The following is a 72,089-nucleotide window of genomic DNA, read 5'->3' on the forward strand; positions in this document are numbered from 1 at the left end:
TTCCACCTCAAATTTTATTAATTGGCTTTTGCAGAGAGCTAAGCAAGGGATCTAGTAAAGCAAAGAAACAATAGGTGGTATTGTGATCATGAGACAAATTAGGATGGTGATGGTGATGAGGAGGAGCAAGTTTTGTGGACTTGCTTGCAATAGAAACCAAATGTTTCCAAGATACCTACATAGTTTTGTCCATCCTTCTACAATAGGTAACCCAAGTTTTCTTTTTAATGCACTATTGCATGTTACATCCTTGAAATTTACCTTGAATAAGCATAAGTTTCCTTGAAGATGTCAGTTTCATGCTACATCCTTGAAGATTTCTATAGCATAGAGGACCCTTATTTCTTTTTTCCTTTATTAAAATAGTGTAATGGAAGAATTCCACAAACTTGGTGCCATCATTCAAGATTCCAACCATTATTATCATTATTAAGACATCCTTTTACACAATCCACTTCACCAATGTGGCTCACTTATGTTCAGTGGTTTGTCAATAAAAGAAATATGTTTAACAGTTTGTCAGTTGCAAGGTACTCCGAATAGGGGTGTGCCAAGGAGATGCTGGACTGTTTTAGATTATGTAATTTGTAGGCATGTCTATAGATCCTCCCACATATGTTCTTTGCTTGAATCTTGTAGCACCTTAGCAGCTGTCGAAACATGCCATGACAGCAGAGGTCATGGAAATTCTAGACAATGATTTTTTTGTGGATACTATGTTGATAGACATGTATCGAAAATATGGCTTGATAGGAAAAGCTTGTGGAGTGTTTAACAAGATGCCTTCCCAAGGTGTGGTGGCATGGACAACAATGATAAGACCTATGGTGAAAACCAGGAGGGTGAAATGTTCAGACATCTCTTTGAGCACATGCCACAACAAAGTGTTAAGGTAGATTCCATTACATACTTGTGTGTTTGTTGCATGCGTCCATGCTAGCTTAGTCCCCTTGGGTGAAGTACTTCAAGCTAATGCATAAAGACCACAGCATGACACCTACTCTAGATCACTTTGCTTGTATGGTTGGCCTTTTGGCAACATCCAGATAACTTACTGAGGCATGGAAAGCTCTCGTAGCCATGGAGTAATTGTTTAGCCACTAATTTTAGGGTTTCTAGTAATCCATGGTTAAGACTCCTTAAACCAGCCCCAAAAGCACATTCGTTCTATTTTATTATTATTAAATGGCTTGTTTTTTGTAGTAGATTACATCTCAAATACTCTATAAATAGGAGTATATTTATAGAGTATTTATTTATTTTAGCTCGCTATCATTCATCCCTCTGATGCCCACTACTGGCCTCACTCCTTTGGGAGGACATTGCTAGTTTTGTGGAGTTTTGTTGAAGTACTATCCTATTGTCCACAACTATTACAGTGCTAGGTGACCTAATTACCGGCCTTGTTACCAGCTATCCTACTGCTATTCCTAGTATACAGTTGTTGCTTGGTTGGTTTGGGACACTCTTAAGCTATTGCATGCCCATTTAATAGTTGCCTAGTTAATTCATGGTCTACCTACTACCTCTAGCACTCTCAACATTTGCAATTACTCCATCAGCTTGGAGCTATTGTACGTGTTTGCTGTCGAGACACGTTGCCCTACTAATCGCGTGCTTGTTGGAGGACATATGGCTATTGACGTCATCAAACACCCATTCAACAATTTGTAGGATGAATATATATATCATTCTCAATGCAACAAACACACTACGTAGGGTGAATATTAAACATTGAACTCTCGTGTCTTGAGGACCAGGGCAAAGAGTATGAGTTGAAGAGTGTGTCATACTTTGACGAATCCTAAAACGCAGCAAAAAATCTCCAGAGATGTCATGCAGCAGTAAACACAGCTCAAGAAGGTTAAATCAATGTCTGATGGAGCAGTTGAGGCTAAAAACAGTAAACATAGCAGTGTGGCTGATGAGTTAATAGCCTGACAATGATGCAAAGGAGTAAAATGTAGCAGATCGGGTGATTTGGCAGATAGGCGTTGATACAACTAGTTTGCGATCAATTCTACGATAAAACTAGTATTTTGTATTTATTACATAAGGGTCTCTTAAATTCTTGTATTAAAAAAATAAACTTACAGAAAGGGATTTATAAATTATGGTAAAAAACGCAGAAGAGTCAAACAAATATCACAAAAAAGGTCACATAGAGATATATAAAACATGCCATGAGCGCATGTGATATATAGGATTTGTAAAGAGTGACCCCCCCTCCCCCCCACCTGGGCCCCGAGGTGTGTGAGAAGATTGAAGAGAAAAGGAATGGTCGGAGAATAAAGAAGAGGAGAGCGTGTAGCTCTTGACCTCTACTTGCTCCATCCTTGTCTTCTACTTGAAGTTTTATCAAAAGTAATCTTTGATTAGTATCACAAACTCATTGATTGATATGCAAGGTTGTCAAATTGCAAGTTTAAACCAACAAACTTCAATCACAGTTGATTGAAGCAAATTCTTTCTAGAAAGGTTATTTTGCTAATCGTGAGTTCTATTGTAATCGATAAGAGATGAGTTCTATCATTTTTGTTGCAATCATAAATTCTATCATTTCTTTCCATTTTGTTACTTGTATATTGTTGATATTATCTACTTTTTTTCCATTTATATTGCCATTGTTTCCTACTTTACTCATACTATTGATGTTCTTCTTCTTCTTCATGGTTTCTCAATTGATTTCTAGATTTTCCTACTTGAGGAAGTTTGATTGACTATTTTGGACTCCAAACTATTGTACATGAAATTTCTTTCTACTTCTCTCAAATTCCTACACTACTACACGATGCTTGATATAGTTAAATGTTTGTCTATAGTACCTACAAAGTTATATTTTGTTTGTCTTTATGTTGTAATAAAATATATTTAAAATAAAGCTACTATTTGTTTTCAAATACCTTCATCTATAAAGTGTTTTGATTATGTCAGTTTTCTACATGACTAATTCATGTTTGTTTAATCTAATTCTTGGGCCAAATAGTGTGAGCATCTCCCAAGGCATTGTAATGGCTTTTCCTCAAAGACTTGTCCCTAACAAAGTAGATGTTGTTCACATCCCTTTGTCCCCTAATGCAAGGCACTCTCACAATGACTATTGTTGTACCAATATTGGTTGTACTTGAATAAATAGGGTTTCTTGCTTTGAAAAGGAAACTAAGTATGAAAAAAAGTAAGGAAGAAATGACCAAAGCTTGCAGCTCCGATACCAATTGAAAAAAGAGGACTGAGAAGAGAGGAGAAGAGAGAGAAGGCTCCAAAAAAGAGAGAGAAAGACTACAGAAAGAGAGAAAGATGGAAAGAGAGAGAACAAAAGAAAGGAAGCCATGGAATCTCTGAAGAAGATGAGTTAGTTTATTCAATTTCTAGATGCCTAATTGAGTTCCTTTACACCTTTTATACCCTACCCATACGACTGGTATTTAACCCTAATTGACCAGTATTTTATCCCTAATTCTTTTCCTTACACAATATCATGTAAGCCAACCCCTAAGTTCAACTACTTTTTTAAATTGTAGAACCTCAACCATATTTCACAAATGACAAGGGGACATATAAATATCATCCTCAACAAAGGGATGCACTCTCATTATTGCACAAAAAATCTTCAAAGACAACTGCACTTTTTTGCACCAATATTATCAGATGCATTAGAAAAGAAAGCCATCAACCATTTCTATTGCCAAGATCTTTACCAAAACAAGCCAATCTATGTGATAAGTTCCTTGGCAAAAAAAAGGCATACGAAAGTATCAACTTCTCTATGCAACAACAAAGTGCCATACTCTTCTTCACAAACAAATAACAATCAAAGCTTTATGCTAACAAATCACATTTAGATGCAAGACACTTCCAAAAAACAAGTAAAGAGAATGCATGGGATCCACATCACCCAAAAAAAAGAAAAAAGAAAAAAAGAAAACCTACTTCTCTATGCAATCCAATGCTACTAAAACATGCTACAACCCTCTCAATGACATACTCACATTTCATATAGAAATGAATGCCAAAACATCTTACCCTCATGTTTCAATATTATCATTTCATCCAGGCAAGAAACTTCCCTAGATCGACAATCACATCAAACACAACTTCTCAACTTCCCATTACTCCAGTACGCACTCTTCTCAACTTGATTTCAAACTACAATCTCCACGGTGATGTTGTCTTTTAATTCTCCACATGTCATTAGAATTACACAATAAATGCTCCATACTAATTTGTAATATATGACTTAATAATCAACATACCACACATAACATGCTCCAACTTTTACTATCATTTCTAGCAACAAAAAGAAGAACCTTGAGAGGGCAATGCTCATGTGCACCAGTCACCCTTGCTGGTAAATTTTAATACTTTACTCATCATAGGTAAGAGATGGAAGTTCATACTCAACAGAACTTATTTCAATGCATTTTCAAACTTTCAAAGACAACCTTAAATTAATCAGCAAGCTATTAGCAACTGACCATACAAAATTCATTCAAACTTCAATCTGAATTACATTTAGGTGTCACAAACTTGCCCAATTATTTTTGTTGAGGAAGCATAATTGAGCTAAGTCAACTTGCTTAATCCTTGAGGTAGTCTTTTACTGATTCCAATTCACTTGCTCAATCAAACCCAGGCTTGGGCTCTTGCTCAGCTTGTTGATGCATGGATCGATCATTTATATTAAAAATACGTCCTTGCTCAATTGATTGATATATGGATTGATCATTCTAGTATAAATTGGTATAATGGGGCTAGTACCAGATTTAGATTGTTAGCCTTCTAAAGCAATGTACCCGGATCTATGGTACTACCACCACCCCATTTAATGTTGGTGTTGGGATTGCCCAAAAAGTCGAAACTCATAATAGATGAGTGAGTAAAGAAATAACAGTGGGCAAGGAAGAACAGGTATCTTCAAGATAGCCTCCTGGAAGTGAGTGCAAAAGCTTCTCATGACCTGTTTGTCAACGTGAAAAATCTGACAACGGATAGCAGCAGCCATCTTCTATAGCTCAAAACCTTTAGGTACACCAAAAAGCTATAAAGACCTTTTAGGAACTGCAGCATCTGGAAAAATGCAACAGGTGTTAATCAATGCAGGCACTTGTTACTAGTCAATGCACATATGCATGGAAATAAAATGAGGGGAATGAATGGAGGAATGGTCCATTTGATTGAATTGCTTTTCTATATTACTAGGGACACAGTTAGCACGAATAGCTTTGGCACATAGCCTACAAAGAGTCAGCATTGGTAATTTGTGCTGCCACCTCTGATTTGCAAGAATTGTGGAATTGCATAAATAAACAGAAAATGTTACAATAATAGAATGAAGAACTATATTAAAGATTGCTCACTAGCTATGGTGTTAAGGGGCACAGAAAATTGTTGCTAATCCTTTCTCCACTGTCATCTGTATGACTGGCCCATAGAGCATGAAATCTTTGCTTCCATCTCCATAGGCTCCCTGGCCCCTAGCTATCACCTCACCATCCACATCAACATAGCCTCCTTGCACCTGGCTTCCAACTCTGCCCCCTGGTGCCAGCCGAAAAGCTTTTACCTGTATTAAGGATAAGCGTTATGCTTCAATATGTATACTGATTATCAGCTCATATGCTGCTCAAAGGCAAGGTTCACAAACACATTTAGGCATCCTGAAGCAACAGGGAGCAGGAAGATACTAGATGGATAATGCATGTTTTGGCTTTAACAAGGTATGATAGTTTGAAAACTGCTAATTTTGAAAAGGTAAGTAGCAGAAGCCACATTCCAAGTCCTCTGCTTCGAACAGTATCAGAATTCTTTGGAAAAGAACTCATCCATTTTAATGCATGACTAATCCCTAAGACAGCTAGTACTAGTTAAAATTCAGCCACAATACTGAGCATTTGAAGATCAATCGACCAGTAGGGTCATTGGCTATATTGCTGATACAAGCATCCAAACAGATACTAAGTGCCATAGAATATCTTGACAAAAAACAGCAGTCATGGTTTCATACTACACTTGAGAGCAAGGGACAGCTAACCTTTAAGTACTCTACATGCTTTGACTTCACATGTCCCCCATCACTCAATTTGAGAAATAAAGGCAATAATATCCACCAGGGGCACTCCTTGATAATTATCAAATCCAAATATCCATCTGCAAACTGCACGCAAAGCAGAGAAAATATGCAAGGGAAAGACGGTAAGCAAGCTAGTTGCATAAAGGATCACTTGTACTCAACATTTTCAAAACGAATAATGGATTTCTGATATAAAGACATCTGAACAAAGATCTGAACCTTACTGTTGCAGAGGGAGCAGCCAGCACAGTCTCAGAAGCCCAAGGAACATTTTGCAGCCAGACAAGCACAAATTTCCCTTGAATGCATCTCCATTCACTCATGTGTGGTACATAGGTTGGTCCTTGGTATCCCATCTTCTGCAAACTGCTATCAGTAGTCATAGCAGTATCCTGACACTCTCTAATGATTAGCTCAGAGTCTCCATTGAATAGTTCACCTGACCCTTCATAACCAGGGGCAGGAACATATGCAATGCTACCATTGTATTTTCGCAGTCCCAAGATTCGAATCAAGCTCTGCAGAAAAGAAACAAACATCATGAAATTTATTTAAACCACCCAGAATCATAGAAATACAGATGATGGTGAATGCATGACAATGCAAAATGAAAGGCACGCTAATGTAAAAGAAAGCACAAAATGAGCACAGGAGGAGCTCACATGACTGCAAGCCCAAGCAACAGCACACTCACAAGGCACCCAAACACAAAGGGCTACAAAAAGAGGTCCTCGTACCAACAACAAGCTAGGACAATCTGCTGTCTGCCAACATTCTGCTGCCAACATTCTGGGTCAACTAACAAGTGGACATAACCCTTTTCTCTTTCTCCTCATGGACTTCTACTTATACCTCACTTACCACCTCTTTTTCTACCTCTGTTCCAAGCTCCTCTACTTTGCTCTCTCCTCCATCCACTTCTCTCTACCTCTATATCCTTCTCTTCCTCTTGTGTCTCATCCCCTGTGTAGCTCTATTTCTATTTCCTCTTCCTTTACCTCCTTTTCTTTCCTTTCCCCTTCCCTTGCCTCTATCTATATCTCTATATTCTTTACCTCTATTACAATATCTAACCCTCTTCATGAAGCCTTTGCATTACACATAGCTCACCTTAAGTCTTAGCCTTAAGTTTCTTTTTGTATCTACTACTTTTTGTATTTGCCACTTGGCACGTGCGACTTACTATACTATGATCCATCATTGCAGCTAGCTTCTTGTTTTAATCCATTGTACATTTCTTCAATCTTATAAATGAAATTGGATATTGAAAATCACTTGTGACTAGTCTTGGATTTACATTTCGTCTCAACCTCTCATCATGTTCATGACTCGTTTTTGAAAACTGAAGCAAAGACATTTGTGATTTGTAAACTATATTAGTATCAGATGGAGAATGCCTTGTGACACTCTATCTCATGGGTAGCCACTCATGTTAAAACAAGTAATATTTACTACCCTACCCCTTAATTTTCTATGTATTTTTTAATGACCGTACAGACACCAGATTTTATCCAATATTTTTTTGAGTATGTTCGGTACCATCCACGGACTAGCTAGATCGGACAGATCGTACCTAACTACCCTGCTGAAGACCAAGGGCAGCCCACATGAGTGCAAGACCTCAGCATGGAGGAAAAAGTATAAGTCTTGACAGCAAGAGGAAAAAAAAAAAGAACAATTGTGGAGGAGGTGGAGAGTGGGGACAGCAGTGAGGAAGGAGAACCAAAAGAAGTGGGAATCCGTGAAGAGCTGATCCTTGGCAACTGCAGGAATGAATGAAGAGTATGATGTTGCATGGAGCTAAATAGCAGTCCACATGCTAGAAGAATGCCTCAATAGCGGCAGCGAGGAGATTTTTGAGAGATCATCTTAATTGTCCAAAGTGTTGGGAGCACTATGTCATGAGCATTGGGGAAAGTGACATGCCTTCAGTACGTGTACGTGGCATGAATGTGGAGAGAGAACCATATTATTGAAGGAGCACATACTAGAAGAAGGCCACTGCTTTTTGAGAGGTAGTGCGGTGTAGGAGCAAAGATGGTTTGTAAGCAGATCAGTGGGACAATAGGCAGCTTCTACAGTGTACTCAGGAGGCTGTCAAAAGGCCCGAAAACAGCCTTATGGATTCAGGGGTACTGATAAACATTCTATATGCAGCTGTTCATGGGAGGATTTCAGATCTTGATGAAAGACAAACAAAATACTGATAACTCCACTCTGTCTTTGCGACATAGTCCACCAAAAGGGCAGTCCACAAACTAGTACCTTCACGCTAATCTTATGAAGAGGAGAGTGACCAAGTGCTGATGAAACTGCTGGTAGTACTGGAGATTCGAGACAGCCAAACCACTATGCCAAAGTACCAAGTAGATGACTCCTCCTATGCAGTCTCTGTGGATGAGAATAGAGCTGTCAGTTCATCATGATTCCATTCATAATCACTCACAGATTCCCAAACTAACTGGACTCCACACAAATCTAAGCTTTGGGTTGATATTGCCTTCATCCGCTAAATGGCAAGGTTCTGACATGTTGTGGTTAGCCTTTCCTCTTGAACTTGATGCTGTGTTTAGTGGCCTAGTCTAGTCCATTAATGTAACATTGTCTCTGTAACAATATGCCACACAACTGCACCAATTACATGGTGCAAATAAATAGATGGAATGCTGAAGTAGAACATCATGAATTGAAGAGCTTAAGGTAGTGCTCTAGAATGACAAATTAATCTTCTGACTCTCATGAAAAGGATTGCAGAGACATATGGAGGCCTTGCAAAGAATATAACAAGCTTCAAATACAAGGCATCAAGAAACTTATCAATATGAGGAACTTTGATACTATCTAAATCTTCAGCAGAGTGTACAGGTCATACATAAATGTCAGTCCGTAAACTGCCCAAGCTCCGCAGCTTTTCAGATTCAATGTCGACATCTGCTACAATACCTGAAAAACAAACTTCATATTGGATGTGCTCTGTATACTTTGAGCAAACATAAGATAATAATAAGCTTTAGATGACTGTAGATGCCAAGAACAGATAGCTGACCCCAAGTAAGTAGGAGAATGCTATGAAAGCATCTTTGCCCTTGAAAAACAGTTGCAACATCCAAGTTTTGCTTGTGACCTGTACAATACATTAGATCATCCATTATGTAGTATGAAACATTTTTAAAAAACCAATAGAGACAAAACAACATTCTAAGAATATATTTTGCTTTAACTCTCAGAAACACCCCATTTGTGCCAATACCAAAAACACTACCTCGAATAATTGCGAATGTAGCATTTGCCACATCGCAAGGCTCATGTCCATGATTCAACACTGACTTTGCCATTCCATTTCCTGTGCCTTCATCACACCAATCAAAAATTTCTGGTTAAAATATGCAGTATTTTATGAACATCACAAAGACAGACTTAGTAGGTAGCTGCACAGAGCTTGAAAATGGTCAATTCCATCTTTCCTGTTTTGCAGATGAATGTGTCACAATAAAACTAATGCTCATGACAACCATGAGATCACTCACCAGCTGGAATAACACCAAGGGGGATCTTGATCGCCCTCTCCCAATCTGGCCTTCCTAAAAGGCCATTAAGAACCTGAAAGAAAAATCCTCTCATTATAACTTTGAGATAGTAGTGTGTAATACTGTCTCCGATTGATGCTGTATTTGAAGTTACATTGACAAGATAGCAAAAGGAGCTTTCAAACTATTATATACAATGGAAGAAAACGCTAAACCGCAGTTCTAGTTCCTTATGTTAGGAGTCAAGAGATAATATCATCTTGTATGCATGTGCCATTTACTGAAAGAAAAAATCCTCTCATTATAACTTTGAGATAGTAGTGTGTAATACTGTCTCCAATTGATGCTGCATTTGAAGTTACATTGACAAGATAGCAAAAGGAGCTTTCAAACTATTATATACAATGGAAGAAAAAGCTAAACCGCAGTTCTAGTTCCTTATGTTAGCAGTCAAGAGATAATATCATCTTGTATGCATGTGCCATGTACTGAAAAGGCTGAAAACCAATTGAGTGCGAGATTACATGGATGCTGAAGGAGATGATGGCTCAACCAAGCCATGAGACCAAGACACTGCAACCTTTATGCAGGTGGTCATAATCAAAGTATGATCTAATCCATTCTTTTTCAGTATCATTGCCATATATTGTTAGCAGAAAATACATTTTTAATCATGGTTATTCGAAAATGCCTCACCTCCACAAGCACACCATCTCCACTTGCACAAACAATGGCATCATATCCAGTAAGATCCAGTGACTTTGCCATTTCCTTGGCATGGCACTGATATTGAGTCTCTAACAATCCAATGCATGCCAGATACATGAACAGTTAGTCTTGATGGTACTATGTCTGTGCAATCCAAAACAATCTAAACTTATGAGGGCATTTTGATTAACCTAACACACACCACCCCTTATGAGAGCAGACATAGATGAACTCAAGAAGAAGAAAATCATAAACTGCAAATCATATTACACCCTCAATGCAAACATGCCTGACCCTTCCATGAACATAAATGTAAACATAATAGGTGACATATAAACATGAACTTTGTACATCCTGAGAGCACTTGGCAGCAAAACTGTGCGGAAAAGGCATCAATATACTCATTCAGCTTGAGTTTAAAAACTTGACCAATGACCTATATGTTGTCAGACCGCTACACCATAAATCTCCATTCTAGACAAAATCTGGAGCTACTGACCGCAGCTAACCTTGATTCAGTAGGATTCATCAAAAGGCAGCTTGAAAGAAGAGAAGCACAAAGGACCTTGCACTAACACGTAGAATGTACTTGCACTATTGGAGCTACAAGCTCGGCATAACGTAAGTAAAAGCAAATTTATTGAGATGTCACTTCATTTTCTCATCCTCCTCACTTGTGCATGCTGCGCATGCTGCGCTTTCTTGGGTTACCACTTTAGTTTCAAGTGTTATGGTCTACCTTTTCTGTTCTATTCTCAAGCCCTCTCATGCCCTAGGGTCAGCATCTATTGAGGCTAACAATTGGCAGCCAATTGATGGACAGTGTCAATGGCCAGTTAGGAGAGAGAAATCAATCAGCTTGCTTTATGGTGCTCTATCATAACTCAACCCTGTTGTCGAGCAAATGATATCGGACACATTGGGAGGTTAATAAGCCAGGCATCATCCAAGGTTGGGCACAGACATTTAAGTGGGCAGGTATGGATAGCCATACAAGCGTAGTGAGGTAAACTATCTGACTGCACATGAGACAAACTATCGTTTGGCACTTGGCAGTCCTTTTATCCAATAGGCCAGTTGCAAAGCCTCTTTATAGCAACCCTCTTTTCCTCTCCTACATCATCAATGTTTCCCATCTTCCCCTCACCTTGCTTAACACATACTAGTGTCAGAAACCCTAGGATCACAGTAGGTGACTGAAGGCTCCAGAGGTATGGATCAGGATTGCAAGAGACTGAGCAGATATCTGTCCAAGACGGGGCAGCAAGCATATTCCAAGAATACAAAGTGCAAGAGTGTGCAGTGTTCCCCCCCCTTTTGCTTCCCATGGTAGTGTCTCTCCCCTTCTTGCAGCCATGATAGATCAGGGAAAATTAGGGCTTAAGCAGTTTAACAAAGTGAAAAAGATAGAGAAAATAGCATGTGAGCTAGACAATTCACCTCTCAGACTTATTATAATCCTTTTTGAACAATAATACCATTAATCCTAATAAGTGTGTGCATGCCTACTACATTATCCACTTACCTGGCTCTAGCACTCTTGGCAATGTACATTTCAGGGTTTTCGGCATGTTTACTAGGCTGTTATCGCGCACCTGAGTGGGCAGCTGAATGGTTCATTTATCACCGACCTGTTGTCTTGAATCTTGTCCAAAAGGCCTATATACTCCACTCCTCCACTCATTGTATCCTGTCACATCCACCTGGAGAGAGGGAGTTGGAGGCATTGTTGATCATCACATGTGCCAGTACCTGTGTGGTACTGCACTGTACATCCCATGCTTCTCTTTATGGATTCAATAGCTCATTCATCATTCATTTGAGTTCTCGTGTTCTTCTCTAACTGTTCATTGTATCAGTGTTCATGCTTTGTGTTTTCTCACTTCCATTCCTTTGCACCTTTACACATGTAATCACACAGCTGGGATCTTTGATTTTGGTACTGTTGTTGTTTTTACACTAATTATGAGTTTACAATCTTTGTGGCGTGCTACTCCGGGACCTGCTTCAAGCTGGGCAACCTGTTTTGCTGCTGGTCTGAGCTGCTGTATCCTGCATTTTCTGCTGCGGGAGCTTCTATCTAGCCTCTTCTACACACAACGGGCCTGTCTAAAAGCTGGGTGGCATAATTGTTGCAGTAGGCGACCTGTTTTCATGCTGTTATAGGTAGCTGTATCCTGCATTTTCACTGCTGCACCTGTCATAGGGAGGCTAATTACACTATCACCTGCTGTTTTCTACTGTGAAGAACCTTGTCTTTGTGGACTGATTTCTCTTGCTGAGTAAACCTTGTATTTTTTGCTGATCTAGACTTATCACACTTGCATTTGGTTTTTTAGCTAGAGAGAGGATCTCGTGTTGGTTGTTGCAATTTCTCACTACAATCACTTCACTATTGTGTCCATCTCTATGCTTCTATTGATTGCTTGTTTGTGATTGAACTATGAGTCCATTGTTTGACTCATGTCATTCAAGATGATTGACCTCAAGTGCATCTCTATCTCTGTTGGGAATAAAGGCCCTCGTGCCTTTTAATGTGCTCGGGTGTGAACACACCCTTAGCACTTGTACTTACACATATATATCTATCTAAAAACCTAAAGTGGTACACTCGTCATTGTACCCACAAATCGTGCACACACTCTGCTCTGCTCTCTCTCACTCTCTCTCTCTCCCTGCTACTAACGAACATTGACTGTCTCGATCTTCATGCCTCCCGATCTCTACCAACTGGTATCAAAGCCAATGGCTCACACAAGCTGTTGAGGGGTAGACCAACAGGCGTAACAGTCTTGTGGACTGTTGAGGAGCAGGCAACACATGGCGAGTAGACGAACAGACGAGCTATGTGATAGGTGACGAGGTCGCGCTGAGTAACAGGTGACGAGGCGACTTGAACGCGATGCCAAACGGTCTCCGTGACAAGTGACACGGCAGACGACTAGTCGGGGGTCCAGCGAGGACAACGGCGACAGTAGGCGTGAGGCAGTTGACCGGTGTAGCAGCTGACGGGCGACCAGCGAGCGAGCAAGCTTTGCTGACGTACGGCGACTGCAACTGACGTTGGGCTGCACGGACGACTGACGGGACTGGAGGCGAGCTGCACGGCGCTGAAGATGGAAGCGTCACAATCGAGCGGGTCAATGGACCTTGACACTTTTTTTTTAGTCTTTTTTTTTTCTTGAAACTCCTTTGCCCCCTTCCCTTTACCGGGTGTTCACACCTACAAGCAAGGAGTGCAAATCTATGTCTTGAAATTTGGGGGTTTTCCCAAATTTGGTGCCTAACACACATTGCAGTGTTCTTTAGACCAAAAATTGCAGACATTGAATGCACAAGCCTCAGAAATTTTTTTGGGGATTCTCAAATGCAAGTGAGATTTTTTCTTGGATGAGTCAATTTCATTGCAATCTGTGCAATCTTGGCCCGAAAATTTGGGGCTTTTCCCGGATTTGGGGATTGTGATGCAGGACAAGACAATTTGTCTCAGAAATTGCAGGAATTTGCGACATTTTGTCTCTGACATTTGGGGCTCTTCATGTACATGTAAAATTGGGCTGAAATTTACCCAATTTCTCGACATTGATGCACATTGGACCCCGTGTTTGGGGCTTTTGCAGTTTGGGTAAAATTTGTGTGCCATTTGGCCATTTTATGTACATGCAGGTTCAATTCCATGCAATTTGGACATCCAACACTTGGAAAATATTGGGGGTTTTGCTGAAGTTGCTTTATTTTGGCAAAATTGGCATGTTCTATGCATAATAGAGAAAATATAGATGTGTGGTTGATACTTTGAGCACAAAAATTTTGGGACTTTTAACTGTGTGTCAAATTTTATGCCCATGGGTATATGTACAATAGAAATTACAGCTAAAATTTGGGATTTCTCATGTAATGTGATGTATATGCCCTTGGAGCAGCTGTAATCAGTTGTGGAATGTTGTAGCACATGGTTTGGTGCTTCTGAAAATTTAATTACAGATCTGAAATCTTTGCTTCTACGTGGTCACTTATTGCTAGTTGGTACTCGTTTGTACCTTCGTCACTTGTGTGACAGTTAGGCCTGCATTTACTGAATTTTCTGGTCACATTTGGGCTGAAAATCATGGCTGGCAGCAATGACAGCAGTAATCTCATGCACATAAAGAAGCTTGAAGGAGCACATAACTTTGCAGTCTGCCAAAAATAGTGCTACAATATCCTGTTGCAAAAGAACAGGCAAAGCCGATTAAGACCAAAGGGGCAAAGCCTGCAGATATGGAACAGGAAGATTGGGATGAGTTAAATGAGCTTGCACACTCAACAATTGAGCTATCGATTTCTGATGCCTTGTTGTTAACATTGAAGGCTTGGATTCTGCATATGCTATTTGGACTCGACTGGAAGAACTGTATGCACAGAAGAGTGCCGGAAGCAAAGTGTATTGGCTGAAAAAGCTTATGGATTTGCGTATGAAAGAGAGTACAGCAATGTCTACTCACTTGAGTGAGTTTAACTCCGTTTTCAACCAGCTAGTTGCCTTGAAGTTCTTAATTGATGAAGAATTTAAGACTACGTTCTTGCTTTGCACTCTTCCAGAGATTTGGGTTACATTCAGCACTGCTATGAGCAATTCTAATGCGATTCTTTTGTATGCTCATGTAGAGAGTGCTCTACTCATGGAAGAAATGAATTGGCAGAACAATGCATCCATTAAGTCTTCTAGTGCTTTGCATACTAGGGGCAGATCATAGCAGAAAAGCAAATATGATAGCAAGGGACGCAGTAAATCACGTGGCAAAGATGTTGAAAGCCACCATTGTGGCAAGAAGGGTCACTTTAAACATGACTACTACAAATGGAAGAAAGAGAAAGGAAAGGGCAAGAAGACAAATGATAGCAAGGAAGAGAAGAAAGAGAGTCAGCCTAAGAAAAGCAGTGTCAAAATTGAAGAGGTGAATGTAGTCACTCATGACAGTGACAGTGCGAATGGCGTAATATTTGTCTCTTCACACTTTGGTGCACATGCTTTACTTGCAGATACAGATGATCACATGCATACCTGGATTCTCGATTCAAGTGCTTCCTTTCATGTCACTTCTCATCGTGAGTGATTCTCTGCCTATACAGGGAGTCAACATGGTGTTGTCCATCTTGGGGACAACTATGCATGTGACATTGCAAGTATTGGCAGTGTGCAGTTGCAGTTTCAGCATGGCTTTGTCTTCACACTTCAACATGTACGGCATGTACCTCAGCTCAAGAAGAGCTTGATTAGCACAGGGCAGCTAGATAATGATGGTTTTCATACCACCTTTGGTGATGAAAAATGGAAGATTTATAAGGGATCTAGGGTTATTGCTAGAGGTTGCAAGAGTGATACTTTGTATCCACTTCATGTATCTAGTGTGTGTGACCATGTTGTTGCCATGACCGAGCAGCCAAGTGTTTCCTTGTGGGATGTCTGGTTGGGATACATGAGTCCAACAGGATTGAAAGTGCTTTCTCGTTTGGGTTACTTGCCTTGTCTTCGTTATACTGATTTTGAGCATTGTGATCATTGCATTTATGGTAAACATGCACAGACGTCTCATAAAAAGTCTCTTTCACTGAAATCTTCTCCTCTAGAGTTAGTACATTCAGATATATGTCAGATGTCAGGATTATCTTTAGGGAAAAAGAAATATTTTGTCACCTTTGTCGATGATGCTACACGGAAGATATAGGTTTATCCTATTTGTAGCAAGGATAAGTGCTTGACGAGTTTAAAAAATTATTGGCATTGGCTAAAAATCTAACTGATAAGACACTTAAGTGTCTTCGCTTTGACAATGGTGGGGAATATGTCTCCAAGGCCTTTCAGGCATTTTGTGACAGCAAAGGAATAAAGAGGAAGCTCATTGCCCCTCACAATCCACCCCAAAATGGAGTTGCAGAGCGTATGAATCGGACCATACAAGATAAGATCCATATGATGTTGTCTCATGCTGCATTACCCCATGGTTTTTGGGCAGAGGCTGTTATGACAGCCGTACACTTGATTAATCAGTCACCAAACAAGTCTTTGGGGGAGAGGGGAGTTCCCCAAGAAGCATGGTCGGGCAAGCCACCTTCATATGCTCACTTGAAAGTGTTTGGTTGTGAGGCTTTTGTGCACATTCGTAAAGAAAAACGCAGCAAACTTGAGCCAAAGTCCTGTAAATGCATTTTCCTAGGATATAGTGACGAGGGTGAAATGGGGTATATATTATGGGATCCCGAGAAAAGGAAAATAGTACACAGCAATGCTGTTATCTTCTGAGAAGATCGCATGCATAAACAGCCCGAAAAGATTGGGAAGGTCCATAGGGTTGTATTCCGGGAAGAAATACCTTTCGGTCAGCAAAATGTGCCTGCTGTACAGCAGCAAATACCTGCTGTAAATGAACCTATAAATGCAAAAAATAATGCTAGAAATGATCAGCCAGCTATTGCCCATGATAATGAGCCACTACATCTGCAAGAACAGCCAGGACAGCAAGCTGTTAATGCTGATTTGTAGGCTGAAATGCCAGGACAGCATGCTGAAAATGGAAATTTGCAAGAATAGCCAGCAAACAATGATCATTGGGTTAGGAGATCGTCTAGGCCTACTAGACAACCTGACAAATTCATTCCTGGTGCAAACAATGTGGCTGATTATGTCATGTTGACAGAGTGTGGTGAACCGTCTTACTTCAAGGAAGCAATGGAAAGACAAGACAGCAAGAAATTGTATAAAGCCATGTTGTCAGGAATGGAATCTCTTGAGAAAAATGGCACTTGGGACTTGGTGCAGTTGCCTAAAGGGCAGAAAACACTTCCATGCAAATGGGGTAACAAGATGAAGGTCACTTCTCGTTCCTCACCAAAGTACAAAGCAGGATTGGTTGCGAAGAGGTACAAGCAAGAACATGGAATTGACTTTGATGAGATCTTCTCTCTTGTAGTCCAGATAACTACCTTGAGAACCATTTTGGGCTTGGTTGCAGCAGCTGAAGATATGGAGCTCATACAGATGGATGTAAAGACTGCATTCTTACATGGTGATCTGTATGAAGACATATATATGCAGTAACCTGAAGGGTTTGTGGAAAAAGGGAAAGAGAAGATGGTATGTAAACTCAAAAGGAGTTTGTATGGGCTGAAACAAGCACCCAGAGAATGGTATCATAAGTTTGATGCATTTATGCAATCTGAAGGTTTCCATAGAAGTCAAGTGGATCACTGCTTATATACCAAGAAGGCAGTAGATGGCAGCCTGATTATCTTGGTTTTGTATGTTGATGACATGCTGATTGCTGACAGGGATACTCATGCCTTGAACTCACTGAAGCAAAGTCTTCATGGCAACTTTGACATGAAGGACCTTGGTGATACAAATCACATTCTTGGCATGCGAATACTCAGAGATAGGTCGAAAGGATTGCTTTATCTATCTCAGCAGGAGTATATCTCCAAGGTTTTGCTGCGTTTCAATATGGAGGGGGGAAAAACGATTGGGGTTCCATTGCCTCCATATGTGAAACTCAGTACAGAGGACAGCCCTACATCTAATGATGAGAAGGCTGAAATGGCCAAGATACAATAGCTTCAGCTATTGCCAGTTTGATGTATGTTATGGTTGCTACACATCCTAACATTGCTTTTGCAATGGGAGTGGTTAGCAGATACATGGCAAACCCTGGCAAAAAGCATTGGGAAGCAGTGAAAGGTATTATGAGATACCTCAAAGGCACAAAGGAGTTATATATCTGCTTTGGAAAGCAAAGGGTATCTGTCGTTGGCTTTACGAATGCAGACTATGCTGGTCATGCGGATTGCAGAAATTCCACTTCTGGGTATGTGTTTACTTTCACAAGAGGAGCAATCTCTTGGATCTCCAGGCTACAAAAGTGTATTGCATTGTCTACTACAGAGGCAGAGCATGTGGCTGCCACTGAGGCATACAAGGAGGCTTTATGGCTTTCACGTCTCGTCGGAGAGCTTGGCATTACAGAGTTATCTGTTCTCCATTGTGACAGTCAAAGTGCTATCATGCTAGCACGGAATCCAGACTTTCATGCGAAGACAAAGCACATACAGGTGAAGTACCACTTCATTAGAGATGTACTTGACAACAAGAGCATTGAGCTTGTCAAAGTGCATACAGATGATAATCCTGCAGACCTTCTCACGAAAGGTCTTCCAACAGAGCGGTTTGCTCATTGCTGACAGATGATGGGAATTGGATAGATATATGTATTTCAGCTTTGTACATACCTAGACTTAGTTGATTCTTTTCTCCTGCTAAGGCACATTGCCTTTAGGTGGAGGTTGTTGGGAATAAAGGCCCTCGTACCTTTTAATGTGCTCGAGTGTGAACACACCCTTAGCACTTGTACTTACACATATATATCTATCTAAAAACCTAAAGTGGTATACTCGTCATTGTACCCACAAATCGTGCACACTCTCTACTCTGCCCTCTCTCACACTCTGTCTCGCTCCTGCTAACAAACACTGACTGTCTCGATCTTCATGCCTCCTAATCTCTACAATCTCTCTATTATTCATTATCATCTTGCATGTCACTATTATTCTCTCTAATCATTCTAAGTGGCTTGAGATTCTCACTAAGTCAAACTTCTTCTTCTAAGGCTTCCTTTTTTAGCATGCAGGTTGCTAGGATTTTGGTTCTCAACTGCATGTTCTTCACCTTCTCCGATCTTTGTCGATTCGACCCCATATCTAGTGCTTCTTGAGGCTTCTCCAAACTATAGTGGTTTCTGGCATGCTTCATCGAGCTTTATTGGTGGCTGTTTTGCGGTGCTATCAACAACCACATCTCTATGCTATACAAATGAGATGGTGTAATATCGCTGCAATAGTGGTCATGTAAATTGATCAATGGTAGTGATCAATGCAAAAGAGGGTCACCATGTTATTTGGTGGCATGGCCAATTCTACTTGGCTCATGGATAGAGATGGCTGCTACATCAACTCTTAACCCCTCAAACCAACTCAGATGGTGGTATCGTGTCAGGGACGGGAGTCAATTTCTCCTATGGCATGACTAGGCTAGACCAAACCCTAGCAAGTTTTGCATATGTGAGTTCTTGCATTCTCTCATCTCCTCTATAGCAACACTTACTCTCCTTTGGTGCATGCTTTGGCACAAAGTGGGGATGTCCCTGTCCTATAGTAGGAAGCTCAAGCAAGGACATCCCTTCATTCGTATGCGAGTTGGGACAATCCCTAGTTCCATGAAGTTTCTAGAGGAATAGCTTATCTACATACTATAACTATGACATGATAATACCATGCTGATTTTGCGAGTTGGGACAGCCCCTAGTTCCATAAAGTTTCTAGAGGAACAACCCATGTCTGACATAGCAAATGCATGTTTTAAATCAACCTTAAAATCTACAATTTTTCCCTCTATAGTCCTGGTGAGCAGTACGTCATCCACATAAAGAATGATAATCAACAAGTCCCTCCCTTCATTCTTAATGTATAGAGTGGGAGCAATTGGACTATTTTTGAACCCTCTGCTAGCCAAATATGCATCAATTTTTTAGTACCATGCAAGAGCATGTTTAAGACCATAAAGAGCTTTATGCAGCTTGCATACAATGTGCTATTTCCCTTTAATCTCAAACCCTAGAGATTGGGACACACAAACATCCTCATGCAGATCCCGATTTAAGAATGTTGTTTTAATATCCAACTAATGTACTTTCCATCCATTATGTGCAGCCATCGCAATCACACATCTCACCATACTCATATAGGATGTAGGAGCAAAGGTTTTCTCATAATCTATGCCTTTCTTCTGCACATAGCCTTTTTCTACCGTTTGTGTCTTGTACTTGTCAATTGTACCATCAGCTTTACATTTGAGTTTGAAAACCCACTTAGTGCCAATGGCCTTCTTACTAGGTAGTAGATCCACAAGATCCCATATAGAGTTAGTGGCAATGAAGTCTAAATCCTCTTACATGGCCTACATCCGATGTACATCTTGTTGAGCATCGTCCAAGGAAGTAGGCTCATCATCATCCAACAATGAGCTCATAAACACATGCTCATCACAATCATCTAGTTCCATTATATTAGCCAAATGTGCTCCCCCCTACATCATGTGTTGTATGCCTGGCAACCCTTCTAGTGCACTAAGATAATGGGGCATCCATTTTCCTCTCCTAGAGGGTTTATAACAACCATCTTGGGACTATTTCTGCTACATTTGTAGCAGCCCTTTCATGCTGGATTGTTGCCTACACTACTAGAAAACCCTCATTATTACCCTACTATTCAGGAGCATATGGAGCAGCAACAGCTTGCTGTAACAGATCTGTCCTGCCATTTATAACAGGCATGGACTCCAAAGAAAGTGATTAGAGGCCTTCAAAAACATTACAATCATGTGTGGCTGGCATTTGAAATTGGTCATGTGAAAATGCTGCATTCTAAGCAAATATGATATCCCTACTGACAAACACCTTCTTCTTACATGGTTCATACATGCGATAGCCTTTACTTTCCAAACTGTAGCCAAGAAAAATGTATTTTACAACCTTATCATCAAGCTTCCCACAAAGCTCTTTCGGAACATGCACATAGGCTATGCAATCAAACACCGAAAGTAATCAACTTTGGGTTTCTTGCCATGCCAAGCTTCAAACAGTGTGATCATCTTCAAAGCCTTTGTAGCTGCACGATTCAATACATGATTGGCTCATTGAAGCCCTTCTAACCAAAATTTATGTAGCAGCCCCTTGCTTTTCAACATACAATGAGTCATGTCCATGAGAGTGTGATTTTTCCTTTCAATAACTCCATTTTATTGAGGAGTCACTCTCAGTGGCTTGATGCATAATGCCATGATCCAACAAATATGCCTCAAAAGCACGAGACATGTACTCCCCCCCCCCCCCCCTCTATCCATGCGAAGTGTCTGATACTATAAAACAAATTTCAACCTTAAGCTTTGCCATAAGATGTTTAAAATGCATGAATATATCAGATTTAGCCTTCAGTCCTTACACCCATGTATACCTTGAGTAGTCATCAATAAATGTAACTAAGTAAAGATGACCCCCAAGTGCACATGTCCTCATGGAACCACAAAAATAAAAATGAATAAGATGCATTTTTTAGACAACACACAATGCACCATCCTTTTTTTAAGGCAAACCTGTGCATCTTGCCCAAAATACATCCCTCATATGCATGAGGAGGTGGAGTTTCCACTGGAGGCAATGCATCTACTATATGTTACCTTTGAAGGGTTATAAAACTCCCAAAGCTCATATGTCCATAATGGGCATGCCAAAGCTCTGCATTTTGCACAGTGGGTGTAAGACTAGTGACTGCCAGAGCATTATGAGATTGTTGATCATAAGTGTCTAACAAGAATAAGCCCTTGTACAAGGTGCCAAACAGCCTGAGTGCATATCTCTGACAATACATGTGTCATCCTCAAAGATGACCTAAAAGCCATGCTTATTGAAGGCACAAATAGACAACAAGTTCTTTGTAATGCCAAGGACAAACAATACATCTAGAAGCATGAAGTTTGAACCATTTGCAGCAATAATAGTAATTGCCACAATGCCACAAACATCATAACTACTGTTGTTTACACATGTGACACAGTTCCTAGCACGGCCTGAATGCAAAGAAGTAAACAAGCACTTCTTGGAAATTATGTGCTTTAAAGCACCACTGTCTCAAAATACAATGTTTGCTACATTTCAACAACACTAAATGCTAAATCAATCATAGAAGATCATAATTGCATGTGAGAAATGCATAATCCTCCTCTATTGAGTTGGTTGAAGCATCACCATCTGCTCATTTGCTGGAGTTGATGCATCTTGGACAACCAAACCGGAGTGTCTCTTCTTCTCCTTGTCCAATCTCTTTTGGCACTCATCAATATAGTGACCGGGCTTCTTGCAATAATGGCAATTTCTCCTTCTTTTTAGACTTATATGAATCTTGGATAGCCTTGTTTGATGGCTGTCCAGCATCACCCTTTTGCTGATTTTTTTATTTTGCCTAGCTTTACCCTTGCCTTCTAAACTTGGAAAGCATAGCCACATCACCTAAACGCAATGAAACATTCTTCTGAGCCTACTCCTCTTCGAACTCCACAAAAGTAAGGGGTTGTTACCCTATCCCCAATGACAGCATCAAAGAGGCGTGAACCAAGATATGACTCTGGAAAAGAGTTCAATGTGATGTTCACCAACTCAGCAACCCAAATAATCTCATCAACATTAATCAGTTGCTCACGTAAATCTTGTATATGAGTAAGGTGATCCGTCATGCTATCACCCTCATCCATGTTTACATTTGCCAACTTTCTGCAAAGGTAGGAGATCTTGGCCTCATTGCAGGCAGCAAACATATGCTCAAGTATGTCCCATGCTGATTTTAAGGTCTTGCAAGATAAAATGTGCGGAATGATGGCCCTTCTTACTAACAATGCTATCAAAAAAATTGCTTGAGCATCCTTTGAATCCCATTTCCTTTGACCCTCCGTAGAAGGGGAAGGAGGGGTGACAGCACCACCATCAACAACCTAACCTCAAGCACAACACTGAGGTGTCTGAGGTGAGAGAGCTCTTGGTCACAGCAAGTCACCTGTAACATAGTCCCACTAGTCCTTTGCAACAAGAAGGTTGCGGACCATAAAACTCCACAACGGGTAGTTAGAGCCATCAAGCTTGTCCTCTTGAGTGAGGACACCAAGGATGCTCCTCTAATCATCGTTTCCCTAATGTGCCATGTTGTTAGGAATGAGCAAAAATTTGCAATCAAATACTTAAATGCTGAAGTATAGTGTGTGTACTCCTGACAGTACCACAAATTCCTTGGGATTATCAAACAAGTGTGAAATTGTCATACAAATGCCAAAGTGTGTACAATGTCAATCAAAACAGCACAACCACAATAATAACAGCAATGCACTACTATATATTGTTGCAATACACTTGCCTCGTAATGCATGCCCACAAAATGACACATTCCAGCAGCAATTCTCACCAAGATTTCTGGATTTTCCCAAAATTTACCACTCAATCTGATTGTAGCAACAATTAAATGCTGCTACACCACTGATTTCCTGCCTTAGGATGCATACAAGGCAAAAGCCCCAATATTCTTCCTAAATTTTCAAAAAAAAAAAAAAATTTACCTTACAGCTTAAATTTCTGCAAAATTGCACATCAGGATGCGTGCCAAAAAGAAACAAGAGCTCAAATCTACTTTGGGATGCATGCCGGAGCTTCCATGCCAAAAACCCCCGAATTTGTTGCACGAATCTAGTGGAAATCATGCAATGTTAACTTCCCTGTGTTAGCAGATTAGTCAACTCATGTGTGAGTCTATGCTGCAGAGGCTGTGGCATTTCATTTAGCATTTTATGTAGTGTTTATCTGGCATTTTCTGGCGCCCTTTTTAGGGCTGGGGACAACAACCTTCCTTTCTCTACTTCTCTTTTCCCTCCTCTCCAAATGGCTCCTCCAAGCACATCCACTGATGACAAGCTCCATGGACCTGATTATTACACATGGAGTGCGGTGATGAAAGCGTGGTTTATCCAAAAGTGGTTATGGTATGTGGTTGGCGGAGCTATGGCACGTCCTCAACATCCTTCTCCTGTTCCATCTGATTTTGATGATGGCAACCATGAGGAGGCAGTGCTTACATGGGATTCAGATGATGTCCGTGCTTATTCGGCTCTTCTTCGGTGTATTTCTAAAGCAGTTCTACCAGCAATCACCGCCTACAAGATAGCTTCAGAGGTATGGTCGAAGTTGCGTCTAATGTACGAGGCACCTTCTACAATGCGGGGGGTGACCCTCTGTGGACAGCTCCAAGAGTTGAAGTTTGAGGCGAAGGATACTATCCAGTCTTTTCTACTTCGAGTTACCACGATCCAGGATCAACTTCATCAACTGCAGACTGCCCTGTCAAAGGCACATCTCGTTGGTACCGTCCTCTACAAGCTCCCCTCCCCCCCCCCCCCCCCCCCCCGAGTTTGATGGAGTGGTGAATGCTTTACGAGCGCAAACTTCGTCAACTCCTATCAGTTTTCAGCACATGTCCTCGATGCTTCTTGAGCATGAGGGTACCTTACAGGTACAGGGGCGGCTTCCATCACACTATGGAGGATCAGGTGAGGCTCTTGCAGCTTCAGAGAGGGGTTCAAAGCAGAAGTCAAAGCCACAGTGTTACCATTGTGGAAAGAAAGATCACCTACGAAAGGACTGCAACGAGTTAGCGGCGTCCAAGAAGAAGAAAAAAAAGTCTAAGCGGGATGCGGACTCCTTTGACGAGTCATCATCTACCTCTGATTCCGATTCCAATCCTCCGGCCCCGGTGAAGTCCAAGACGCAGAAGGGATCAGCTTCTATGGATCATGGGAAGGGATCGATAGCCCCTTCTTTTGTTGCTTTCTAGTGACGGCCCGATGACATCCCTCACGACTCTTCGGTGCTAGAGAGAGAGTGTGAGAGGGTGTGGTGGTGGGGCAGATGTGCATCATCTATATTTTTATATAGATACACAAGATCCAGAGAGGGATGTCTCTGACGCATCGTCGTTGTTTGACAGTGAAATCCTAGAGTCTAGATTTGACATCTAGGTTCATGAAGGGCTATTCTTTACTTGACAGAAAGCAGAAGGCTTTCGTCTCGAGCTCACATGAGAGGACACTTTGGCAGTTTTGGCCAAAGGCGGGGATTCCATGGTCACATGTTCAAAGACATGTTTGGCAAATTGGTCTTGTATATCCTAAGTGACATAGGTGACATAACACAGAGAGCTGCTATGATGCTTCTCTATTTTCAAGTGGTGCTGTTATGATCGACATCGACATCAGATACTCTCCGAGGCATCTTGGTGGTGGGCTGGCCACTCACTACTTGGATATCCATGGTTCTTCTGGTGGTAATATATTGTATCGTTTATGATTCCCCATCATTGTACTATTGTATTGTATCATATCACCCCTAATCTGAGAGAGGGTGTTAGCAGATTAGTCAGCTCATGTGTGAGTTTGTGTTGCAAAGGCTGTGGCATTTCATTTAGCATTTTATGTAGTATTTATCTGGCATTTTTTTGTGCCCTTTTTAGGGGTGGGGAGCATTTAATGTTGGTCGACTGCATTTATTGCTCCCCCCATTTTATGCCTATTTATTGCTAGGCTCCTCCTCCTTTGAGTGTACTTCAACCATCACACATGGATTCTTTAGGAGAGAGGAGCAGGTGTCAGGGTGCCCACACAGCCAGTGACTCACTGTTGTATGTTGCTATCTCGTGTTCGATATGGATTCCGTTTCCCAAGCATACATCTGAGTTCTCATCTGTATTTTTGTTCATTCTTTCTTTCTTTCTCGTCTTGTGTTTCGGCTGTTTATTTCAGCATGTTGTTTATGCTTCCATTGCTGCACCACTTCTGACACCCCAATGTCGAATTGTGTAGAGAAGGTTAATTTGGTTAAAAGGCCCAGATGTTTGATACCTTGGGATGTGTGCACAGACTTCGTGTGGCTCAATGGTGGAGGTAGTTGTGCTGTCTAAGCTCGTGCTTAGAGCATGGCAGAGACAGCACTGGTTGGCGTAGTGGGTAGCAGGCAGCACATGGACAAAGGTGGAGAAAGCCAGGCATTACTTGTAAGCAGAGTGAGAGCAGGTCGAAGGTGGCGGCTTCATCGGGTAAGAAGCAAGGGGCAAAGCAGAGAGAGTGCACAAGGTGCACAGGGCCTAAGGGATGCAAGCAAGCACATGAGCGGCATTGCAAAGTGGCAACGGCTAGAGCAGGAGTAGGAAGCAAAGGAAACTTAGTACAACATGTGGTGGCACATTGGTTGACGAGTGGCAGGGAACAGGCAAGCGAGGCGTGTTGGAGGCGTGATGCAACAAGCACACCAGGCACAAGCAGAAGTGCTACTAGAGCAGTAGAGCTAGTGGCAGGTGGCGACTGTCACAACTATGGTGGCTACTCACACAGGCAGTGGTGGCAACACATATAGACAGAGATAGTGGACAGCAAGTTGAAGCCTAGCAAGTGGTGTTGGCAACGCCTCAACTCACATGTGGCTTGGCTGTATGGACTAAAGAATTGGCTAGCAGCTCCTCCTCCTCTTCTTCAAATTGAGTGTTGGCTGGTTGCAACATGACCTTGGTAGAGCAGCATCAGCGGTGGCTGACGATGGCTGTTCGGGATCTATGCATAGAAACTACTTTGATACCAACTCTGAGAAAACAAGACAAGCAATGGAGGAGATAGAAATGAGATAGTGACAATAAGTGAGCTATAGTAAGAGTGTCTAAATTGAACTAAAAGAGTGAAAGTGCAACCTAGTTTAGCTCATGAGTTGACCTAACCAACCTTCCACCAACTAACCAGAGTTATGCTAACTTACTCTAGTTTCTAGTGGTACTAACTTAATGTCTAAAGATATTAGGTACTCACACTACATTGATACTTGAATAAGTGTCCACACCACACAAAACACATTGGGCATTGCCTAGAGTTACGAAATTCTAACAACATGCAATTTAACATGGCATAAGGATTATTTTATTAGTTGATTCCATTGGAGATTGAAAGATGATGTAAAGATCATTTGCTCACTATGCCAAAGATGCATACACTTGGTGAATTTATCTCTCAAGCAATTGAATATGACAACCGCTTGTTTGAGAGAAGACAAGAAAGACATTGAGAAAACCCTTTGAATTCAAGCCTGATTAAGACTTTTGAAGACCCAGCCGCCCAAGAAAAGCAAGTATCTAAGGCAGAGCCTATGCAATTTGATATAACACAGTTCAAGCCATAGACAGCTCAAGAAAACAAAGGTGGCACATTAATGGATTATGCATGTATTGCAGCTAATCGGGACACAGCTAGATATTGTCCTAACAAAGAAAGGATGAGAATTCATGGCACCATTGCTCCATCATTGTCGAGAAACGTCGACATCCAGTCTCAATATAGACCATGCGGCTAGACAAAGCTTCAAGAAACCTAAAAGAAGATCTAATCCAACATTTAGCTTTATGTTACCAATAAAGATTCACTTGGAGGGAAGACAAATAGATAGACAAGCTTTGTTAGACTCTAGAGCCACAGCATGCTTCATGGATGAGATATTTGTAAAGCAACATGGCATACATCTTTTGAGAAAAGCAAAGCCAGTATGTGCAAAAGTAATCGATGGTCAACCTCTTGCTTCGGGAGATGTCACGTATGAGACTAAGCCCACAACAGTTGCCCTAAGGAGTCTTGTATCAAATATAAAAGATTGAACCAAGGCCAGTACAAAATAATAAAAGGAAGAATTCTCGACCAATATACATTAGGGAAAAGGTGTTCATGCATCAAGCAAAGAAGAAACTATTCTTTTTTATTTATGCAATTCCAGTGGAGAAGCCAAAGGACGAAAGCTTGGACACACTCCAAACTCAATATATAAAGTTATGTTGTGTACTCTCTATCTCTATCTCTTTCTCAAATTCTATTCATTGCACCGTGTATTTTTTTTACAGAGAGGATAGACTCAAAGGGGTTTTCAGGACAATGATGGGCTGCTCTATTATAAAGGACTCCTCTACATTCCTCCCAATCCTTTGCAAGTGGATATACTCAAGAACAGACATGATCTACCCTCAACAAGGCATTTTGGGGTTAACAAGACAATCGAGCTAGTTTCAAGGGATTTTTCGGTGGTTGCAAATATGGAAACTATTTAAGGACTTTGTGCATTCTTGTGACACATGCAATTGAGCTAAAGTCCCTCATCATCAATCTCATGATCTTCTTCAACCATTATCTATTCCAAGTAAGCCATGGTCATTTTTATCCATGGACTTCATTATTGAACTACCTTCTTCCAAACGGTATGATTCTATCTTGTTGGTGGTTGATCGATTCACAAAAATGGCACGCTTTATTCCAATAACCAAGAGTATCAATGGAAAAAGAGACAGCAAGGCTCTTCCTAGAATAGGTGTATCAGTACCATGAATTACCTTATGGTATTGTCTATGATTCGACTCCTAGTTTATATCTGGGTTTTGGAGAAGCCTCATTAAGCTTCTGGGAGTACAAGTGAACCTTTCTTCAACCAATCACCCATAGAGTGATAGAAAAACGAAACGAGTGAATCGAATCTTGGAGTAATACCTAAGATACAAAACCAACTATCATCAAGACAATTGAGTGGATCTATTACCCCTTGCTGAGTTTGCATACAATAATTCCTCCCATGCCTCCACTTAATTCACACCATTCTTTGCTAATTATGGTCAAGACCCAAGGATAGACAATCATGTAAGATCACAAGGAGAAGAATGAAGCCGCTATAGACTTAGCTCAACACCTCTTTAATATTCATAAAAAGTTGCAAGCGCAAATCAAACAAGCTCAAGAGAAATATAAGAGGAATGCAAATAAGCTTCGCATGCAATACCCACCATACAAAATTGAAGATCAAGTTTGGCTTCTTCGACGTGATCTAAGTTCTTCTTGCCTCTCCCAAAAACTCAATTATCAACAACTCGGGCCATTCAAGATGCTTGGCCAAGTAAATCCAATCACTTATCGTCTCTAGCTTCCCTACTCCACAAAAATCCATCTTGTATTCCATGTTTCAGTCTTTTAGCCATGTCATACATCCAATATCCCTGGAATAATACCAAAGCCAACTCCAATTATAATTAAAGATAATCTACCACCAAGAATATGAAGGAGACAAAATCTTGGATTCAAGAATTTCAAGAGGCAGATTCTAGTATCTTGTCTATTGAAGGGCTATAATGCAAGTAAACGAACATCGGAACCAGCTTCACATGGCTATTATGAGTACAGAAAGTGCTCTTTGAGAGCATGGAGATTGCTCTCACAACTTACAAGAGAAAAACTTGAAAGAGAAATGAAACTAGAACTTGATTGCAAGATAACTCAATCAGAGGAGAGCTTGATTACAAGAGAATGCTCACAAGAGCATGGCTTGATTACAAGACAAGACTCCATGGAAGACAAGACTAGAATAAGACAAGAATTGGAGGAGGGCTTACCTTGCAGGACCCTCACAACTGGTGTTGGCAAGACTGAAGGGCTTATAGTCCCTAAACCCTATGTATACTATAGCCTAGGGAGGTTAAGAGGAACACATGTCGTTACAAGAGGATGCCACATGGCATGGCATGCACATCGAATGATAGTTATGTCTTTTAGAATGCTCTAGAATCTTGTAGAATCTTCTAGAAACTTTATGGAACAAAGCGGTCTCCCAACTTAGATACGAACCAAAGGATACCCTTGCTTGAGCATCCATTACATTAACCCCCTTCTAGCACCAAGTTCCATGAGGAGCAGTGGAGTGTTCTTGAATATGCCTTGGCTTGGTTGGGTATTGAAGATGAAATTTATGAACCTTAACAAAAGCTCTTTCAGTCTTCCCTTTGCAAGTGCACACTCTAACACTCTGACACTCCGTGCTTGATGCTACCATCATCATCAGCTTGATCTGGTGCCCTCACTAACGCTTTGGGCTGCGTGCAAGGACTGATCAATCCATCATCATTGTATTAGCATTCTTCTTCAGTCAGTGCAGTATTCTTCCCTCATCTTTTGCTTCCTCTCTCTCTCTCTCTCTCTCTCTCTCTCTCTCTCTCTCTCTCTATGTTCGTGTTTCTCTTCTGTTGCACACTCTCACATGGTATCATCGCCCCAAGTACCTTGCAGAAGGTTCCTTGGATAAGCACAAAACTCGGTTTGTTTCCAAGGGTTTTGCTCAGAGAGCAGGGCTAGACTATTTTGAGACACTTGCACCTACGGCTCGGATGTCTACTATTCAAGTTATTTTGGCTCTTATGGCCCACCACCACTAGCCTATTTATCCAAATGGATGTGGAGTCTGCCTTCTTGAATGGCATCCTTGAGGAGGAGATTTATGTTTCATAACCATAGTTGTCAGGTACGAAAAGTACGGTACGGTATGATAAAATACGGTACTAAATGGTATCTTAAGATTTTATAAGGTACGGTACGATATTAGTACGAAAAAAAAATTAACTTCATTATTTTGAACTATAGATGATAGAACAAATGTTTAAAGTCTAAATAGCAATGCTATTGGAGTATATAAGATGAATACTTGAGGATAACACGCCGAAACCTCTATGGCATATGCCGCATGCGCAACATGTGCTATAACTTACAAGTACATACATAGGAGTGGATACATCATACATGAATGATCATACAAATAAGAGGCATGTATGCTTGAGAGAGAGAAGGTTGAGAGAGAGGGAGAGGCAAGAGAGAAAGAGAGAGAGAGAAGAAATGACATGAGATACTTTATTAATGTCTACAAGAGGCCAAAATGACCTGTGACACCAACAGTTACCAAACAAACCACCAAAGGTTTTGGTAAAAGATTTTAAGAATTTTGTTATGGTTTTGTTTGGCATTGCTAAGGCTAAAGTAGCTATCAATGGTACATTCACTAATTCATGTACTCTCAGAAGGTACATTAGGCCAAGCTATCCTCTGGCCTAGTTTTATTAGCAATGTGTACTAATGCTTTGGGTTGGGTGGTGCAAAATGAGCTGTGAACAAAGGTAAAATCAATAGGATTAAGCTACTTGATGATTCCCAAATGGTGCTGAATTTATTTATTGATGACACTAACATATTGTGAAAAATGATGGGACATCAATTAGAAACGTTTGGAACTGCTTGAATACCTTATGTACGGCCTTTGGCTCTAGTATAAATCATAACAAAACATGTATGAGGAGTCTAATCAAGCTTCCACCCCCTTTCTTGGTTGATCGATCAAGGCTACAAAATAACCACCACCACCACAACAACAACAACAATCAACAACCCAAACCACCACCAACAACAACAACCACACCCAAAAAAAAAGGTGCTTGTTTTTTTGTACGAATTCGTACGGTACGAACCGTATAGTACAAACCAGTTCGTACTACGTACGAGTGCAACTATGTTCACAACCTCCTAGTTTTCTTGTGCAGGGGAAAGAGAACCATGTCCACATATTGCAAAAGGCCCTCTATGGCCTAAAGCAAGCTCCCAGAGCTTGGTACCAAAGGATTGATCAATTTTTTCTTCAGATTGGCTTCTATCAATCAGCTCATGACCCCAACATATACTTCCATGACAAGTGTGCTTTGCTTATCTTATATGTGGATGATCTTATCATTTCAAGGAGCCATACTCACACAAGGTTGATCGTACTCTAAAGATTTTTGCAACAAGAGTTTGACATGATGGATCTAGGGATCCTTAACTTCTTCCTTGGCTTGGAGATTTATCAGATAGCACAAGGCATCTTTGTTTCGTAGCACATGTATATTTCCAAGATTCTCTCAAAGTTTGGTATGGCCAATTGTCGGCCTCTTTCATGCCCATGGACCCAAAAGTCCAAGCTTTTAGCAGTTGGAGTTCTCCTCACAAATGCCACCCATTACAGATGTCTTGTTGGCTCCCTCATCTAGTTTATTCACACTCGGCCAAATATTTCTTTTGTTGTGGTTCTGTTGACTTCTTTTGTTACAACTCCCACTCAAGAGCATTGGAGTACGGCCTTGCACGTTCTTCGTTATTTGTAGGGGACTCAATCCTATGGGATCATGTATGGAGAGGGGGTTACTATCTCTAGTTGGAGTGATTCTGACTGAGAATGTGATGTGGATTCACGGAGATCCACTACAAGTTATGTCTTCTCCCTTGGATCGAGAGTTATCTCGTGAAGTAGCAAAGAGCAGCCCACTATAGCCCTTTCTACTATAGGGGCCAAGTATCGTGGCTTGTGTTCTACAGCTATGGAGACAATTTGGCTTCACCGCATATTAGCAGAGATCGACTTTCCTCGGCCAAGACCTACAAAGCCATGTGTTTCATACTCGCACAAAGCATATCGAGGTTCAGGTACACTACATTTGAGAGTAGATCACGGATTCCAAGTTAGCAGTGGCCTATTGTCCCACAGAAGACAACGCAGCTAATCTCTTCACGAAGCCTTTGCCCAAGGCTTCTATGCTTCATCACATGAGGTTGTTGGGTCTTCAAACACTCCTAGGATCCAAGAGGGGATGTTAGCATGCCTATGTTAGTCATATCAATCTATCATCTCCTAGTTGTGAGCTCCTCTCGACTTCCTGCGTGCATTCCTAGGCTAGTTATTGCCTTCCACAATCTACCTACATCTACTAGACATTGTCATTGCCATTTGGGATTTTTCAAAGATGTCCCCTATTTTTTCTGAATTTCTTTCTATGTGACCAGCATTTAATGCTGGTCGGCCAGCATTTATGGCCTCTCCTAGATCAAGTCAGCCAATTTTTTTGTGCTCTTGTTATTTATAGCTGCACCCCCCACTTGGCAAACATAGCAATTCCACACCATACTTGGAACACATATGAATTGTACCCAGCCCATATACCACCTTGTACCTAGTCAATTAGTTTATCATAGCATTAGATGGTAGCTTTACTGGGACTTGGAAAGTTTCCCAGACATTTTCTATGTAACGTTTTGGTCTCATAGGCCACCTTGGCCTTTCGTAGATGTTAATATAACTTTCTTTCTTTCTTCTCTATGTGTGTGTGTGTGTTCGTGTTTCTCTTCTATCACACTCTCACAAAGGGGGGGGGGGAGAGAGAGAGAGAGAGAGAGAGAGAGAGAGAACCCTTGCATAGTGTATATTGAAAGCAATAGATTGATAATGATAGGTGAGATGCAAATATGAGTGATAGGGCCTGAATATATAGGCTAACTTGTGTAGCTAACCCTTTAACCCTTATTTAATGCTAAGTGGTGTAAAAGGTGTTCACACCTAAATTGTGGGTGTGCAACAGAAGAGAAACACGAACACAAAGAGAAAGAAAGAGAGAGACAACACGAGATGCAAGAAAGAAGTTCGCACTAACTAAAGACGAATGATGAATACAAAAGAGTGGACTGATCAATATCTACATACATTCCACGGCATCAATAAGGGCAACGGATCAGGCTGAGAATGATGATGGCAGCACCCGAGACAGATGTGTATGCCAAAAATGGTATGTGCAAATCAACAACTTGCAAAAGACAAAGATGAGAGTGATCTTCCAAGTGGAAGGGGGAATATAAATAGCCAAAATCCCCCCAAACTGGCCGACCTGAATCTAGGCCCCAAAAATGGGCCGGCCTACCAAATAATGTTAGGCAACTGCAATAAATGCAGACCCACTGCACCAGAATACTGCATAAATGCCGACATAACAGTACAGATGTTGGAGTGACAGTTTGGAGCAGTCACAATGTGGCAGGGGGCAGCAAAATGACTGGAAAACCTAGGAAATCAATACTAGGACTGTTAGAATTCACCAAGTCTATGGGCAATCCCCAACGTTCTAGTTAGTTTGCAGTGTGAATGCAACTAAGTTAATAAGTTGTGTCAACACATTTAGAGTTAGTACTAGAGTTAGCTAACTCCATTTGAGTTAGGGGTTAGGTCTACCTTAGACCTAAGTTGTACTTTCATTCTACCACATTTCAATTCAGCAAGTACACTCTACCATGTTCAGCTCACACTATCTTTTGTTCACTCTCTCATTTCTATCTCCTTCATAGCTGGCTGCATCTCTCACAAGGCCTCCAAGGGAAGGTGCAGAAGCTTCACCCATACCTCACCTAGTCAGAAAGCTAGGAGTGGCAACCATGGATCTAGGAGAAGTGAGCTTTGGATGAGTTGGATAGGGATCCATGAGAGTGGAGTTGGTCTACCTCATCGATTTCATAGAAGACAATGAGTGTCTTCGCTTATGCAGTAGGGATTGGTAGGCATATGTTGATGCAGCATGATGCGGACTAGACCCCCCCACACAATATACATTGGCCAAAGCACAGCATCATGAGCCCCTTCGAACGTACTTCCAATAGACACCTATGAGAAAGCTATAGCGGTCAAAGACAGTCCTGTACTTCTTATGGCTAGTGGCACATGGGGGTCTAGCAGTCGTCCATTGGTTGGCTCAAATGTAGCAAGATCAGAATTGTCCATGTTGCCCAAGCTACACAACTAGTCTAGAGAGGATCTTACAGGGTCCTACATTGAGTAGACCCCATCCTTGGGTGTGTCACATGGAGCCTTAGTCAATTAGGGATGCCACCTACTCTATGAGTTGGAAGTGCATGGCACGATCTTCATCACCGAGTTTGGTTCGTGTGCAGTTGTGATCAGAAGTGTGAGAGATTATTGGTGGCCTCATAGGGTGGCACATTTGGAAGGCCTGCTGCAACTTGATATCCAGCAGAGAGAATCTTTCAATACATGCCAACTTGGCAAAGATTTAGCTGTCTACCATTCACTCCCTTAGAGGCAACTAGGAGCAGCTACAAGGGGACTCTTGGTATTGAGAAAAGAGCTTTGGCAGAAGTTCCTTCACACTTGATGTTGCCATAGACTGCTTTTCACCTTACAGAACAGCAAACCTGGATGGTGTTACACTCCTCCACCTTGGCTTCTTTCTTCCATCCTCCCCAAACTGCCATGAGAGGCCTTGTATGTATTTGACTTAGTTTGCATTCCACTCCAACTAGATCTTTGGGCATTATACTGTGAGGTATTTTTATTTGAGTGGGTTCTACTCTCAATTTTTTTATTTTTTTGGGATTCTCTTTTAGCTTCTCAATCTCTTTCTTTTACTCTCTTTCTCCCTCTTCTAAGGTTCTAAACTAATAACTCAACTCCACTCCCCCATGGGGTTAATTAATGTGCATTAATTATGTCAGATTGGGTAAATTTCTAGTGCCTCTCTCAACCTTATGTGATTTGTTTTAGTAAGAAACCTTCTCAACCTTAACCTAATGTTTTAAATCTGCGTTTTAAAGGAATACATGCACAATATCAACTTCATTTGCAAGTAATTCAATAGCAGAACACGGTATATTAATTCTGTAACCTGATGCATTATTTTTCAACTGAAGACACAAATGAGGTAAGTTATTAATGGAACCCCATACGTTATAATGTTAAGCATATCTCAAGTAGCATAAGCTAGTCCTAAACACAATTGAAACACTTGTGCACTTCCTTTAATGCATGCCAGACATCCAACAAAAGCAAGGCACTGCAAACTTTAATCCAGCGCTTAAATACTTCTGTGCATTGTGACCTGATCCATTTGTAAGCATGCACCTTTTAATGTATAGTTAACCCCGGCAGCAAAAAGCAAAGGCTCTACTTGCTTTTGAAAAATTCCCTTGGCCAGCTTCTTCCCTCCAAATGGATTCAAAAAAATCAACCATTGTTTTGGCCGGTCTGCAAATGACAAAGCTTCAGTACATTTATATGAGTGGAACTTTGAAACATCAGTAGACATGCAAGCTGTTTTCAATACTGCAGAAAATGTGAAGTGATCGATCATCATTTTGTTAATACTCAAACAGAGATTGTGTTCTTAATAAAAACACACATGTTATCAGTGATTTCTGTGTGGAAACATAACCATACTAGCAGAAATGCAATCCACAATGAGATATGCATGTTGTAGAAACCACAATGGTGACATGTCTATCAAACAAAACATTACATAAACGGTTTCCAAGACCTTGTTAGAGTGAAGCGGTGTGGAAGTGTATGACCAAGACTGAGAGTGAACAAAGAGAGGAGAGAGAGAGAAAGACACAGTGAAACACAAAATCTGCAATGAAGAATGTTTATAAGGAAGCAGATGCAGATATGTACACGGGTGCAGAGCGTATGTCTCCACCTCGAAGATCTCACCGGTTTTGAATCTCGAAGTATGTGAAGCAGTCTCCACAATCAGTAATCTGAAAACCTGTGATCAAAGAATGTCCAACTGTGTGCTGAAAATGGGTAATAAATAGTCTGAAGAAAAATGGTGAAAATATGCTGTCAACTGCATTTAATGCAGCTGACTTTACTGTCCAACTGTAAAACAGGTTGTCTGATTGTACTACTGACATGGCCATCTAACCAACGCTGCCACATGGCACACCTGCGGACTGTATGGAATTGCCACGTTGTCATAGGGGTTTTAGTTGAAAGGTTGTATCCACCAAGGATCAAAGAGAAGGAAGTAGAGAATAGGAGATAGAAGAGAAGAAAAAGAATAGACGGGAGATTCAAATGAATCCCAACAATGTTAGAAATCAAGTTCTCTTCAAGGCATGTCCATACATCATGAATCAATCATAAAATCTTCTACCAAGTTTGCCAAAGCCTTTACACAATATAAAGACAAAGCTCGATGATTCAAAGCACTATGTATTGATAGAACCTGAGAAGGTAAACAAAAGCCTTGTATGAAACTCCAAATAATCTTCAGCCCTGTGTATTCCTGATTATTACAGCAGTCATAAGCTGATTGTTTGATGGCTAAACTCCAAGACAAATGGTTCCTAGATTATCTAGACAATGTCTAATACTAGTTAGAAGCAATCTCCGAGAATTAGATCTCTTGGAGCTCCTTCTTGTACCAAAAACACGCACCAAGCACTAGCTTTTTCTCTACTACTCAGATGGCAAATCTGATGGTTCCATTGGCTCCAAAAGGGGGGTAGAGCCCCAAGACAACATGTCACCCACAGCACACACAACTGACAAGAAATGCATATATACACAGTCTATCTCTCAAGAACACCTGTCCAAAGATGACAATCTCTAACACCCCCTCTTAGATCCTGGAGACGGGGCATGAGGCCGAGGGATCTGGAATGATGCCGAACTGTGGAAGCACCTATAAACAAGTTGGCAAGATTGTCCTCTATCTTGCAGTATATCACATTAATAGTCTCATCCAGAAGCTTCTCCAGATGAAATGGTACTGAATCTCGATGTGCTTCGTCCTAGCATGAAACACACAATTCCGGACCAAGGTATTGCAACTATCATTGTCGCACTGAAGAACAATAGGACCTGTCTATGGGCAGCCAAGCCCCTCAATAACCTACGAAGCCACACTGTCTCACATATGGTAGAAGACACCGCTTGATACTCCACCTCAATTGAAGATAGGGCAACCATGGGCTACATCTTGATACTCCGTAAAACAACACCTGCACCACCCAAGGTAAAGAAATAATCTATTGTGGACCTCTGATGATCCACATCACCAGCCCAATCTGAATCACTCCAACCTGTAAGTACCAAGCCTGCATCACCTATACCTATTGGATAATAGATCTCGAGATCGAGGGTCCCCCGAAGAAACCGCTAAATTCTCTAAATAGCTTGCCAATGCACCATCTTGGGTTCACTCATGAACTAGGCCAGCACACCTACAACATAACATAAGTCAATACGAGTGTTGAGAAGCCATATCAAGGAGCCAACCAATCGCCCATGACGGGTAGCATCCCCCAAAGGAGAATTGGAATGGGCTATGGCCTTCTAGTTTGGATCCATAGGGGAGTGTAATAGACTTGCATCCCTCCATTTCATATGTAGTCAAGAGCTTCTACACATACCGCTGCTGGGAGAGAAAGATCCCTCTCGGAATCTAATAGATCCCATGACCTACAAAGAAGTGAAGAAGTCCCATATCCATCATCTCAAACTTCTCATGAAGTGCTGCCTTCGTTTATCACAATCAAGTCATCCACATAAAGGACAAACAGCACATGACCTCCACCCAAGGTGTGAACATAAAGTTGTGGGTTAGCCTTGGAATGCCGATACCCCAATCTCTCTTGGAGAAAAGAGTCAATCTTCTCATTCCCATGCATAAAGGGCTCTCCTCAACCTGTACACCTTACCATCAGAAGAACCGAAGCCTGAAGGCTACTCAACATAGTTCTCCTCCTTCAACTCCCCATTTAAGTAGGCAGACTTCACACCTAGGTGATAGACTGGCCAACTCTTGTGGCTAGCCAAGGCAAGAACTGCACAAATACTAGTCATCTGAGCTGTAGTTGGAAAAGTATCATGGAAATCAATGCTTGAGTGATGTGCAAAATCTTTGGCAACAAGGCGGGCCTTGTGCTTGTCCAACATGGTCTTGAAGACCCATTTAACTCCAAATACCTTTTTATGAGAAGGCTTAGGCACAAGATACGAAGTGTCGTTCCTCTCAATCAGCTCCAGCTCCTACTCCATTGCTTTCCGCCAATGATCATGTTGTAAAGCCTCCTTCATGGAGGTGGGCTCCCTATCCTGCATGGCACAAGTCATCAAACAATAATTAGTATACACAAGCTCCATGAAATGTGATCGGTTCCTTCAAGAATGCCGTGGATAATCCCGCAACTACCACCCCTCAAGGACCCCCTCAATCGTTGCATCACAAAGAGTGATACGGGCCCAACAAGGAGACCGGACGCTCGCTATCTGTTGAAGTCTCTGGAATGTCCACCAACTGTTCAGAGTGTCGGTGGACGAAGAAATAAACTCCTCATCCAAAGAAGAATCCTCAAAGGCATGGGCTCCAAAGGTACAGTCATTGGTGCCCAACTATCCCCTAGATCGCCGAGAATAGGGTATTCCTCGCCCCCCTCTGAGGCTGGAACTTCCACACAAACCGAACCTCACGGCTCATGTAGACATCCTACTTGACAAGATCATACAATCGGTAACCTTGGGACTGCGAGCTATAGCCCACAAACACCTATCTTTTCGATAGCCACTTCAAATTTATCACGCTATGTTTTCGGGATGTAAACATAGGCATCACACTCAAAAACCCTGAAATAAGAAACATCTGGCTTTGATCCAAAATATTGTCATACCAACAACGGAACAAGGAGCGCAATCAAGGATATGGACTGCAATAGCCACAGCCTCAATCCATAGACACTGCAATGTCAATAGAGATCGCAAGCTCCCTACCGTCACATACGCCTGCTCTCCCGCCCCCAACTAACCCCTCACGAACACGCCCCCAGCCTTGCTCGTCGCCTGTGGACCATCCGTGCCCCCGCCCATGGCCATCGCCCCCGCCTATGCCCGTCAACTGTGGCTGTCGCCCCCTACCTAATGCGGCCTGCCCCCCCTCCTCCCCGCCTGTGGCCCTACGCCAGGGCCCCCCCCCCCCCCCCAGCACTACCACTGCCTCCCCCGCCTTGCAGCCCCCCGGCCCTGTGCAGACAGACCCGCCACCCGCGCTCCCCCCCCCCCCCCCGGTTGCTCCCTCCCTCCAGAGCAACTTCCCCCCCAACTGGGAGCAAAGCAACGTGATTGGCAGGTTCTCAATAGGGACGTGCAATGGAAACCTCTGGTCAGATGCCGATGCATTCTGTGAGTGCCCCCCTAGTTAAAAACACCTTGCACGTCGTTCTCTCTGAGGAACAGCTCTTAGCCATCCGTGCCACAAAGCTGGAGCTAAAGGAAACAGTGATTTTTGGTCAGGTAGTAGGACACTCACCATCCAGAGCCAACTTCGAGACTGGCTCCACTCCACGCTGAGCATCGGCACAGCACAGATCATGGAGGTGGTTCTAATGGGTCAAGGAATCTTCATGGTACGACTCATCTCAACAGATGCAATCCGAGGCTACTGACCAGCTCACCCTATGCCTCCACGAAGGGGGTCATCTACATGGTTCCCTAGTATAGTAGTTTCACAATGGAGGCATTTGCGCTCCACAATAGGTTCCTTAGACACCCGATCACCCTACTTTTTTCTTCCTCGAACTGGCGATAGAGTATCGCCAATTAGTGGAAGACTTTGGACGGCTCTTCCGGACTCTCCTCCCTGCCTCTTTCGAGGATGCAATGACAACCGCAAGAGTCCCAAAGGTACAGGTGGCAGTGAAAGATACAAAGAATATACCACAATTTTTAGAGATCAAGGCAGGCGGACACTCTTTCAGACAGTAGGTTATTATGACTGGGCAGCCAAGGCAGTGCCTGAGTTGCCATGATTTTGGGCATCACGCAGTAGAGTGCACGCGCTTCGGAGCCAAGACGACTTCGCGGACAAGTCCACAAGTGAATTTGGATGGCTTTACAAGGGTCCAAAGATGACAGAGAGGGAGACGGTTTGGGTGGGAGGGGGTGCAACAGCAGTCGCACAATCAAGCTCATCAGACATAACCACGGCAACAGGGTGCAAAAGGGCGAGCGTCGCTCCCCCGGCACAGCACCATGTGGCCCGCCCTCCTTGCCCCACCCGACAGGACCACAGGCCTACACATCCACCCCCCACAAAGGCGTCACAGAATACCTCACTTGAGGGCCCCCACACCCTCCCCCCCCCCCCCCCACAACCCTAGCCCACAGCCCCCCCTTCCACCAGGGCTTCTGCCCCTTCCCCACCACACCCACCTTGTGCTTCTGACCACCCCTCCACCCCTCGATCCTCCCCCGCCCCACCATCACCCCCGCCGCCCACCCCCCTCTTGACCCCCACCCAATAAAGGTGACCCCCTCCCCCCCCCCCCCCCGCAGGGGGTGAGGAGCCCCATACACCGACATTCTCTACTCACAGGCAGTCTAGCCTCCCCCCTCCCCACACAACCACCAATTCATCCTCCCAAGCCGCCCGTCACATCTTCTCGAGACAGACACAGCTACTACCACAAGAGTTTTTTCGCAATGGACTGTGGTCCTACCTGAGAGTTGCAGAGCGCAGAGAGTTCCCACTACCCCTGGCAGTGGGAAACTTCATGGTACGCGAATCAAGGAGCGGCAAGGTCCATCTACTAGCACCACCGGATGGACCAAACTACACTTTCTTCCTTCAAATCTCTCACACAGGAGACTGGACGATGGCTCAAATAGAGGAGGTGAAAAGCCAGGTGGTAGACCACATCTCCCAGTGGATGGGAGAAGGAGGACTGACATTTTTCTCCCAACAATGGCTAGGTTGCATCATGGACATCAACTGGTGGGCTGGGGCCGAGATCCCATATTTGAGCATTATCTTTCGAGCCCCCCTCCCCCCGCAGTGGAGAGCTCCGATGGATGTGATTGAGTGGCCACTGGCATAGGTGGTCTGTTTCTATCAATGCACAGAGTCCCACCTCTCAGCCTGGCTGATAGATGCCCTAGTGGTACCACCAAGCGCATCCATCACCCCCATGGTCCATCCAAGGGCTACCATGGGGGAATGGAGCTCACCGTCCACGCCGGCAGCGAAGCGTATCCGCATGCCTCATAGTTACTCTTCTTCGTCAACATCTTCCACACCGAACAGATGCTTGTTCGGTCAGTCACAGGTTTCCCCATGAGCTTACATCTTGCATTCTAGAATGTGAACAACCTCCACTATAGTGGAGCACATGGTTCCAGGAAGTTGATTGTTCGGCAGGAGCTGCAGCCTGTCCTTGCCAGATGGATCGACATCTTACTGTACAAGAGCACAAGCTCACCCCCACCCAGGCCCAACGGGTAGGGAAGGTACTCCCGAGCAGTTCACACACTTATTGGGAGCACTCCATTGATGCCCACGGCAAGAGTGGTGTGTGCACCTCAATTGGCCCGAACCTCATTGCCTATGTATGGAACCATGAGACAATTGTGGCAAGGAGAATTCTATGGATCAGATTGGATATTGGAGACTCGTGCCTTGGAGTCCTCAATGTCTATGCTCCTACGAAGGTCAGGGTACGCAGTAGGTTCTGGATGGAGATTGCAGCAAGACTCCCAGAGGTGGACTCCAAGATTGTTGGAGAAGACTTGAACAACCTGGAGGCCTTAGAGGACCAACAAGGCTGAGGCAGAAATTACCAGGGTATGGCTGGGGAGGAGTAAGAGGCATGGGAGGTCTTCCTACTGGCAGTAGGAGCACGCGACGCTTGGAGAGACCCAGCTTTCCATAGAAGGGAGAGGTCGCTGGACTTCTCGTGGGGATACAGGCAGCTAGGCGGAGTCTTGCTAAAGCGGTTGGACAAGTTCTATGTGGGAGAGTAGGGTTGCTCTCACGGAGACTAGATAGGACAATTGGTTGGTACCACTTTGTCCAATCACTGTCCGGTTCTCCTGACACTTCATCCCCTACCATCTTCCCTAGACACACGATCCTATCGGATCCCTAACTCGATCTACAGGAGGGAGGAGGTGATGAGACAGATTGAGAAAATTTGGACTAGGGAGTGGAGCAAGAGGGACCAGATCGCAAAGGAGGTTGCAGAGGTCCTGGCCGAGTCAAGTAGTATCTGCCAAGAGGCAGCCCTACAGGCCAGGCAACAAAGCTGGGAGGAGGAGAGAGCACTCCGATGGGACCTAGCAGCCATGCAAAGATTACTGTAGGAGACACCAGGGGATCCCATCCTCCACGCACAGGTGTGTGCACGAGCAGCCATCACCGGTCTAGAGGACAAGCACTCGAAGTTCTCATTCCGCACCTTAGCAGTCTTCTAGGCGTGGACGGGGGAAACGATGTGGAGGGATTTTTTTCAAGTACATCAGCCCGCACCTCAGGAGAGTAGATACGCAGTCTTTGGGATCAGCACGGAAGGATTTGCTCTAGCCCAGACAAGGCGATGGAGATTGCCACCGACTACTACAGATGCCTTTTCTAGCAGGAGATAGCCTCAACCAAAGGACAGCGATGCAGACAGCAGATCTGGGATCACATCCCATCCCTCGTCACAGAGAAGATGGGATGCTCTCTCTTAGACCCCTTCACAAAGAAGGAATTAGAGGAGGCTTTCCACACAAAGGACGGGCAGAAATGCCCGAAGAGGATGGCCTCTCTAAGGCCTTCTTTATCACCTACTGGGAGGTAGTGAAGGACACCTTACTGTTGGCTTTCCACATTTTCAGCTTAGAACGGATGCCAAGGAGTCTATCGGCATGTCTTATCAATCTCCTCCCCAAAGGGGAAGACCATTTGGAGCTATCCCAAGTCAGAGATCAAGAGGGGATACAGATTGGCGAGTGCCCCCACATCCAGTGGGCTGGTTGGGAGGCCAACCCGGCGCGCACCATCAGGTTCTGAAAGGAGGTGTACAAGATGGCGGACGACGAGGTGTTGCAGCGGGCATCAAGTTGCCAAAGAGAAGTTGAGTTGAGGAGAAGGGAGATTGACGCAGCAATACCTCAAGAGTGGCTTGGCTCCCCGATACGAGAGCCGGTAGAGCTCGGGAGGTATGGGCCGCTAAAGTTTCACCGTCCTTTCGTGGAGGAGGATTCAGGTAGTTGGCTTTCAGGGGAAGACATTGCAGTTGAACCCATATGTCTTCTGGGAGGAGCTCCGAGAGTGGCACCTCTAGATTTGGAAGGGCAGGCCACTTAATGAGTTGGAGTGGCATCCAGGAGAGTGGCTATGGCCAGCCACTGTGGTCGCCAAGAAGGCACCGAGGTTTCTAAACTACACAGCCAGGATTGGCAAACACGTACTGATGCAAGAGGACATGGACTGAGCGCCGTCGCGTAGCAGGTACTGGGCGGAGCATAGCATCACGAATGCTTTCTGATGGACTTTTTGGCGCCGCCTACAGGATAGCTGGAGGCCGAGGAGGGTATCGCATTTCTTATGGCTGGTGACACATGGAGGCCTAGTAGTGGAGAGTTGGTTAGCCCAAATATAGAAGGATAAGGATGTAAACGCTGCACACAGTAGTTATTGGAAACTCCAAAACACTGCCTTTGTCGTATGAGGCGGCGCAGCTTGTGTGGAGAGAAGCATGCTGCATCCTCTACTGTATAGCACCCAACCTTGGATGTATTTCATGGGGAGCTTTCTGCTGGCAGGCAATCAGCCAAGGCCATCACCTTCTGTATGAGGCTAGGATGCAAGATACGATATTCCTTATTGAGGCTAGGTCGTGCGCAGTGGTCGGCTTGGAGGCTCCACCCATCCACAAAGTACTAGAGCCCACAGCAAACCACTCTGAGGTATGGGAGATCATAGGGAGCTCACCGGATGGCATATCTAGAAGGCGCTGTGTCAGGAGGTTTTTGTGATGCCAGGAGGCATATTCCACGATGTATTCCGTGAGGTTTTGCGGTGGATTCCGTAAAATTTTATTACCGGGGCTCATAGACAAGGTGGATTCTTTGTGCGAAAAGTCGATGGGGATGCCTATCCTTTTCGGGCGTCTTGTTAATTTAATGTGCAAGTGGGTGATTCCATAGCGGGTGATTCCGCAAAATACATATTTAAATTAATAAACGTTTATGAGTTTAGAGTGCGCACTCGTAATAAATTAAGGTTAGGATTGAGTTCTAACCAATTTATTTATTTTGTAGCTGAAGACTCCTAGGTATTCACTTTTGTCGATTTAATTGTATTATTTTTCTAACAATTGTGAATGCTTCAGTTGATGTGTAGAGCAAGCAACGATGGCATTGGGAAGCATTAGAGGATAGCGTGTATTCAAATTATTATCAATTTTTTATGGGCACGCATCTTAGGCATGGCGCCAATATTTTAACACGCTTATTTATTAAAGCGCTTGATATTTATTTATTACTTTTGTATGCGCATGGGCGCACGATTTAAATATTTGTATTGGACATTGTATTTGGATACCGCCCGACTCCTTGGGTGCCCAATAGCTTTAATTCTTTGGTGGCACAAAAGCAAACACAAAAGCTAAAGCGTGCTAAATGTAAATTGGGCTATTTTTTTAGCTTAAAGATGAATAATATATCAAATACATGCTTTGTGAAGCGCTCACACAAGGCATGGGGGCAAATTGTACCCAATTAGTCTCTTGCTTGATGTCGTGCAAGCTTTCTTCCTTGTTTTTTGTACAAAAATAGAGTTCTTTTGTTCTCGGGGACCTTCCGACGCTCATTACTCGCGCATACAGCGTCCGATCTGTGCACCATTTTGGCGGAGAGAGACTTTCTATACATGCAACCTTAGCACAGCTCTAGACCTCCATCATCCACTCCCTTCGCAGCCGATGGGACCACATGCAAGGCGAGTCTTGAGCTCATAGGAGCTCCGTTTTCATTTCATGCGCACTCGGAGCGGCTAGGACCTATTTTTCGCGATGCAGGCAGGCAGCCCCAAATGACGATACACCCCCCCTTCATGGCTTATTGCCCCCATCTCCCCTAGACCGCTCTGAGAGGCTTGTATATTTGATATATCTATGACTCCGCATTAGCTCTAGCTAGTCTGTTGAGCATGAGCACTTCTTTGTATTCAGGGTTTTTTCTAAAGTAATATAATTAGCCACACTTTATTTGCAAAAAGAAAAGACACTGCAGTGTCTATCTATGCTCCATCATGGTACGGGCAATCTCAATCACACTGCGATTCTTCCACTCCAAGTTGCCATTCTTCTGAGGGGTGTTTATGTTGTCAAACTCCTAGTGGATACAACAATTTAAACAAAAATGAGCAAGCTCATTAGAAACAAATTCTCCATCATTATCCAATCGTAAGGTCTTTAGTTTCCGGCCCGAGTAGTTCTCCTCAAAGAATAACTAATCCATGAAGTTGGAGAAGGCCTGCGACTTCAGCTTCAAAAAATAAGCCCATGTCATCTTGCTGTAATCATCCATAATTAGCATGAAATACAGGCTCCCTTTAAGAGACTCCGTCCGCATCAATCCACAAAGATCGGTAAAAACAAGCTCCAAGGGTGCTAATGACTACCTCAAAGCCTTGCTAGGAATAGCGTCACGAGTTTGCTTTCCACGGATATAGGATACACGTGGCTGCTAGCTCACCATAATATCCAACAAACCTCAAACAAGCTATCCCCTGGATGCCTTCCGAAGGTAATCATAGTTGAGGCGACCAAACCGAGCATGCCATAGCTCAGACTATGTCTGAGAGGTAAGAAAAAAAGAAGTCAAGGCAAAAGAAGACCTCAACTTATAGACTCCATTCTTGTTAAAGTGAAGCAATGTGGAAACGTATGACCAAGACAAAGAGTGGATAAAGAGAGAAGAGAGAGAGAAGAGAGTGGAACGCAGAAAATCTATAGTGAAGAATGTTGTATAAGGATGTAGATAAGTATACGGGTGCAAAGAGAATGTCTGTGTATGTCTCCACATCAAAGATCTCACACTCCGTGAAACCCAAGGATAGTCTCCATGGTCTACAGCCTGGAAAACTGAGAACAAAACAGAACAAAAGTGTGGAGACTAGGGGCAATAAATAGGCCACAAAGAATACATCAAATAATGCAGGTCGACTGCATTAATTGCAGCCAACTGGACCATGAACTGTCCAACCTACATAGTCTGACCTGACATGTAGGTTGGACCATGAACTATGTAGGTTGGACCATGAACTGTCCAACCTACATAGTCTGACCTGACATGTGACACCTGCCCTGCCTTTCGCCTGCTGACGTCAACTGCCTGCTACATGGACAACCTGGTACAACTGCTGGAAACTACTCAGATCTGCACCTGCCTGTCTAGGGAATGCCAATCTCTAACACCCCCTCTCAGATCTTGGACATAGTAGAAGGCTAAAGGATCTAGAGTGCTGTTAAAGTAAAGCCTGAGGAAGCACCTTCATAAACAAGTCGGCAAGATTGTCCTCTGTCTTGTAGTAGACCAAGGAAATAGTCTCATCCAGAATCTTCTCCCAAATGAAATGGTTCTACATCTCAATGTGCTTCGTCCGAGCATGAAACACAAGGTTCCTACCAAGGCAATGCAACTCTCATTGTCGCACTAAAGAACAATAGGACCTCTTTGCGTACAACCAAGCTCCTCCAAGAGCTTGTGAAGCCACATTGTCTCACATGTAGTAGAAGATGCCACCCGATACTCCGCCTCAGTTGCTTCTTACTGCTCCATGAAACAACACCAGCACCCAAGGTAAAGCAATAACTTGTCAAAGCTAGGGCAACCTTGGGTTGCTTCTTGCTACTCCATGAAATAGCACCAGCACCCAAGGTAAAGTAATAACCTGTCGTGGACCGCCGATGATCCACATCGCCAGTCCAATCTAAAGTACTTAGTGGTATCCAAGGAAGTCACAGGATGTCACAGGATGTCAAAGGCAAAAGTTGCTATAAGTTATGCCGCATAAGTACTTAGTGGTATCTGGTGTCAATTGTTGGCCTAGGTCATTCATTTGGCCATAAGTGTCAGCTGCTGGTGACACTAAAGAAGTAGCGTTTAATGGTACCTAACGCCAATATGATGGTCAAAGATGGCGCAAAGACACTCGAGAATGGAAGTTGCCTAGCCAATTTAATTATTGGCCAGTCAGATTATTTTTCAGGGCACCGAAATAATTATTTGATTAATTTTCAATATTTAAAGACTGAAAATTAATATTTAATTATGGCTAAAGTTAGAAAAACCATTTGGGAAAGCTGCCACTTGTCAAAAATACCCATGCAAGACTGAAAAACGTCTTTAGAGGCTGGAGAGTCATTTTTAGTGTATTCATCCTGCAAGAGAGAGGAAGGAGATGCTACTGGTCTGATTTGCAACCATTGGAGGACCTTCTGAGGCAACCAAGGACAAGAGAAGACCAATCAATAGTAGCTGACAGTATCTACAAGCTGTTGAGACAAGACAACAGCAGTAAATGACTGATTTTCTTCAGTTCTTTGCATCTACATGCTGTTGTGGTAGGGCAGCAACTACATTTGACTGATTTTCAGTCATTCTTCACGACAAAACTCTGAATTTTTTCTCTCTACAGCTTTCTCTCTCATCTCCCAGCCATTTCATAGCCTTGCTTCAAAGATCTCAACATTTGGACCCTTGGAGCCTGAGAAATTGCAAATTTCTCTGTTGTAAACCCTAATTTAGAGCAGAAATTAGGGTTTAGCAACAGCCTCGGGAAGCATGCCAAAAATTGGAAGCTCCAAGACTTGGATTCAACAGGGCTGAAGGTGAGTTTCAGCTAAATTCAAGTGGAGGACTTGCCAGCCATTGAATTTGGGGCATTTCCATCGTCTATGAAGTGGATGAAGGCCAATTAAGTGTCCGAATCAAGGGGCAAAATAGATTGAAGACTTGCTGGTCACTTTGGACAACAAGGGGAGTTTGGATTGCAAAGGGAATCGGGAGAATCCCATTGTAAATCAACTTCTTCAATAATAAAGCTAAAGAAATACCAAAAGGGGTGCCAATTTTGGGACCAATCGGGTGTGCATTGTCCAAGATCAGTAGGTAAATTTGTATTTTCAGATTTGCATTTATTGTTTGCTGCTGTAATTAAGTTGTAATCAGGGATTTACCACCCATCCACGGAAGGAAGGCTGGTTACATGGTTCCATTGCCGGGATACCATCAAATCCTTTGAATTGGTGGGCCTATGGTACTTGATTGCAACTTGGGACTATTGCATTATTGCTGAAATTTTTCTCAGCAGTGAAATACAGCAAGTATGTCTTCGCATGGTGATATAGGATCAAGTGGAGAGGATGCATCACTCCTTGGTCAATCACATGGTGAAGGGGGAAATGCAACGACTGATGTTGGGCATGGTAGTCAACATGGACAGCATGCTGAAAATGTGGGAAATGACCCAAATGTTGGCACTTCAATGCATAAAGAGGCTGATGACCAGCTAGGGGCTGAAGAATTTGATGATAGCTTCAAGGATCGAATGTGTACAGCAACAAATCTTTTTGTTGAATTGGCAAAGGATCCCCAGTTTACTCGATTCTTGAATGCCCCAAAGAAGAACACAAAAGGCAAAGAGAAGAAGACACCTTTGGGACAGCAAGATGCACCGAAGATAATGCCAAGCCCTTCATTTGAAGCTCCCAAAGATGCTAATGAAATAAAGCAGTTGGTACCTACGGGGCAAGGAATGCAAATGCAAGGCCATCATGGAAGTGCCAATCCAATGGATTTTGGACAGCCAGGCGTGCATGCTATGATGGGGCAGCCAGGATATTTTGGTGGAAGCACGATTTTTAATACTATGGTTGGACACGGACCGCATACGGGAATGTATGGCACAAATCCCTATGGTATGTAGTAGCCAATGCATGGCTCACAACACCCAATGTATCCAAGTAATGCAATTGGAATGCCTAATCCCATGTATGGCAGCATAGGCATGATGCCTGGGGCACAAAGTGGGCCATATGGACATGTATTGGCACCCCCAGGGACTGTTGAAGCACAAGGATTTGGTGCTGGTCATGTAGGTGCTTTCAGATAGTACTGGTGTCTATGAAAATATAGCCAATGCACCCTTTTTGCAATAGCCCATTTATGATAACTTGACTCTCATAGATCCGCTGAAGGACTATGATGAAGGTGGCAAAAGCTGAAGTTTGAGCCTTTCAATGGTGCACAAGATAGGCTGAAAGCACTTGTTTTTATTCAGTAGTTTGATGTGGCCTTTCTGGAGGCAACTTCACAGAGACATCTAAGATACACAAGGCAGCCACATTTTTAAAGGGAAATACATTGTAGTGGTGGACTACACTTCTTATTCAAGGAAAGTCACCTACCACTCGTGTCCAGTTCAAGCAAATGTTTGCTTCAAATTGGTTGACAAGTACCTTTGAAGTAGACATTATGATAGCTTGGAATTAGTTGAATTCCAAAGACTATAAGAACTTGGATCAGTATAATAAGAAGTTTTGGGATGCATTGTTGCCAGTTACTTCCTATCGCACAGTACCCCTCCATGAGTAGGTGGAGAAGTATATTTGTGGTTTGCCAAAGGGTATTCGGGATTTTTGCATTAAGTCCACTATCTCCAGCATGTCTCAACTTATAGAAACTACTACTACAGCCGACGCATTACTATGTGGAAAGGATGCAAGATTCCACGATGATAATGCCAAGTCACATGTCAAAAAGGCAAAGGCTGAGAAAAAGGGTAAATCTGAAAATAAAGCTGAAAACCAAGGCAAATCTGAAAATAGGGCTGGAAAGAGGAACAGATCGCAAAGAAAGAGTGGGAAAAGTGATGCACGACAAAGGGAGCTGATGACTGCAAAGGGAAAGAAAGGCAAAACCACTGCTGGTTTAGTGCTTGATGTAGTCGCATATCAGTCTAATCAAGATAGTACTGAACTTTGCAGGGCATGGGGCAAAATTAGAGATCAGCATACATTGATTTTTCTTGATCTAGGGGCATGATAAAATTTCATCTCTCTTGATATAGCAGCCTATTTAGGCATCAAAGAGGATGAGATGGGGCCCACAGGTGAGATTGGTATCGCATGCAAGGGACATGTAGAGTTGGTCACTCCTATCATTGGAAAGCTTTGTTTGCACATTCAAAGTAATGTGGACAGTGAAGAGTTCTTTATTGCTCCATTGGAAGGATGTGTCCCTTAGACGCCTTCTGAAGGTAATCATAGTTAAAGTAGCAAAACCGAGCATCCCAAAGCTCAGACTAAGTTTAAGAGGTAAGAATAAAAGAAAACAAGCCATAAGAAGACCGCAATTTATAGACTCCATTCTCCTCATATCCCTAAAGAAAGAACTTGTCTTGATCCACGATCAAGAATCTAAAAAGGATCCACATCAAATTCGACTAAGAGGCTGAGGGCATAAATCTTGTGTACTGAAAGTAGATTGTATCCCAAGACCAGCACATAAAGCAACTCGGATGTATGGGCACCACCTTGCCCATCTCAAATAAGATGCATGTCACCCCGTCCCTGAATAGGAATAGAAAAACTATCACCAATGAGAATCTGACCATGCGAAGGCCGCAAATAAGTAACACCTGTTGAAGAAGGAGTCGTGCCATGAGACACCACTGTCAACAATCCACTCTCGTGTGTGTGGGGCCATCAACGCAGCATCAGAAACTTTCAGGGTCAATTCCTCAACAACCTCCAAGTGGAGAAAAGCCCCACTACTCTGAAATCCTTTGAAATCTCTCCTTCTCCTTTTGCTCCTTCTCCTTGTCGGGGCAATCCTTCTTCCAATGACCTATCTTGCCACAAATGTGACAAGTGGACTCATTTTCCTTGTCCTTCTTTGATTTATCCTCATTCTTCTTTTGGTCCTTCCCCTTCTTCTAAGAAGACTAACCAACCAAGGTCTCAGATTTAGAAGCATTGGTACCTTTCAACTGCTCCTCTTGGTCTAAGACTACAGAAACCAACTCCTCCCACCGAAGAGTCTTAGACCACCCAAAAGCAATCAAGGTGGAATAAAAACCATTGAAAGGGGGTAGTAACTATGAAAGAAGAGTTATTGCCATGTCTTCAGAAGTGATCACCTTCCCTGCATTTCTTAATCTACATATGAAGCTGCCTTAGCTTATTAATATGCTCCCGCATAGAAGATGACTTGTTGACACTCATGTTCCTCATTTGCACTTCCAAAGAAACTCATTTCATGATAATCATGCGAGTATACATCTGATCAAGCTCCAGGCATATCTCTCAGGCCACCGTCAAATGCTCTATATGAGAGATCACAGTTGTAGTGCATGAGAAAAATAAAAATGAACAAATGCGAGCATTGAGTTTGTCCCAATATGCCTAAGCCTTTGCCGATTTCATCTTATCACTTGAAGAGAGTCTGGACTTGTCCTGCGAAGAAAGACAATGAATAGCCTCTATAACAAGCTCCACCAAATCATAGGACTTCAAAATGGCAAGCATCATAACCCGCCAAATGTGGTAGTTCTCGCCATCGAGCTTTTGATCTGATGAAAGAGCCGGTAACATGACCACTTTCAAGTCCATGATCACCTAAAACTCTATCTTAACCTCAAAAGGCATCTTCACCTACAATACCTACACAAAACACAAAAAGGAGTCCCCCTCTGACTATGTAAATGCAATCGGCCAAAGCTCTTTGCCGCTCATCCCGCTCCTCCTTCACCTATCAAAGGTAATGAAAAGGTGAAATCTACACTTGAAGGCCCAAAATATAGCCTTCATCCTTCTCTAATAGCAAAAATCAGCAGTAGCTTCAGCAAATCTGCTCCTTTCCCACATGCCCACGCTCGCCTCAGCCTTGTTTTGATGCACAACCCTCCTACTCGCCCTTGAATGCTGAAAACGCAACCTTGTGTCGGCTGAAATTTCCTCTTCAAGTAGGTCCTTGGTCAGTCCTTCAATGCTCTGATACCATGTCACAGAGAAGCAATGCAGAAGCATGACCAAGACAAAGAGTGAACAGAGAGAGAAGAGAGAGAAAGAGAGTGGACCGCAAAAAATTTACAATGAAGAATGTTGTATAAGGATGCAGATATGCACATAGGTGCAGAAAGAATGTCTGCATATATCTCCACCTTGAAGATCTCACTCCATGAACCCCAAGGGCAGCCTCCACGGTCTACAACCTAGAAAAACTGTGAACACATCTGAACAAAAGTGTGGAGACTGGGGCCAATAAATAGGCCACAAAAAATACATCAAATAATGTAGGTTGGCTGTAGTCAACTAGACCAAAAAATGTATGACCTACACAATCTGCAACCGACTGCAGCACAACTATCCCGACCTGACATGTGTCACATGCCCTGCCTGTCACCTGCTGATGTCAGTTGTCTGCCACATGGACTACCCGTACAACTGCTAGAAACTGCTCAAATCTGCACTTGCCTATCCAAGGAATACTAATCTCTAACACCTCATAACCTAAAGCAAGAACCTGTCTCGATCCACGATCAAGAATCCGAAAGGAATCCACATCAAACTCGGCCAAGAGGCTAAGATACAAATCTTGTGCACCAAAAGCAAATGGTATCCCAAGGCCGAAACATAAAGCATCTCAAAAGTATGGGCACCACCCTACTGCCCATCTAGAATAAACTGCATGTTATACCATCCCTGAATAGAGATAAAAGAACTATCACCAATGAGAATCTACCCATGCGAAAGTCGCAAATGAGCAACACATGTTGTAGGAGTCATGTGTCGGGATGCACCACTGTTAACAATCCACTCCCGAGTGTGTGGAGCCATCAATGCAACATCAAAGGCCTTCAAGGTCAATGCCACAACCACCTCCATGTGTAGGAAAGCAACCGATGAGGGCACATTGGAATCCTTTGAAGATTTCTCCTTCTTCTCCTTTTCCTTGTTCTCCTTGCTGGGGCTATCCTTCCTCCAGTGACCTGGCTTGCCACAAATGTAACAAGTGGACTCCTTTTCCTTGTCCTTCTTTGATTTGTCCTCCTCCTCCTTTCGATCCTTCCACTTCTTCTAAGAGGGCTAACTAGTCAATGCCTCCAATTCGAAAGCATTGATTCCTTTCAACTGCTCCTCTTGGTCCAAGACCATAGAAACCAACTCCTTTCAACGAAGAGTCTCTAACCGGCCTGAGGCAATCAAGGCAAAATAAAAACCATTGAAACAAGGTAGTAACTATGAAAGGAGAGTTATCACCATGTCTTTAGAAGTAATCACCTTCCCTGCATTTTACAGTTGCATCTAAAGCTGCCTCAGCTTGTTGTTATGCTCCCATATAGAAGATGACTTATTGACACTCATAGTCCTCATCTGCACTTCCAAAGAAACTCATTTCATGACGATCATTCAGTTATACATCTGATCAAGCTCCAGTTATATCTCTCGAGCCACCATCAAATTCTCTATATGGGAGATCACAGTTGTAATACATGAGAGAAATAAAAACGAGAAGATGCGAGCATTTAGTTTGTTCCAATGCATCTAATCCTTAGCCAACTCCAACTTATCACTTGTAGAGAGTTTGAACTCATCTCTCGATGAAGGATAGTGGATAGCCTTCATAACAAGCTCTACCAAATCATAGAAATCTAGAATGGCAAGCATTATAATAAGCCAGATACAATAGTTCTCGCCATCGAGCTTTTGATTTGATGGAAGAGCCGGTAAAACCTTCACCTTCCGATCCACGATCGCCTGAAACACTATCTCGGCCTCAAAAGACATCTTCACCTAAAATGTCTACATAGAACACAAAAGGAGCCCCCTCTGACTGTGAAAACGCAGCCTGCTAGGGTTCTTCTTTCCTCATCCCGCTCCTTCACCTGCCGGAGGTGATGAAAAGGCAAAATCTGCACTTTAAGGCCCAAAACACAACCTTCTTCCTTTTCCAACAGCAAAAATCAGCAACAACTCCAGCAACTTTGCCCATTTCTTACACGCCCACACTCACCTCAACCTTGTTCTGATGCACAGCCCTCCTACTCACCCTTGAATGCTGAAAAACACAGCCTAGTATCACGCTGAAATCTCCTCTTCAAGTAGGTCCACCCTTGGTCCTTCAATGCTCTTATACCATGTCAAGGTGAAGTGATGCGGAAGCGTATGACGAAGATTGCGAGTGAACAGAGGAAAGAGAGAGAGATGGCACCCCCCCTTCTACATCACGACTCTTTCCTTCCACACTAACTCCTTCCCTTCCTCTTCTCCAATTGGCCCCCTTTGGGCTTTTCCCCCCCTTTGGGCTTCCTCTCCCCTTCCTAATCCTCTTCCACCAACAATTGACCTTTTTATTGCATGTTTTTGTTGTAGATACATTTATAAACAATAATGCAAGTGACTCTTTTTCTCCATATTCCAATCTCTAAGTTGCACATCAAATTGGTGGCAAGTGCATGGATGATCACTACAACTCAATATCGATTTGCATTTATTTCTTCATGGATAAGTAACCATGTTAGTATCTTGTCCCATTAACTCAAATACTCATGGTCCACTAATTGTTATATCCATGTCATTAACTCCACTTACTCGAAGATGTCTCATATACTTGGCATTGTAGAGTAGTGACTGGAACACAAAAAATCTGCAACGAAGAATGTTGTATAAGGAAGCAAATATGTACATGAGTGCAAAGTGTATGTCTGCGTATGTCTCCACCTCAAAAATCTCACGGGCTGTGAATCTCAAAGTATGTGCAGCAGTCTCCATGATCGGTAATTTGGAAACCTGTGATCAAAGAATGTCCAATTGTGTGCTGAAAATAGGCAATAAATAGCCTGAATAAAAATGGTGAAAATATATTGTCACCTGCATTTAATGCAGCCGACTGTACTGTCCAACTTTAAAACAGGCTGTCCGACTGCACTGCTGACATGGCAATCTAACCAGCGCTGCCACGTGGCACACCTGCAGACTGTACGGAACTGCCACGTGTCACCCAAAGCACACACAACTGACAGGAAATGCATATATACACAGCCTCTCTCAAGAATCCCTGTCCAAGAGAGAACAATCTCTAACAGACCTTACTCTCCAACCTTCTTTCCAAGAAGGCCTTTTTAGAAAGAACGAAGGCCCTCTTCTTTCTTTCCAAGCTTAACTCACCAACCTTTATTTTAAAAGAAAAGGGACCTATTTCTTTCAGACAACCTTGATTAATAATCAAAGACTGTATTTGTCTCTAAAGATCCAGGAATGGAGGAAAAACTCTCGTTAATCCCTTTCAGCTAGCAGACTTCCATTTTCTCCAACCTTGCACACCTTGCAGCTCAAGTTTTTGTGAAAGGCTGCACATTCATCAGCCTCAAATGGCTCCAGAATTGACATCACATTATGGTACGAGTGTTGGCAGATATCTTATCTTCATTGCAATCAATCAACCTGAAAGATTGCTGGAAAGAAAAAGGCTGTAATTTCAAGGCTTGTGCTTGGTATTGAAACTAGGGAACTCTGTCATACAGAGTGCCCATATACTTTTGGAATGAGACTCTAGAGTGAACAATTGAGGTGAAAAGTGAAGCTGTTTTGGCAGGTTAAACTCCAATAGAGCATAGAGAGATTCAAAATCAAAGGTACAAAATTAAGATACATGTCTCACATACACAAACTCAAAAGAAAGGAGAATCCAAAGGCAAAATCTCACATATTACAGCAATGCTATTGTATATCAAGATGGAATGCCTACTCAACAGCGTATCCACCCTGTGATTCCAGCCCTAAGTGCAATCCTGCAATCCACATACGCCCTATCCTCGAAGTACCCTGCTGCCCTGTTCAAGACAGGCAGCAGACCTCTGTTCAGCTCTAGCAGTCCCAGACTGTGAACTCCAAAGCCCTCATGCCACAATTTCCTGTTGGAGAAAAAAAAAGAGTGTTTACTTTTTTTTCAAAAAACAATGTTCACTATCCATTCCAAATACATTCTTTTCCTTTTAGGTCATCTTTTGCATACCTAGGTGGTGGAGGTGCACCAATGGTGGAGGCTCATCCTCCAAACCAATCACTTTCAGGATACTCTTTGCATGGGTTACCTACCCACGCATTCCAATTTCCCTCTTTGAGTGTCGACTATTTGGTACCACAATTTGCTTGCATGGCAATGCCTAGTGGACCTTTTGGTTATGTCCCAATGCCTCAGCGATAGTTGGGCAAAGATATCAGGTTCAAATGGCCTCCTCCTATGGCACCCTACGCAAACCCTAATCTTATTCCTGCCTACCCATCCTACACTCCTTACCCCTCCTACCCTTCTTATAAAACACCTCATAATTCTAGCTCCTCATTCGCATTCGCCAAGAATGCTTTCACTGATAAGACTCGTTCTAACAAGCTAATTCAAGTACTTGGTCAAATTTGATGAGGGATATACTTGACTCAAGGAACTTTTGGGACTTAGTACAAGGACTCAAACCCCAACAGGACCCTCGCTTTGCTCCACCTCAAGTTGTCTGCCCTTGGAAAGTACGAAATGCTTCTACCATAGTTAAGTTAACACAAGGCTTACTCCCAAAATCCCACTCTCAACTTCAGCACTTTGACCTTGCATTTGAGCAGTGGAAACACTTGACTAACCACTACGCAGCTCGGGATAGGACCCATTGTATCAATCTTGACTGTGAGTTCTAAGAGTTCAAGATTACACACTAGGATCACCTTATGGTCAAGCTAGCAAAATACACCAATCAACCATCACAATCAGCAATATTCTCAACTCCAAATAGCATGTCAAACTAGTCTACAGGACCTTTGATAGACTTTCGTCCTTAGGCAATCTCTATATCAGAGAATTCTGAGCAAGTGTCATGAGGTTTTACCCTCCTTTTAGGACCAACAAAACCATCAGATTTGTCATCTGAGCAGTAGAGAAGCTGGTATTTGGGTACGTGTTTTTTGTCTACTAGGGAGCTCCAAGAGATCTAATGCTTGGAGATTGCTTCCGAGTAATCCCAGACAAGGATTTTGTTTATCTTCTCAAGTTCTATCAATACATAGTGCTTTGATTCATTAAGCTTTGTCTTTACCTTTTTGTGTCTCTTGTTTATTCTTTTTCCTCTCTTCTATCTCCTGATCTCTACTTCCTTCTCTCTCTAATTCCCGAAGGATATAACCTTTCAACTAAAACCCCTCCGACAATAGTCTCTTAAAAGACTCCCTTCGAGGCATTATTTGATTCTCGTCCTTACATATCCCACCTTAGAGTCTTTAGGAATTATGCATATATACATACTTTTGATGACAAGAGAGAAAAGCTCGTGCTCCAAGTAGAGCTTTGATATTTGTGAGCTACCCTTTTGTGGCTAAAGCGTACTAGTTGTTTGATCCCAAAACAAACAGAGTCATGACATGAAAATATATTTTCTTGACAAGGAATTTCATGCAACCCCCTCCACCGGCTTCGAGCCTATTCCTTAGCTTGCATTACCTGAGATACCACCGTCTGAGCTTGGTCTCATACTGCCCTTGACCCACCTACAAAGACTTCCACTCTCAAGCCCCTCCAAGGGGCCCGTTACGTCACTGGTATGATAGGCTATGTGGGATTCGGGGATCCTTCCACCAAATTCCATCCCGGAGGGACCCAAAAAATCTACTAGGCCCACACCTATTGTATCATTTGTGTCTGTCTTTATATAGCACATTCTAAGCCCAAACAGTTGGCACGAGGTTCTACAATTTCCCAATGGTGAGAGGCCATGGAAAAGGGCTTAAGAGCATTGACTAGAATGGAACCTAGACCTTGGTGAATTGTCTAGGCCACAAGAAGGTCAGTGGGACTAAGTGGATTTTTAGAACTAGAATGAAAGCTAATAGAATCTTGGGTAAGTACAAGGCTTGCCTTGTGGTACAATTAGACTAATGTAAGCCAAAAGTCCGACTGCATTTGATCCTTTCCAAGAAATGAAATGAACCAATACAAAGCATAGACCAAACTCAAGCCTTAGATTGTGGTCATCAATGAAGTTTATGAACTCAACAGCTGGACAAAGATTCATCTTGGTACTAGATCAACTTGCAATGAAGAGAGAAACGTCTCTAGCCAGCCTTAACCATCAAGACACATTCCGTTTGTCTTGAAAGAATGGCAAGTTTATAGTTTGTTGGGCTTGAGAACTTCAATTCTACCACATGAACACTGATCATGCTAAGATGGTCTTTGATGTAGATGTTGACTTTGAGTGGATCTTCAAAATTTGAAATATCCGCAGAATCTAAGTAGATCTTCAAAATTTGCAATTTCCACCAGAAGTACATTACATGGTAGGAACTATTATCAAGTGATGCCTTAGGGGTGATGATCATCAACGTAATTGTGCAATAAGCATGCAGCTAAGTCGAGCTAAGAACCATACCGGCAAGTTCCAAGCATGTCTGTATGGCATGGCACCAAGAAGCCAGGGTTTCGGCAGTGCGGGGTCTTAAAGTGAGATGCTTCTGAACTCTTCGACGTATGCCTTTGCCACAGGAATCCCGCACTTCTTCGTGCTTGAAGGTGTGAAGAATAATGGCCGAACGTCCAGTCGAGTAGCCGAGGACATCTTCCTGCACCACGAGGCTCCCTGTGAAGGATCCAAACCACCGCAACACGCCCGTACGGTAGAGCGAGGCCATCACGGTTTTTCCATCGAGATCGAGCTCCTCGCTCACGATGCTAGAAGCTGTGGAATCCATGGCGGAAAGCCTGGGCTAGGGTTTGAATCATGAACTCTGGACGCCAAAGTTATGCTTTGACACAGCACAAACGCAAGGGGGCGGAGAGAGAGAAGAAGGAGACCTTACGTGAAGGGGAACTCGCAAGAGAGCTGGCGGACTGAATAGGCCCACCAGTTTGTACAAACATGATTGTTATGGTAGCGAATAGGAATCCGATTATCCCTTTGACCCACCTTAGTGTCGCGAGCCACCAGGTTGTACTATGTGATTGTCATTTGTCATTATGGTATGAATTGGGATCCGGATTCTAAATTTCTAGATTATGCCTTTGACATACATGTTCGAGGGTGTGGATCCAAAAGCTTCTGCCCCCCCCCATCTCTAAAGGTGCAAACATGGGATCATTCCAAGCAGGTGTCCCCACCCATGTCTAGAGGAGCGAACATGGGATCATCCGAAGCAAGTGTCCCCACCCATGTCTAGAGCTTGTGTCCCCATAGTTGTGTGGCACCTTGATCACTTTGCAAGTGACTTGGACCAATCTTTGATCCTATGGCACTACACGCAAGGATTGCTATGTAGTTTGTTACAATGAGAAGTTGCCATGCAATGGTGACCTACTCTCTACACAAGCAGGTTGCCATGTAGGGCATTACGAGTGTATAGAAATAGAGCTCATTAAATGTCCTTAAAGTTTATTCAAACATGGTGTACAAACCTCACGATATTTGTGCCATATAGGGCTCCTCTATGTCAAGCGTGGACCTCATTGATGTGATATACATTACCACAATTTGGCCATTCATAACCTTCACCTATCTAACTAAACTATAAAATTTTTTTGAAAAGGCACTACAAAATGGTTTGCAATACACTCAAAATAACATTTTACAAATGGCATTTATTCAAATATGGGATACAATTCTCAAAAAGTCATGCCATGTATGGTTCCTTTATGTCAAACATGGACATCATTAATGTCCTGATGGATCACATAATCTTAGATGGACACCTTTGTGTGTGTGCACACACATGCATGCATATGTCTGATGTGGCACTATAAAGAAGTAGCTTACAATTGCAATGAACAATAGGGACTAACAACATCTTCGTTACTAAGCTCTCATTTTTTAATAGGCTTATTGACATTACATTGTGGATATATGTAATGTAGATAGATGAGTTTAGATCTAGTGTCTTAGTCTATTGTTCAAGTGACTCTTGTTTTAGTGATAGGTCATTGTACTAGAACCATCACACAATAGAACAATCCCCTTCAAGATGATATGAGCAACTAAAGGAGGCATTGAGTAACAATATCATGTGGCACAAAGCAAGAGGGGTGGTTCAAACTGCCTCAAGCTCTTTGATGATCGTAGCTAGTAGAATGCAAGATACTATCTTGCCAGCCATCACAAGGGCCCAATCGTACCTACTTTAGATTCAAAGACTCAACACGAAGACCATTGGTAGTATATTCACTTAGCGACAAACCAACCACTTTTGGAACTCTTACAAACCATCATAGACACATCATAGAGTATTATAAAGGCAACTTCTATTACAACATTCTCAACATGTTAGTGCTTCATGACACTATCAAGCATTTTTTCGAAAACTAAAAATCCCTACAAAAACTATAGATAGGTTGAATTTTTGTTAGCTTAGAGGTTTGCATGACTATTTGTTTTGTCATTTCGTAGTTGGATTTTTTGTGTTTGTTTAGTTCAAGAATTGTTTTTGTTATTTTGTTTGGATTTTTTGAATGGAAAACTTGATAGTCTTGGTCAAGATTGGAGTTTTTTTGGATAGATTGGAGCTAGAGTATATTGATAGCTGCTAAATATCTTGATATATATATGATTTCTTGCCCATAGACTTGCACATCATAGGGATTTTAGGCTCACGAGCACTTCATGTTGCACTTGTCTAATGCATTGCACTCGGGGGTCATCTCCTGATTTTATCAATTACTTCCATGCCAAGGGTTGGGTTGATGTAGGTTTTGCACCATCATTGAGCACTAGCACAGCAAGAGGCCCACTACAGCTATATACAGTAAATCTTAGTTACACACGCACACACCACATTTGAGAGAGCACCTTTCATTATGCATGCACAGTTCTTTGCATGTACGAGAGCTCAGATTTTCATCACTAAGTTAAGAACCTTTGGTTGAGTGGGAAAGGTAGTTGGGTGAGTTTGAGGGTCGTGAAAGACACCATTAGTTGTGAGGTGGGTTATTTTCTTGGTCAATATCTTGAGGACCATTATTTTTTTGAGTGACTGTGAGATTTTGGGTGGGTGGAGCAAAGTATGACATTTTCCTTTGCTGAGTGATGAGAGGTGAGGTTAAGAATTTAATCTAATCAAGGAATTGTGTTTACATTTTGCATGATGCATGGGCACATGTAGATAGGCTAGGCACTATTTTCCAGTGCATCCATCCTTTTATGTGGACCATCATTTGTTTGATGGCATAGCATGGGTTCAATGTTGCATTTTCTCCCAAATCATGTCTGATTGAGCACAAGGTATATTTTCAAAACATGTTCTCTATGACACAATTGCAATGAATCAAAAGCAAGTAACTGTGGAAAATAACATTCTTGGAAGACTTGAGGGGAGGTTTGAAGACAAATTTAGAAGACTCGGGCCTTTGATATCTTGAGTTTGGATAGTAGCATAAAGGAGAATAGTCAGCTGTCTAGAGGTTATGGGAAAGCTCCACTAGTTCATATCAATATCAGCTTCATCTTGGGAATCGGATGGAAATATTTAAAATAAAAAAGATTTATTTTGCATGGAAGGATATTAAGGTGATTACTACAAAGCTTCAAGTTGAACCTTGACATGATTATTTGGTATTCTTATTATGTCGAGTCACTTTCTGTAAAAGAAGTGAGGCCCTACACAGTTTTCTAAAGCAAGGTTCCAAGACTTGAGCAAACATTTCAAAGATATGGTCTTCATGTGTTCTCACTAACTTATCAAAGGTTGACAAGGTTGGTACTTGCTAAGGCCATCAATGTTGAAGGCTTGTCACTAGACAAGTTCTTAAAGCAGCAAGTTGCTTCATGATTACCTCTCCTACATTTTTGCACCTTCTTTCAATAGCTATGGAAATCCATCTAGTTATTGAAGATTGTGAGGAGAGGATGTTTTCTGAATTTGTCGATCAATTTCTTGAGTTAATAGATAGATGTTTGCAAAGAAACCAAAGCAAGTAGAAGATGCAAAAAATGTTGACAAAGAGGATAAAGATAATGGAGAGGATGAAGAAAACAAAGGTGAAGAAGACTAGGAGCCTATTAATCAACGTTGTGCATCGGTGGAAGGGTGGTGGACTAGAGTTGTTTTCAAGCTTGGTTGAATGCCATTGTTATAACGAAAAGCTAAAAAGTAAAAAACTCAATGTGTGTAGAAGAGAAGAAAAAATCTATATAAGGAGGAGTGAGAGAAGACTAAGGAGCCCTTTCCTTGACAATCTAAATTGTTCTCTTGAGAGAGAAGAGAGTGGAGGGTCCCATACTACCGTATGGATCTTTGTGTATGTTGATCAAGCTTGCAACTTTTGGATGTTGAAGGCTCGAAGAATTGTATCAACCCCAAAGAGGTACGAAGTGTTTGTGTTATGTTCCGGACTCAAGTATTTGATTTTGGTGTTTGTCAAATTCTCTACTTCGTGTTTGATTTTAGGTGTACTTGAGGTACAAGAGGCATAGTTGTTTGTTTGTGTTTGTGTGTTGGTCGAATCGTGTTCGTGAAACATTTAAAATTTATGTTGTGTTGAACATTCACAAAGTCATTTCCCAAACTGGCACTCCTTAATGTCTCATTTTTGGGTTGTGAGAGAGGTTTGTCTTTGATCATTGCTCGCTTAACAGACACCTTCCTTCTCAAGCAAACCACTTCACACTAAACCCCACCCCATAGAACTCCCTAAGCATCCCTCTTCCAAACTCAGCATGATCAAGGCATGATCACATGACAATTGTCATGCTTGATGACACGATCCTTCTGAGGAATGAGAAATTGGAACATAATCCATCAATCAACACATATGAATCACATTTTCTTCCTCAATTGTTTCTCTTGCTATGTTGTTTCACAATTTAGTAGTTGGCCTAACAACTAGTCCACTAGCTTGTCGATCCCCACCTTTGGGTCCAAGTCTCCTTATTTCTAACAAGACAAACTAAGAATAGTTTTCAACCATGCTCTTCCTCTTCCCTCTCTCTAATTTTTCCATGTTAGCTCCTATGGTATCTCCTTTAGCAAGAATATTGCCATTTTCAATGCTTGAGAGTTTAAAAGTATCTCATGTAGCAACATGGCTATGTATCCCTCCACATTCTTGCTTAGTTGCAACAAGAACCAAATATTGGCCACCTACCCAATAAAGAAAGAGGAATAAAAAGTGGAGAAAATGCCATGTTCCTTTCAGAATATGGAACTAGAAGTAATAGGCAAGTAAAAACAAGTGGAGAAAAAAAATAGTAAAAAGCTTTAAATGAAAAGAAGGTGCATAAGAAGAAAAAGTAAGATCTCCACATGTAAGAGCATTCAATGATAGATCTTACCATGCAATAATTTTAGTGATCATAAGATCTCCATGTGTAAGAACATAATGATTGTAACTACTAGTAATTTCATTTCATAACTATCTAAACAAATAAAAAGTTCAAGCAAAAACCACAAAACAAGGACCCAAAATTTTTAATACATGCTAATATTTACTTCAAAATCAATCATAAATTTTGACACATTCAAATATCTACTTCAAAACCAATCATAAATTTTGATACATGCTAATATTTACTTCAAAACTAATCATATATTTCCTCATAAACATTTGAGGACTAATCTCTATTAATTCTAATGACTTTGGCTCAATAAAGGGCATGTTGTGATTATGTCCTTTCTTTTTTAGCAAGACCAATGTTGGGACCAAAACACTTGCTCTAGGGCTCTAGCCCCGCGGGCCTCCTAAACTCACCCTAGGAGCGTATAAACACTATGAACCGATTTAACCAAAGAACACATTTGTAGATAACATCTCTAGATTGTAGTCCAACGTGTTGCTCTTCCCAACCCAAGCAATTGGAGTACCCAAACATAATGATGTCTAGCACCTTGTAGCACAAACAAAGGGAGCAACCCCTAGCTTATTTCTATGGCCCCACTATGACTCTCCTACACCCTAAGGATCAGCCCCAAGATGCGTCGTTCCAATATAAAGCACATATGCAACATAGTCATCTCTTTTAATGAACATTCCAGGAGATAATTTAAACCTCACCACATGAGTCTCCAAAGAAAATTATTTGACTAGAATTATGGCTTGGGGAACCTCACACTCAATGTGGGTCAATTGTTTGAAATCAAGTGTTATGCATTTAGGAGATAATTCTCATGATACCATGTAGGGAAATGCAGATGCAAAGTAAATGCCATGGAGTGCACAAACAAGAAACTAATAAATCAAATAGTGTGAACATGCACAAACAATTATTTCCATGATTTCACTCTAATGTATTATGTCATTGCTAAGGCAGCACCGAAATAATTCGTACTACTGCCTTTCTTTTAAACTTTAAACCAACAAATCCTATAAATCAAGATATACATAAAATCAAATTTCATAGGATAACTTTCCATAGCCCTTCTCCCTATCGTTTATGATTTTACATTCGTTGGTAGGTGTAATGAGTATTTTTATATATTTTTCTTATGCAAAAAGCAATAGATACACAATATAATATAAAGAATGGAGATAAGCTAAGGCTAAACCTCATGCCCTAGCCCTACCATACATTTACAAACATATTCATAATTTTGTTTAACTTTTTCATACATAAAATCTATTTTTTTTCTATTTTATAATTTATCTTATTATTTATTATTATTATTTTAAAGACATGTAGAGGTTGCATGAACCAAGAACTAGTATTATATTTCATTTGACCCCTTATGAACACCATAAGAACTATGAAAACTCATAAATCCCTTGATTCTTTCAAAATTTTGCAAATCTCGCATTGCGGATTTTCTCGATTTTCATTTTAATCATATGAACAGCAAGAACCAATTGATAGTTCTGATTTTTCAAGCATAAATAATTATATTCAATCTTTTTAAACCATTTCCCATAATATGCACAAAAGGATTTATCATGAAACATTAATAATGGACACTTACACTATGAATCTCATAGCACTACAAGGATATAGGAGAATAGCGATGGCCATTTCCGATGCAAATTAGCGGTGTTGTTATTTGCATTGCAAATGTGATGCAAATAGCGACGGTACTCAGACAAAAAAAAGCGGGCTGAAACCCGAGCGCGGTATTTTGCGCGAAACAACAAAAGAGGGGGCGAAAGAGAGAGCGAACTGCATCATGCGTTTGAGAGGGAGAGGGAGAGAAAGAGAGAAAGAAGGAGAGCTTCTCACTGCCCACCATTGTTTATGAAGAAGAGGAGGAAGTGCATGAAGGGCGAAGAGGAGTCGCTGAATCCATCCTCGGACCTTTGCGGTGAGTGCATTGCTCCCTCTTGGTTTGTTTTTGTTTTTTCTCTTTTTCTTTTGCTTGTTTTTGTTAAAAATGATGTATACTGAGAGAGAATGAGAGGAAATGAGAGAGGGAGAGAAAATGTGAGAGGGAGAGGAAGAGATAAAAAGAAAGAAGGAAAGAGAGAGAGAGAGAGAGAGAGAGAGAGAGAGAGAGAGAGAGAAAATAAATATGAAACATAATAAAGAAAGAGAGAGGGAGGGAGGGAGAGAGGAGAATGAATGGATAAAAAACAAAGAGAGGGTAAGATCTTGTTCTTTAATTTCTTCTTTCTTCTTTTCTTGTTTGTAGTAGTAGTAGTAGTAGTAGTAGTAGTAGTAGTAGTTATTTAATTTCTTATTTTCTTATTTGTGGTGGTGGTGGTGGTGGTAGTAGTAGTAGTAGTAGTTCTTTAATTTTTTCTTTTCTTGTTTGTAGTAGTAGTACTAGTAGTAGTGGTAGTAGTAGTGATAGTAGTAGTAGTTCTTTAATTTCTTATTTTCTTGTTTTTTTTTGTAGTAGTAGTTCTTTAATTTCTTATTTTCTTGTTTGTTATTGTTGTAGTACTAGTGGTAGTGGTAGTGGTAGTTCTTTAATTTCTTCATTTTTTATTTTTTTTTTGTAGTAGAGAGAGAGAGCGAGAGAGAGAGAGAGAGAGAGAGAGAGAGAGAGAGAGAGAGAGAGTGAGTGAGAGAGAGATGTTTTGTTAAAGGTATACCTTGGGTGTGTTTGACACTTCGGGAAGGCGAGTAGTAGCAGCAATGGTGGTGGTGGTGGTGGTGGTGGTGATGGTAGTAGTAGTAGTAGTAGTAGTAGTAGTAGTAGTAGAGAGAGAGAGAGAGAGAGAGAGAGAGAGAGAGAGAGAGAGGTTTTGTTAAAGGTGCACCTTTGGTGTGTTCGAGAAGGTGAGTACTAGTAGTAGTAGTGGTCCAGTGCAATACCACGGGACAATCATGCATTGTATTTGCAAACTAATTGAATATCATATATAAAAACATTGGATGTGGTCGTAAAATTTATTATATGGAGGTGACGTCTCATCCCAAGGAGGAGTGCACCCTTTGCGGCTAGTTAGAAGAGTTCGTGGGCGTGCGATGGATGAAGTGCCTATACCGTCAATATTAGAGGAGACATGCAGCCTTCCAGAAATTTCTACAATCTTGGAGCCTGAGATGGAGGCAATGATCGATGTATTGATGCCCATGGATGTTGAGACATCTGATCTGCTTAGAGAGGAAGCATCCATACCATTATATGATGGGTGCCGAGAATCTCGCCTGAAGATATTACTTGCACTCCTAAGTGTGCAAGCAAAATACGGGTGGAGTGATGTGAGTGTGACCGAGTTGTTCAGGTACCTTCTATGTACGCTTCGTTGATTTCTTTTCGGTACCATCATAAAAAACAATTGTGTTTTTCCAAGGTGTTTTATGATTTTTTTTCAAGTTACTAAAGTATCATATATTACCACTTGCAAATACCATGCCTGAGTCTCATGATGATGCGCGACATGTTTTACGAAAGCTTGGCATGGACTACAACAGTATCCATGCATGTGTCAATGATTGCGTACTGTTTTGAGGAGAATACGAGACTATGGAGACATGCTCAAAGTGTGGTTCTCACAGGTATTGATAGGACTTGCAAGGACAAATCATATCTCAAAAAGTTCTTAGACACTTTTTGCTTATCCCCCGTATATATCACATGTTTCGTATATTCGGCATGGCAAGCTTGACAACATGGCATGTACAAAATAGATCCACAGATGAAGTCCAACGAATATCAGCAGATTCACGTGCATGGAGCCACATTGACTCTACCTTTCCCCAGGCTTTGCCTAAGAGCCAAGGAATCTTTGGCTCGGTCTTGCTATGGATGGCGTAAACCCATTCAGTGTGATCTCAACTTCTTACAATGTGTGGCATGTAGTCCTTGTTAACTACAACATCCCTCTATGGCTTTCTACGAAGAAAGGACACCTCATCCTTAGCTTGCTCATTCCCAGTCGCTATAACATCAAGAATATGGATATGTATCTTCGTCCATTAGTCGATGATCTTAAGATTTTGTGGGAGGAGGGGGTCGTCGTGGAAGATATAAGCAAGCACGATGGTCGATGGTCCGTCAATATTCGAGCCATTCTCATGTGGACTATGCATGACTTTCCGAGATTCAGGGAGTGCTCAGGTAAGTAGACTTTCGTTCTATTTGGTAATATCTATCATAGCTCGTTCAAGTTTGTATTTACTGGATAGAGGTGTTGGGACAGATCTGGTTACCTCAGGTTATCATGCATGTCCATTGTGTGGGCCACAGTTAGACTCTCGAAGGTCACAAACCATGAAGAAGATGGTATATCAAGGACACGCCGCTTGCTTTTGCCGAAGGATCATGAACTGAGGGAAGGTTTTCTTGGACGATCTCTAGCATGAATGAATGCCCAAAGCTGGTACGAGCAAAAAATGATCCATACGGAGTCACATCCAAACGGAATGCAATAGTTCTTAGTTTTCTACAAGTTGTCGTATTGGACCCATTTACAGATCAACCACTTGTTGGATCCCATATTGCATATTTTCAAGAATGTGGGCAACTTACTATGGGACCACATCACAGGAAAGGGAGACATTGCAGGGGCACGAATGGATTTGAAGGAGGTAGGCAAGATGGAGGCGCTTTGGCCCCCCAGTTGAGTGCTGATGGTGGTCACTTGCAGCTACCTCGTGCTCCTTGGGTTTTGTCCACTAAAGAAGAGCGCCTTGTGAAGAAAATTAGCAAGTCTATCCGCACTTCGACGGGTATGATGCGTTCTCTCAGGTCCGCATTTTCCAAAGAATACAAATTATCAGGGCTAAAATCCCATGATTGGCATAGGATATGTCAGGTTTGTACTAGAAATGGATTGTAAGTGGTATGTGTATTTTGCTATTTGGAGTGTAGGTGTATGAACTCATGTTTTTTTAAATTTATTACGAACATGTCACAAAAGTCAAAACTCTCTTGTACGTGATTTTGAACATGTAATTTTCTATCCAAACTCCTAACAACCTTGATGGTGGTATGTTGTACCTTCAGCTCCCTAAAGTGTAAGAGTATATGATCAAAGCAATGTTTCCAGCGTAAATGAGGATAGTATGCAAATAGAGGGGTTGATATTGCAAGAGGTGGATACTGCCGAAAGGTTGGAGCATGTAGAGGAGCCAGAATCGTGTAACAATGATGGAAATATATGAGTCCATTGAGAACGAGGTTGACTCATCCTTTTGTGGTGACCCGTCTATCGATCTTCTAGTGTATGCGGAGTTGTGTCAGGAGATTGACATGGGACCATATGGTACTTCATACTTGAAGCATCCACCTACTCAATTCGTTGACGAATCGCTTATAAGGATACATAAGATATGTGTTTTAAGTAAGATCATTTTTTAAAAATTTATATTATCGTACTTTTCTTGATTTATATTGATTATGCTAACATCAATTTTTGTTTGTGTAGGTGACCTTTGTGGATATTTGAATCCACATGATGAGTCGAGGGATGAGTGATGAGGAGCTACAGGAGATCTTCACATGTATATCTCCAAATCATATGGCTCGATTCAGAGATATGACAGACTAGGAGCTATCTCGCACACCATTAGGCTGTTCTGTTAGATCTACTTTGGTGCGCTCCGATGCTTCAGTTTTCAGTAGATGAGGTCGATGCTCTATACTTGGACCGGATGGAGGGAGTGGTTCTGGGGGATACTGCGGAGAGGTGGATGTAGTGAGCCCGTGGTTGGCTTGGGATACAGGTGCTACTCCTTGCTCTCGTGCAGGTTTGAGAGAGCGTAGCTTAAATGGTTGTTGTGGAGGTACCGACGCAGTGTCTCCATCTCGTTGTTTTGTTGGAATTGTGTCACCTATGGGATTTGTCACACCTGTGGGGATGTCTACTCTAGTTACTCTAGCTTTTGCTCAATCGCATCTACAGGTGGCACCCCTATGGATGCTACTCCAAGAGATACTACCCCCATAGGTACACCAGATGTACAGGGGTCTCCTAGATATACCAAGGAGCGTGATCGTAGGTGGGAGAGGACACATCTTAGGCATACCCCAAAGGGGTATGGATACCTTGTAGATGATAGGACATGAGCCATTATCATGAATGATGAGGGGAGGAGGATGATGGCTCATATAAGAGAGTTGTGCCAACAAGTTTTTTGGCACAACGTCTTGGATCATTGGAAGAACATACTGGAGGGGAGCAAGGACTATATAGTAGCATCCTTGCATGAGGAGTTTCTGGTACCTGCCACAGTAGATAGGTTTTTTGAAAGGGAAGAAGCTTGGTGGTGAGAGCTATGGTGGATGGAAAGCAAGAGCGAGGGAGAGAGAGAGAAACTCAAAGTGGGAACTCCAACAACCACAATGTGTGACTGGGCCTTTCTTTATTCAAACTGTCACTAAAAGAATAAAGAATAAGGGATTGTGATAGGCGCCTACCACCTACAGTGTACAGTGGCAGGTACTGTCATTGTAGTAAAGTGTAGTAATACACGGGCGGCTAAGCGGAGGTGCCTTTACCCCCAATAACCTCCCACTTAAAGGCAAATCTGCCCCACTGAGAGATAAAAGAAAAGAAAAGACAGTACAACATGTACACATGTACAATAGGATGAGGAAAAAGACGTCATCTCATCCACCGCCCATCAATCTCCTGAGGAAGGCAAAGCGCTCTATAGTGAGACTCTTCATGAGCAAGTCTGTAGGATTCTGCTCAGTCGTCGGAATCTTAACAAGGTTAACAAACCTGTCCTCAATGACCTTGCGAATGAAGTGATGCCTCATCTCAATATGTTTTGTCTTTGCATGGAAGACCGGATTCTTGGCCAACTGAATGGCACTCATAGAATTAGAATGCAGTGTAGGCATATCATCTGTCATACTAAGGTATGCAATCAAATGGCCTAACCAGATAGCCTCCTTGCAAGCCTCTGTGGCTGCAATATACTCGGTCTCTGTAGTAGAAAGAGCAATACACTTCTGCGCCCTAGACATCTAAGAGATAGCCCCTCCAGCATAATGAACACATAGCTAGAAGTGGGCTTCCTACTATCTGCATGTCCTACATAATCAAAGTCAGTGTACCCCACGACTCCTGTATCCTGGCTGCCATAGCAAATACACATATCTGTTGTGCCCTTCAGGTACCTCATGATACCCTTCATGAATCTTAGGCATCTTGGCTCTCTGCTTATTTGTATGTGGACAATCGACCTATGAAACCTTCACATGAGAAGGTAATGGATAGCTAATAGGTTTAACATCCTGCATACGAAAACACTTAAGGACTTTATGAATGTACTCCCTTTGTGACAGATAGAGTAGTCCTTGAGATCTGTCACACGTAATGCGCATACCAAGTATATGAGAGGCCTATCCTAGATCTTTCATCTCAAATCTCTTCTTAAGTTGAGCCTTAAGAGTATCTAGCTCCTCATGAGCTATCCCTGCTAAAAGCATGTCATCCACATAGAGTACCAAATTTAGTAAAGAATCGTTACGGGCTCTCTTCGTGTATAAGCACAGACCCATAGCACTGCGTCTGTAACCCTGTGACTGCATGAATGTATCAAACTTATGGTACCATTCCAGGTGCTGCTTCAAGCCATATAGACTCTTCTTTAGCTTGCACACTAGGTGTTCCCTGCCAGGGTCTGCAAAGCCCTTAGGCTGCTCCATGTAAATCTCATCATGCAAGTACCCATATAAAAAAGCCATCTTGATATCCATCTGGTACAAGTCCAGGTCAAGCTGTGCAACCAAAGCCAAGACTAAGCGTAGGTGGTCATCTTGACCACAGAAGAAAAGATTTCATCAAAGTCAACACCATGCTCCTGCTTAAAGTCCTTAGCAACCAATCGAGCCTTGTATGTCTGCTTGGGGTGTCCAAGGGTACTTTTCAGCTTGTACACCCACTTGCATGGCAAAGCCTTCTTACTCTGAAGCAGGGAAACCAAATCCCAAGTTTGATTCTTATGCAATGAGTCAAGCTCAAACTGCATAGCCCTCTCCCAAGAGTGACAATCACCCTTGTGCATAGCCTCATCATAAGTGAGAGGCTCTCCTACATTTGTAACGAGTACATAATCCATAGAGGGTGCAAAATAGTTAGGAGGTCGTCTATCTCTAGTAGAACGCCTCAACCCAGGCTCTGTTGCCTAACCAACATCCTGTCTAACATTAGCATGTCTAATATCTGGGCCATGAGCATCAGGTGATGTTACACGCTGTCTAGCTGGCCGTGGAGTGGGTTGTATGGGAGCAGGTGGCTCCTCCTGAAAGATAACTTTGAGTACCTCAACCACTTTCTTAGGCTGTATATGCATTTTGTCCTCATGAAAGATAACATCATGACTGCGGATCCCATATACGGTAACCTATCTCTCCTGCATCTCCATAGCCAATGAAAATACATTTGATACTTTTAGGATCCAGCTTATTGTGTTTGTCCTTGGGCACATGGCAGAATGCCTCACATCCAAAGACATGCAAATGATCATAAGAGGGGGGCTTGCCTGCCCATACCTCCTCTGCAACCTGAAAGTCA

General features: G+C 42.3%; 1 protein-coding gene across 2 annotated transcripts; it reads right to left on the reverse strand.

Annotated features, from left to right (window-relative positions):
- Positions 1-4,469: 4,469 nt before the first annotated feature.
- Positions 4,470-59,185, reverse strand: LOC148039599 (sphingosine kinase 2-like). Of its 2 annotated transcripts, XM_087692127.1 has the most exons (11): positions 58,639-59,184; positions 35,520-35,642; positions 10,294-10,394; positions 9,598-9,670; positions 9,333-9,419; positions 9,117-9,194; positions 8,943-9,013; positions 6,295-6,588; positions 6,032-6,154; positions 5,358-5,563; positions 4,470-5,067 (listed from the first exon to the last, which is right to left on the reverse strand). In XM_087692127.1, exons 1-10 carry the CDS (start codon positions 58,955-58,957, stop codon positions 5,369-5,371), a joined length of 1,464 nt encoding a protein of 487 aa, XP_087548253.1. In that variant the 5' UTR covers positions 58,958-59,184; the 3' UTR covers positions 4,470-5,067; positions 5,358-5,368. The 2 variants fall into 2 exon arrangements, with proteins under 2 accessions (XP_087548253.1, XP_087548259.1); XM_087692133.1 differs by lacking the exon at positions 4,470-5,067 and having other exon boundaries at positions 5,110-5,563; positions 58,639-59,185.
- Between the last annotated feature and the right edge of the window lie 12,904 nt (positions 59,186-72,089).

This window comes from Lygodium microphyllum, chromosome 2, assembly GCF_053477565.2.
Source record: "Lygodium microphyllum isolate KBCC chromosome 2, Lygodium_microphyllum_v1.1.10, whole genome shotgun sequence".
NCBI classification, from domain to species: domain Eukaryota; kingdom Viridiplantae; phylum Streptophyta; class Polypodiopsida; order Schizaeales; family Lygodiaceae; genus Lygodium; species Lygodium microphyllum.

Bases quoted from the DNA above. Each gene is read 5' to 3' on its own strand.
- LOC148039599 (XM_087692127.1), bottom strand. From the start codon at position 58,957: ATGGATTCCACAGCTTCTAGCATCGTGAGCGAGGAGCTCGATCTCGAT. The intron at 35,643-58,638 runs GTATGGTTCTTA...TGTCATTTGCAG, and splicing joins GACATGCTTGGAACTTGCCG to ACCGGCCAAAACAATGGTTG. The intron at 9,014-9,116 runs GTCAGCTATCTG...TTTGTTTTTCAG, and splicing joins CATTCTCCTACTTACTTGGG to GTATTGTAGCAGATGTCGAC.